Raw genomic sequence first — 71864 nt, forward strand, 5'->3', positions numbered from 1 at the left:
CATTATGATCAGACGTATATATAAACATATATATTTTCCAGCATTAACAGCCATGCTATATGTTAGTTTGTTTGTATTTAAATAATAAATTTTTGAAGGCACGCAAAAGGGTTTTATTTTTATGCTGCATTCATAAGTCCAATGAAACTTCAACACGTCCAACAATATAAAAATCAATAGGCGCTGCCTGTAGCCTTTGCAATAAATAAAAACGTGCTAAATGCAATAGCAACCAAATGACGCAAAACGGTTAGTATGGCAGATATTGTGTTCAAACGACAGCACTCCATTGATGAACCTTTAAAAGGTGCACAAATGGCTTATGAGCAGGGAAAAAAACAAAAACAACAGCTCATATTTTTCATATATTTCCTCACATGAGCAATATTTGAAAGTGCAAAATAATTGAAAGAAGTTATAATTACTTTTTCATTGATTTTTATGGAAAGGTGTTCGCCGAACAAAAGATTCAAGTAACGAACTTGCCGCGGAGAGTCTGAATTTCGCCAATGATTTGGCAATTTCATGTCTTATTTACGCATTTCATTTACAGTGATATGCTAAAAAGACAACACGATATATAAACACATTTATATTTATATATTTGTATATATGTATGTAAATAATTATAGAGTAGTAATGCAAAATAACCTTTTGGTAACTAGTTAAATATTTTTCTATTTTAGAATACTCATTTGTAAAACTTTTAGTTTCCCTTAATCGCGTACGCAGTTTCTAGGAGACCCTCCGAAAACATATGACAGGCGGTAAAGAAAATTTTTCTTCTTAATAATATCTCAAATCCAAAAGCTAAAAATATTTATTATTCCCATAGAAGAATGCAAGTAAAGATCGAAGGTTTAGACAAAATTTTGATTTTTGACAAAATGGCGGTCATCCAAAAAAAAAATATTTTTTGAAAAAATATGCACTGGAGAGTTATATAAAAAATCGAATTTATTATCAAAAATTGTCTATTCCTTCTATCTGTTATATATCTATATATATTATATATCTATATTCCTGTTAAACATATTTAAGAAGGTAAAAAGTTCAAGCCCATCGGTTCATTTGAAAAAGTTTTTCTAAATTACGTTCTAAGGAGAGTTTCGAGAAAATAGCTGTTACAGCTTTAGGAGCGGATTACATTAAGTTGCACAACTTTCACAAATACGCTCACATCTTCAGTTATCGACTAATTGCCTCATAAACAACAAGTTTTTGGAGAATATTTTCTAAAGTATATATGTATACACTCCTGAAAATATATATATATATATCAGGATATATGAGATCCTTTAAAGCCTATACTTTAATGGCAGACGATGGAGCTACAGAAAAAATAAAATTAGCTTAGAAGATCCCGAACTTGACAAATTTTTATGACTGTAAAGAGATTACCAAAATTAAAATACCCCACGGTAGCTGAAATTATTCAAGATATAACCGATATAATACTCTAAACAGGCGTTTTGTTGACATTAACTGAGATGCGGAGTGTTTGAAACTGGTTCTCATTGGTGAACAAATCGTTGCACCGATATTTCGATATTTAGAAAAAGAAGTAGACTAAGATTAGTTTAAGGAACCGTGCCACCTACTTTTTTCGTACTGTGGTAACATGCTGCAGAGAGTAACTCTCACCGAAAAGTTGTTTGCAACACTCTGAAACTAGTTACAGTAATTGGCGAATAGTTTCCCATATGAAAATTGGCTGTGCTTATCGTTAGAAGCATTTCATAGCTGACAAAAATTTATCTGATTTGAGCAAAACTCGACTGAGAAGATTATCATAAATGCTCTTTGAGCAGTCAAAATGTACGCAAGCGTACCAAAACCTCTTTTGCTGCGCATAGAACCAAATTATATAATGAATAAATCAAGTTTTAATAACGGTATGAAAATAAAGATGCCAAACTGACGACCTTCACATGTGGAAACATTGTAATTGGTCCATATATATATATATACATATATATATCATCAGCTCTGAAATTCTCCGTTTCTTTGAATTTTACTGCAACAACGATTTATCATGACTTAATGCATTGCTTGTATTTAAAAGGACTAATTGAACAGCCCCTGCATGCAATAACAATTTTTCTACTCTTATTTATTATTATCTCTAAGCATCTTTCGTTTGTATACCGCTTTCGTTGCTTTATTGTATACTAGTCTTTCGTCTATCATTATTCCACGCACACAGTAGCAATCCAGTTTTGTCTTAATAGTTCTTTTTATTCATTTGCTATAGGAGTTTCCCTACACAGCGAGACTTAATTTTACAAAAAAACAAACACACAAAATAAACAAATAAATAATAATAAAAATAGGCTAGAAAAAACTTGAACCGGTTCTTTCTGGACTTTTGCGCAGCAGTTTTAAGTTTTTTATGGTTCTAGGTAAGAGTGCGGTCATCACAAAAATGCTTACATTGGGGAAGATAACGAAAAAGCTTTGTAGTTATTCAACCGAAGGGGAACGGACAAAAAATTACATGCCCGAAATATTTTTCATTTCTTAACATAGGACACAATGCTTATATTATATATAAATATTCTCGATAACAGAAATTACATTACATAAGAAATAGGATTATTGTTATTGCTATAGTTCCAAAAATAATTTGTAAGTAAACTGCCGAGATGACAGTTGTTGGCCGAATAAAATTTCTCACCAGTTGCGGTTACGTTGAAGGTCTATTGTGAATAACTATTCATTGAAATTAATTTCAGACTTCCAGACTATTGTAGCATTATTCAAACTGAAATTGCTGCCATTAAACTATTGATTGCTCTACTGCTCTGGGTCGCAGCCTCTTTTAGGGAAGTGACTATTCACACCAACAGGAGAACGATAGAACTAGTCTTGAACTCACTGTCTGTACGAGTATAGCACGAGTTTTGGTACCAGGTCAAAGCGATTTAAGCGGCTAAGGTATACCAGACAAAAAAGGAAAAGGAAAATAGTAATTTAAATCCCCTGAGTAAATTATATTTCAAAAAAATGTACTTTGCTAAGTTAGTAGGACGGTCTTTAATTACTAGACCAAGTACGGGCGCGATCTGACCAGTTCGTTTACAGCAGCGGTTTAAGTCGGTACACCTCAGTAGTGTCTTACAATTTTTCCAATGAATAAAAATATCGAACAAAGAATTTGTCTCAAATTTTGTATTTTTAACCAAATTTCGTGTGCCGAGTCGTTGTGAATGTTGGAAAAGGCGTACAGTGATTCAGTTTTAACAAACCGAAAGACTAGGAGTGGTACAAAGCCTTCAAAGATGTTCGAGAGATCGTTGAAGACATGCCTCGTTATGAACGACCTTCGACTTCTTCAACTGATGAAAATATTTAAAAAGTGAATGATATGGTGCTTGAAAATCATCAAGCAAGTGTTAGAGAGATGACATCTCTCGCGAGTCCGTTAGAATGATTTTGGTGGATATATTGGGTATGAAAAACGTTCTTGTTCGGTAAAGCCGAATTTTTTTCAAAAAGGGTACCGTAAACAGGGATGAGACATGGGTTTATGAATCTGACATGCAAACAAATCAACAATCATCATAATGGACTGAAAAAATGATCCGAAACCAAAAAAAAAACATGCCAAAGCAGCACAAAAATCCGGGTGATGCTCATTTTTTTCGATATTCCTGGTTTGGTGCATCATGAATTTGTTCCGGTGGGACAGATGGTCAATAAGGAGTTCTATTTGGCCATATTGAAGCGTTTGCGTCAGAACATCCGTCGAAAACGGCCAGGAATTGTGAAAGAACAATTCATGTGACCGCATTTAAAGCCAAAAACGCAATGAATGCCATCGATGAACCACCGTATTCATCAGATTTGACTCCGTGTGATTTTTTCTTGTTCCCCAAACAGAGATTTCCGTTCCGTGGAACCCGTTTTCAGTCGATCGAAGAGATAAAACAAAACACCAAAGGCTTGTGAGTGTTTCGATTAATGAAAAAATCGTGGGCATAAGTATATTACATCTGAGCCGACTTTACCGATATTCTCTTCTACGCAGGATTTCGTCCCAAATATAAAGAGCGATTAATCCGCAGAGCCTTTTCAAAAGTTTTAAAGTAAGACTAATCGGTGTGTAATCACCGGCCTATGCACTCGAGTTCATATCACCAGAGTTATATTTATTTATGCGAAACTTTTATTGCTTAATTCAGCCCATTGAACTTTAACACAATAATAAAATCATTTAATATGCATTTATATGTGCATATAGACACACTTTACCGCCATATCATCTTAATGAAATAATCGCAGCATTTGTGGCAGCGGCTCGTGTTTCTGTCGGCTTCAGTTTCGGTCTCAGCATCAAAAACAAAAAGCAATTTGATGAGGAAAAAACGGCACCAACTACAAGCAGAGCTTAAGAGCAAAACATTAGCATCTAGCCGGCGATAAGAGCCCACATGCTGCCATAACAAAAGTGTCTCAAAGTGCCCACTTCGTTCGGTGGCGGTGAAAGTTTCGCATGCAAATTGCAAAAAGGAAGACAATAACAACAACAATAATAAACAAATTACAATATTTTTTCACACAACTTTTTTCTTTGCTCTTGCTTTAGTTTGCTTTTCACGTTGCGGATGAATGATGTTTTTCAACACATACACACACACACATGCATGCTTAGATGCCTGCAAGTGCCGGCACAGCGGCGCATCTTTCCTCATTTTGCCTTTTTCGCGCACAGTTTGGTGATTTATACTATTTATATTTATACTACAAGTTGCTGTTCGGAATGCCATGACATGGCACGATCTCGCAGCACCTGATGCTCTGAACTTTCATGAAATTTCGTGCAATAGAAATACAAGTAAAAACAAAAAGCGCACAAAGCGGTAAGACAAAAACATTTTTATCGAAATCGGTTGTGTTTTCATTTATTGTTGTTTTAGTATAATATAATTGCAGTTGCTCGGTTTTCATGCGACACCCGACAATGTGATGTGCAACGTGACGCTTTTTAAAACGCTCTTACTAACTGCAAACGGCTGAGTGGAGAGACCGCGAAGCGGTGTGAGCTGTTTGCTCGTTGGTCAGTGCAAGGCACGATCGACAAACACCAAAAGAAAATAATGATGAAGCACAAATGTTTGACGACTTTTAAAATGCACTTTGGAGGTACAAGAGGAAGAGTCCAAAAAAATATTGAAAAATTAATTTTGCATATTTATTGGCTGAATGCACTAACTCACTCAAATTATTTGTTAAGCGGGAGTAAAACTGTCGATGATTGGTTCGGCTTGGGGAGATAAATTTGAAATTTGTTAGCTGGGTGCATTGTCGCAGTACAGAAAACGACACGAGATTCTGTACCGATGCAATACATTTTAGAGGTTATGTGACAGAGAATGTATCATCTTTTGAAGGAAGCTTTTTATGAATCGATTCTCTTCCTCAGATTTGGATAAACTTATAACCTTTTTGATAGTACAATTACCTTCCCTTCAGCACTTTAAGTCAGTAAAAATATAACATGCATTAATTGTTTCTAGAAAATTGGAATCCAGAGAAGTTTCAATAAGTTCTTGCTCTAGTATAACTTAAAAAAATTAAATCACAATTTGTAAGTTTCAAAAAACGGCTACTATTACCTTTCCGACAGACAGAACAGTGACAGCTTTCCTTGCTAACGATTTTTCTAGTACTCGAAACACTTTTTGGGATGGCGTTGAGCGAATTTTGTTTTATCTGTTCGATCCACTGAAAAAGGGTTCCACAGAAATGGAAATCTCAGTTTGGGGAACAAGAAAAAATCACACGGAGCCAAATATATAGTGGTTGATAAATATTATTGTGTTTTTGGCTTTAAATTCAGTCACAATCGTACTCTTTTTGAAAAAAAATTCAGCTTCATCAGGACGAGTCGAGCAAGAACGAATTTCATAACCAAAATATCCAGCAAAATCATTCGAACGGATTCGCGAGAGATGTCGACCTCTCTTATCATCTCTCTCACATTTGCCTGATATTTTGCAAGCACCATATCCATTCACTGTTTAAATATTTTCATCACTTGGATAAGTCGATCGAGAGTCAACGATCTCTCGACCATGTTTGAAGGCTTTGTAATACACATAGGCTTGTGTTTTTGATAAAACTGAATCACCGTAAGCCTTTTCCAACATTCGTTGAATCTAGTTACAGTTTTTATCCCAATGTATACCTTGTGAATTCAGAAAACAATGGTCATTAGATTTCTGATGAATAGGACTGCCATCGCTTTCTTTGTAGGGGTCACAGAGTGAAAGTTTAGTTTCCGCAGTTTAAATTCTTTTTAGTCTCTGGTGTGTACCACTGAGGTTAAGGTTTGCTTATAAGGTGGTTTTCTTAGACCGCTATTTGACGCATTTTCAATCGGTGGTCGGCCAATATAACGGTACTCTCTCCATGGTGTCTGTTTTCAGAGCATCTAGGCGTGTAATGGAACAAAATTTGTAGCAACCAGAAGGAAATGTGTGATGAACTGAGTCGATTTAGCCATGCCCAACTGTCTGTTTTTTTTCTTATTTATTTGCAAAATAAATAATTTTTGAAAATAAATGTGGCATGCCTCAACAGAGGAAATTTATATTTTAATCATTATATAAGCACATAAGCACGTTAAAAATTTAACGTTAAGCGACATTTACGACTTTAAATTAATATTGAATATACTTTCAACATGCCAGACTATGGTAGAAATTATATACACCTTTCAATTAGTGCACTAACCACTTTCAACACGCTTTGCCTTATTTATTCCTGTAACCAAGCGTGCGTCTCACCAACCAACGCCTCAATTATCCGGAAGCGGAAATATGCATAACTATTTTAATTATTAATACATTACTTCCCCTTGCGTACACTTTCTCCTCTTCACCAGTTTACACGCTTAGCCACGAGCATAATCATTGCCATTGTTCATATAGTAATTAGCGTGGTAGTGCTTTATGGTAAATTTAGCCGAAGCCTGTTGCCGTTATTTGTGTACATGCTTACACATGCTAAAAGTAATTGTATTGTTGTTAATCGCTTTCAGATATTTCTGGGCACTTTCTTAAGTAAGTAAAATGTAAGCATTGTGCGTAATAACATTACAGTTAGCTAACAAAAAAAACTTTGCAAATTTGGAAATTTGAAATGAGTACTTAAAAATGGTAGAAGTATGTATGTTGGAAGTGTAGGAGGTGGAGTATTCTGTAGGGGGCTCTTCATCACTTCTAACTTCGGAGCATCAGACCACTGTACCGTCTTTCAAGCGGAGGTGGCTGTCATCAAGGGAGCAGTAGATGTACTACTCTAAGTGTTAGCAGTTACTCTTAAAACTAGTTAAGGAGTACATGACCTCATTAATAATAGAATCAAGCTTCTGGCGTTGTATACTTGTTTGAGAGAAATCACTCTCGCCGCAATCGTAGGTGTTATGACTGGATACTGTCTCATAGTTTCACACGCGGTGCGGCTAGGATTGAAATTAAGCGCAAACTTTGTGGTAAGCTTAAAACGTTTGGTTGATGTCGATGTCATCGCAACTAAGTACATCCCATCTGGGAGCTAAGTCACCAGCGAATGAACTGGATGACGAGTTTGCCCGTACTGCAGCGGCTTCCAGAACGGTAGGCCCGGAAGTCTCAATGCCATAAAGAAGATAAACGCGGGCAGGGAAAAGACTTTGCACCAACTCCAAAGTAAGCGTCGGAACATTTATTTAACATTGCTAAAGTCTTCTGTGAAAACAGCTAGTTCTGGAACATGGAGCAGAAAAATACCAAGCACTTAGTGCTAGACCGCACGACAGTCTGTACACTAAGACCCTTAGATCTATAGTATATAACCGAATAGGGGTCACATCGCCTGATTAGCACCTAGTGACAGAGGGGAGGACCCCATAGACTTTAAGTCGCGGTGCAAGCCTCAATTTGTTTCTATTTCTATGAGGATCTGATGATTCATTTTTAGACAAGAGAAAGGACCAACGTTCACAGCTATCCAAGTGAGATTCGTCGATAAGATAAAGTCTACAACTTAACTTAACTTATTTGTTGCTTCCAATATTGGATAAATGGTTTTTGTACTTGTTGATGAAGGCAAAATTACCTTTATTAGTGACTGTACTGCAGACCAATGATGAAAGACTTTTTGATTAACCACGCCTAAGTCTAAAATCAAAGCCATAAATGATACAAGCAAATGGTTTCTAAAGACACAGTCGTAGCGACTTGATGCCCGGATTAATATTAAAAGACAAAACTAAGCCGATTGGTCGTCTGTTTGCGAATCGTAAGCAGAGATCCAAGACTCACCACCAGTAATAAGACGTTTTCTGGTAGTCGGAAAGCATTGCTCCACAGACAGTAGCGTGACGCTATTTTTCGAAAAAAAATAATTGATTTTGGAACCAATCGTCCTTTCACTTGTTTTTTTTAGGCCCAAATGACCTTTCAAAATGATTTTCACTGATCCTTCCTGTATTGCAACAATGCCAGTAAGAATCTCTACTCTTCTAATCGTCGATTCTCAAGCATCAATTCTTTTATTTTACAGACGTGTTGATCATCAGTTGATGTTGATGGCCGTCCTGGCCGTGGTTCGTCGTCAACGCGTTCTCGGCCCCCCGTGAATAATTTGTACCAATCAAAAACACTTGGTCATAACAAAAAATTACCACCGAAGGCCTTTTCCAACATTTTGTACGTTTCGACACCAGAAGTTTGATTCCGCACACAAAATTTAATGGAACTTCTATATAGTAAACACTAATGGTTATTTTGATGTGACATTTGGCACATGTGGGAGACTGAGAGGTCATACCAATCTAGAAAAAAAATATTTCGACGAATGGGTTTTAAATTCAAAGGTGTTATTATTTTTTGCTCACAGTAGATTTCAAACCACAACCCTTTGATTAGTTAGTCATCAAGTACCCAACATCTCTTTGATTTTCAAAACAATATTATATTGTATAGAGTAATATTTTAAGATCACTCAAAAAGTAAGTGACATTTCAAAATTGCATACCATATGACCGTGATCACATGTAAGTAAACAAAGCAAACTATTGAAATACGTTGTATTTTTTACTATACAAACGCCTCTAGCACTGGAACAGAATAAATAATTGCAGTTTTAATTTGGAATAACCCAAATGTGTCTGCCCGGCAAGATGTGTCTTTCTATTTTTTCTATTTTCATTAGTGTATACATCAATCATTTTAATTAATACAAAGTGGATAATAAAATGAATTAAAACTGTTAAACGACTTAGGTAAACAATTTAATTGAAAATTGTGCAAACTTGTTTAGCATCTTCGATCAAGCGCTGTCGTAAGCAATCACTTACACTCGTGATAAAATCACTAATTTTTTACATATAATTGGACAAGTTTAAGTGTTTGTACGAAAGTGTATGTGTGCACATTTCTCAAGTGGCAAATACATATGTATATTATAAATAAATAATAAATTATGTGAGTGTGAAAGTAAAATTCTAAGCAAGAATTTTAAAGGACATGATAATTTTAAATTCTATTATAAATAAATAATATTAATATATATAATATTTTTTTTTTAATTTAATTTTAAAAAATGTTAAATATATTCAATATTATAAAAAAAAAAATTTAAAAAAAAATTATCATTGAAATAATAAAAAAAAAATTATTTTATTTATTGAGGTTAGGGCGAATATAATGAAGTATCTTAATATTCGAGTGACACTAAGCACAGTTTTGCGACCCTGGTGGTTGAAAAGTTTGATATTATTTTTCTTTATAAGTGCCATCGATTGTGATATAATGTATCATAGCAACTTTTCAAGTTTTCTATAAGATGGTTTTAGTACAATTGCTCCTTTTCCACTAAATAGATCTCAGCATCGGAGACTACGTCTTCATTGTCGTTAAATTTCTTTTCAGCGAGAGGAGTTCTGAGAACAGGAAAACGTACTCAGGAGGCTAGTTTGAGAGATCACGGTGGATATGAAAATAATTCAAAACCCAATTCAAGCAATTTGGCCATCGCTTTCATTAATTTGTGATACGATGAATCATTCGGTTGTGAATTGGCACGGCTTTCACTTTGCAAACTTTATCTTAATCAGACAAATAGTTTACACAATAAGTTCTTTACTATATTTAGAAGGTCAGAATCATCCAAAATAATTTAGTGGTGGTTTATGATGCCATTCGATATTTTCTTCTTTTGGACGCCCACTGGGTTTACCGCAAAAATCAAAATCTATTCATCTTTGTAAAAACACGTTTTGAGAAGAATAAAACTTGTATTTTGAGAATGCTGTGAAAATATAAACCAAGTTCGAATCGACCTTTCGGAATAAGTCCTCAGAAATTTAGCTAAGTTTTTGAAACATATTTCGTTCGCGCTGAATAAGGGTTTCAGTATGGAGTACATTAAAAAAATTTAACGAATAGATCTGAAGCAAATAAAAAAGAAATATACTATTCGACTAATTACAAAAATTATGAATTTATTATACTGTCTGGCAGGCATTTTTCTTACAATCCAAAAATTGGATGTCAAGTCGAAAAATGAAAAGGAAGGCAAGATGCTAAGAAACACGACGTGACGTGAATGCCACTTTGAGGTGTGAATTTTTCATATCAGTTAGTTGTGCTTTTGTCCATTGTTTGTTTGTGTGAATATTTGTGAGTAATTTTGTGTGCACAATGGCTTTTCACTGCTCTTTATGACAGTCAAAAAAGACAACCCCAAAACATCAATTGCAAAATAAATTAATGCAGTGTGAAATTGTAGACATTGCGTTGAAATAAGGGTTTTTAGTAATGGGTACTCAAAATTATAGCAGAGATTTTATTTGGATTTACTTTAAGGTTAAATTAAGTGTTCATGACAAACTCTTTGATATGTTATACTTATTAATGAAACGCATTTACCCCTTTTATATAGTAAGTGGGAACGAGTTTGACTATAGTAGCCGCTAGACATCCGAGGAATTTCCGCATTATATACGACAACTGGCTGCTGATCAAAAGCAACTGAGTAGCCGTTCAAGGATAGGATCGGCTATAACCGCGTAAGCGGTTTCTACACTAATTGCCCTATATTATAGAGGTTTTCAAATTTTGTCGAATATATGCTGCTATACTACTACTTGGTAGTGGAAGTCTAAACAGATTATTCGCCTCCGCTGTTTATTGAATACACACTGATCAGAATATATTAAGGTTGCCACTAGATGTGCAAAAATATTATAAAATCCGAAAAGAAACGTTGGAGTTTATATAAAGTATATATAAATAACACTACTCAACAAATCTGAAGGTAAAATTCGCGAATGTTTACTAAGAGGTCCGTGGGGTACTTGAAATATCCTGGTTACGAATTTGATATCAAAAATTGCCATTTTTACCATTTTTGTAAATGTTGGTGGTTTGACCTCCATGCCCTTTGTGTACAAAACAAAAAATATTTCGTTTTAGGAAATTTTTACTATCAATTTCGGTTTTGGCAGCACAAAATTTACAAGAAACAGCCTTTAACGTTACTAATCAGCATGATAAACCGTAAAATTAACGTTCATCCGTCTGTGTTTATGCGAACTAGTCACTCAGTTTTTGAGATATTGATGTGAAATTTGGCATACGTCCTCCCTTAGAAGCTGCTCACTTTCTGCAATCTCCGAACAAATGGTTCAGATTGCTCTGTTTAGTTTGTGGTGAAGTATTCGTTATAAAGGACATCGACGCAGTTTGCGAACTTTAAGAGAGACTTGATATCCACGTTTGATACTTCGTCTAGTTCCTTAAATCCCGAAGCTTCTAAATACTTAAGACGAGTTCTAAATAGTGCTGGACACAGGCATAGGAAGTGTTTCAACAGCTCTTTGATGTCAACTTCTTTGCACTTTACATGTATCTCAACACTTATGCCCATCCGGATCGCTTGTGATGCCAGTAGGTTATGATCTGTCAAGAGGCCAGCAGCCGTCCAGAAGCCCTTCGAAGCCGTATGAGTAAGAAGCAAGCGAGTTTTTCGAAAGGGGCTCTTGCAAATGTCAACCCTTTCGGAAACTTCGTTGTATATCATTTTTAGTGACTTTCGTATTTCCTGTATCAGCTGTTTTGTTTTCCGAAACTCCCTTGTGGCCAGAAGCCTGGCTATCGACGTCTATATTTATCCTTTTTATTTTTTTTCTTGTGTTATCTTGAATCCAAGGTTGTGAATTGCGACCTCGAAGTATAATATGTTCGGCTTTCTTATTTTTTTACCAGAGCCCCAGCCAACCTTTGCTCTCCCTTGTTTTTCCGGTTGGCTTATCGCCGGCAGACAGCGAAGCAAAGCTTCATTTTCCATTGCCTCTACGCTTCCAAAGCTTACCAGGAATGATTCTTCACAGATTGTAGCACCTCTACATTGTAGAGATTATATGTTACATACAAAATGATCGATCAGAACCGAGATAACTATCTTTTTATACCCTCTTATGCTATAAGAAATGTGCTTAGGAAGGGTATAAAGCTTCGGTGCAGCCGAAGTTCAGGTTTTTTCTTGTTGTTTTCTGTTTATCTCCCTCATTATACAAAATATTGTACAGCTTCTTTACATATTTATCGTGCATTTAAAACAATTAACCTCCAAGCAAACAAAATATGCATAAACACATGCACATATGTATGTACAAATGTACGTTGCACTGTAACGCGATGACTTGAGCCATTTTTCTTGCGTTTACGTCATCGAAGAAAGCGAAAGTTGTACGAGCATATGCTGTTGTGGCGCTAGAGTGCGGCGGCGGCTATCAAGTGGTGTTTACGTCGGCGTGGCTTGGTGTCTGTAGCCGAGTCTACGCTGCAATTGCACGCCGCTTCATGCGCCAACCTCAATGGCATTTATGGTAGTACGCTTACTTAAAAACACACAATAGCAGCGACTGTTCATTTGTTGTATTTGTTGGCATTGTCTCGTTTGGTTGGCATTATTTTTGTGCACTTCAGTGTCATAAAGCCTCTTTGAAATCACAGCCTTTGAGATTTGGCTGCAACGGTCGCGCTTGCATCAGTTTACACCTCAGACGTCGTTACGGGCATTGTGACAGACGCGTTTCTCGACTTTATTTTATTCATTTGACTCGCACGGATGCAGTTGTATGTATGTATGCATGTGTGTGTAGGCATGTGCAAGACATGTCGTAAGTGTTAACAAAGCAGACAAGAGACATGGCAACGCATTAACGGCTAATGTGAAATGTAAAATCAAAAGTAATTAACTTTGGCGAGTTCGTTGTCCTCAATGCGTCGAGTATAATTAGGTTGGCGTTTACGCCCTACGCGCTTAACCCATTAACTCGCGCATTTACTGGTTTACGCAAATGTTTCGTCACAAATTAGTGTAGTCAATTTTTCACAACATATTTTTTTTCTGGAATTTTCATATTGTAGATACACCTCTTTGAGTCGAAGGTACTTTTCTAAGATAACTTTCTGGAATTGTCATCTTTTATATATCGACTGAACATATCTGGGTTAATGTTTTGGGTAAGTAGCAGGTCAATGCTGGAATCATATCAAATATCTCTAATTTTTTTTGCAAAATCTACGTCAAGTGGAGGCCGCAAAAGAGACCTGAAAACCCTACATTCACAAATGCACGTTCGTTTATTGAATTCAGCATGTCAACTTGTATTGTTTCAGACATAATTTAAGGGCGATAATAAAGAATTGTGTTAAAATTGTATTACAGAGAGTGAGATCTAGGTATACAGGGTTTGTCCAGAAAGAAATTGGACTTCCTTAAATTCTGTGTGAAACTCGGTAAATCTGAGACAGAGACGTTTGATATGATCAAGCGGGCTTACCCAGATGTATTTTGGTGGCACCAGGCGTTTTTGGAGGGCCGGAAAGAAGGCGCTGATGAAGACCGTGCTGGGAGACCTGCGACTTCGACAACCTCCAACAATGTGACTCGTTTGCGCAAAGTTTTGAACTCAAACCGTCGACTAAGTATTCGTTTAATTGCCCAGATGTTAAATTTATAAAAATCTGTGGTTCATGACATTGTGACGGAGCACTTGAACATGGTATGCGTGAAAATGGTCCCAAAGTGCTCACTGACGACCAAAAATTGCGGCGAGTAGAAGTTGAACATATGTGAAAGTAACCCCCAATTTTTGAATAACATAATCACAGAATATACAGGAATGACGTAATTGTTTCCTTGCCTTGAAAGGCCGATGAAAGGCAAGCATTTTGAGGGGATCCAAGCAGCATGCACTCGACTCTCAAAGCTATTCCGGAGAATGCCTTGAGGGACGCCTTCAATGCTTGGAAATCGCGCTGGCAGCGCCGCATCGACAATATTTTTATTAAAACTCAGGAGCCACCCCACCACACAAAATTAAGATGAAAGATAAACTAAATCGGCTCATCTGACATTATTTTTAGAAATAAACTGTATATTTTTTAGCTCTTATGTAATAAGTATTTTATAAAAATACCTACAGTAATAAAAATATTTTTTATAGTAAAAAAATTATTTTCGGGTAATTAAATATAGAATTGGTTATACTATATGTATAGAAATACTGATTCAGAAGAATGGATTATTAATTCAAAATAGTATAGTTTACACCAAAAATTAGAGTCCAGCTACCAAGGAAGATGGTTGAGGCTCAGCGCCTCATTTGATTTTCTGTGTTCTTCTATCGTATCTCAGCGCTTTTAGTCAAAACTATCCAGAGGACAGCATATAGCATAAACCTTGGACGACAAATCATAAAATTCTGGGTTTAGAGGTAAAATTAGACAGTTGTTGCAGAAAAACTCCCTCACCATACTTTCATAACCAGAAGTATAATAACAAAAAGAAAAAATATTACGTTGCCGTTACCTAAGGGGTTATATGGGTTTCCACGATCAAACGGCTGAATCTTCAAAACTCTTGCTCGAATCAACTTGCCAATTTAGGACAATATTCTAGAGATCTGTGATGAGCTGATATATATATATATTTTGAAACCGTGAAACTCATGTACAGTCGTGGCTAACTTAATATAGCTTGTTCGGGGTATAAAATATTTATTTCGACATTTATTCCAAATTTGACAAATTCAATAGACAACTTTTTAAGTTTTCACAGATGCTCAGCAACAATTATTAATTACTAATTTATACATATACCTATATACAGTGTATAAGTATAATTTAAACAACTCTACTTCTAGTCTTTCATTTTAGATAGCGTTTACATGAGTACTCTTTTGCCGCTCAATAACGGCAATTTTCTTTAGGTATCACTCTGTGCATTCTCTTCTTGTGTATGGGCGAAGACATCGCTTAGGCGATTATAGCCGAGTTTCCAACAGCCCACCAGTCTCCAATTGGGGAAGCCAGGTCCTTCTCCGCCTGGTCTTGACAACCGGGTGGAAGTCTTCCTCATCCTCTGCTTCTCCCGGCGGGTGCTCTCAGAACTGGAGTGTTATCATCCTTTCGGATGTCATGACCTAGCTATCTCAGCCACTGTCTCTTAATTCGTTGAATGTCGTCATATATCTCGTACAACTCATCATTCCATTGACTGCGGTATTCGCCGTTGCCAATGCGCAAAGGACGATAAATCTTCCGCAGATTCTTTCTTTAGAAAATTCGTAACGCCGACTGGTGAGATGTTGTCTTCGTCCATGCCATGGGGGATAATAAGTTACTTGTAGAGTGTAGTCTTTGTTCGTCGAGAGTGGACTTTATTTCTCAATTGCCCACTCAGTCCGAAGAAGCACACGTTGGCAAGAGTTATACTACGTTGAATTTCTTATAGAAGATTGTACCTTCAAAAGAGTCCATGTGTGAACCGGCAATTGGGCAACCCAAAAAAATATAAATAATCATTGTTTATTTGCAAAAGGAAAATTGTGTATTATATGATTTCAGTTTTGTTTTTGCTTTTCTTCCCATTAATTCAATTTGGATGAATATCCGTTTCGCATAAATTATTATGTATTTATTGTTGCATGCACACAGATGAATGGCTGTTTGCATCTTTTTCCCATTTCAAATTGCCGTATTGCGATATACGTGTATGTGTGTATGTGTGTATATATGATGTATGGTCAAATTAGAAATAAAGTATAATAACATTATTACAATAAAGTCCGCCAGATGAGCTTAATTAGCATTATTCATGCGACGCCAAGGCGATTGAGAAGCGCAACTTGGAGATGTGAGCTTTAATAATGCAATAGACTCTGTACTTACGTTACAGCATTTAAATATATTGTAGTTGTTGCATTTGTTTAGTTTGCATGTTGGCCTCTGGAGAGGACAGTGACTGATGGGTTCGCAACCACCTTGTTATTTAATATGCTCGTAAATAAAAAAAAATTGTAATGAATGTGAAATGGAGTTGAGCGGAAAATTATAGTAAAAGTCATAGGTACAGAAAAAACCGTTAACTTGTTACCGATATGCTTTTCAGATCAGGTTTCCAATGCACAATGAGCTCTAAAAGAGCAACATACAATCAAAACTTCTGTTGTTTTCCACAGCAGGTGGTTTCACGTAACTGGAGTTGATTAGATATTTTATCCTGCCACGGATTGTCAACCCGAGAGCTATCTTCAAAATTACTGTACAGTATTAACAGAATGACAATGCCAAGCTACGGACAGCATATTTTCAAGTTTTCTCGCTATGTAGTTGGAGAACGTCAACATAGAAGCGGAAGCGTTGAGATGCCGGCTTTAATTAGGTAGCTGTTCACAAGAAAGGCGGAGTGAGCCGGGGTGTTCTCGTGGTTGTCGGTGTTTGTCGAAGTCGCAGGCCTCCAAAAAGTCCAGGTGCAACCTAAAAACACCACTTCTTACTAAATCAGCATCTGGGTAAGTCTGCTTGATCATATCAAACGTCTTTGTCGCAGATTTACCGTGTTCCGCACAGAATTTAATCGCGTATCTCTGCTCTAACGAACGCTGCATTTTCGGCTTGCACCACTCACAGAAACACGTCGCGCGAAAATGTTTGACCTGAGCCTGCAGGTGGACCAAGGACCAAGTGGAGAAGGACTTGTCTTCACTTTGAATATCTAATTGGCGCCACGTAGCGAAACGAAGAAACGACTGGCGCGCGGTTGTTAACTCGGCTATAATCGCGTAAGCAGTGACTACTCCAATCAAGAAGAATAAGAGCCTGCAGGTGCTCGGAGACAACAGACCAGCCCCTCTTTCGTTAGCTAGGAACGCCCTCTACCGAATCCAGTCGGTGCGCGCACTCTCCGAAGTATAGTTGCGACATAATAAAATCAGTCCTATTACTTTCCGAACAAACCCTGTAGTCTTGTCTTGTGATGGCTGTGGTTTAAACCAAAAGGCAGGTAATATTGAAAATGCAGTTCAGTGTGGAGTCGCGCTGCGGCCAAATACCGGACCCACAGTACGGCAGAGGTTTTAGGCATCGAAGTCGACAATGGTGGAAATGGTATTCTTCCTGACCAATTGGAACCAAATAGTACTTACAAAAAGCTTGTATTATTTGGGGTGGTGATCTATGTGCTTTTAAGCACCATGAAGTTAGGTCGACGTCGTCAGGTACTGACGTAAAAAACACTACGACCGATAGGTGTCCTTTCTCCAGTAGAAAAAACTCTTAATGCATGCTTACCCTCGCCTTTCATTCTCCTCCTACTTCGTTTCCGTAAAATGCGCTGCATTTCGCCTTAATATGTGGTCTTATTCAAATATCAACTGTGATAGGACTATTCTAGGAGCTGTCAACTATACAACGCTACTAGAAGACATTGAACAATCCGCACTCCCTCCAGAGCTGAAGTGGTCGACCATGAATTCCCTGAGCGGTCGGCAGTTGAGGTCGAGATCAAAATTCTAATTAAGAACAATTAAGCAGGCTCATTACTGTAACTTTTTTTTTCATTTCATATTAAAAATAGAAATCCAAATGTGTTAAATTTAATTTTGCATGCAGTTGCAACCCTGTCTAAAATAACCAAACAGCTGTGATAATCACCGGCGACGCTGAAAACGAATTATCCATGTTATTGTTGTTATGTGAAACGTGAATGAGTGATTATTGTAATTGAATAGCTTCTGCAATTCCAAAAATACAAAACGGTGTGACTAATAACTATAAACGTTTGCATTGAAGAATAGCAAATTCGAAACCAAAGTTTTGAAACATAAACTTTGCAAAATTATTAACTAAAAATTTTCAACTCTACTATGAATCTATTATGATTATCACGCGCTTTGCATATTTTAAGATAATCGCAACGAATGAAATTTATGAATTGATTTGAACAGCCTTTCACGCGGTATGTATACAATGCAGCTACGAAATCCATTGTGTTGACCACTGTCGCTGTAGCTGGACGTGTTTGTTTGTATTCTATTCCATTTTACTGTACTGTACACTTTTCTTCCGGTGTGCATAGTAATCAGAACACTTTGAACATAACACGTCTAAAGTTCAATTAAAGAAAAGTAATAATTGTTGACACAAAATGGTTGCACAATCAAAGCTAAGTCAAGTCTTCAGTTATGAATCTTGGATACATGCCGTTTCTGGAGCAGCCGTAAGTGTGTTGAAAATTTTATATGCGCCAATATAATTATAATTTGTATAATTTCCAGGGTGGCTGCATTGCTATGAGCACTTTCTATCCACTTGACACTGTTCGGTCGCGTTTACAACGTAAGTTGAATGTGCAAATTATATGAACTTTGCACCATTAACCTCGTATCTATACGTTTGATATATATTTGGTGTGAGGTGTTTGCAATGTGATAGGTTATAGCGAACAAAAAGTCAACTATAAGCAGATGTATTAATTTGGTAAATATTTCAGTTGAAGATCCAGATAAAAATGGAGAGGCGCGTAGTACCGTAAAAGTTCTTAAAGAGATTATAACTGGCGAAGGCTTCCAGGCATTGTATCGCGGTTTGGGACCGGTTATACAAAGCCTGTGTATTTCAAATTTTGTATATTTTTATACATTCCACAGGTGGGTATTACTTACTACTATATACCGTTCACCTCTCATTTAATTATACGTCTTCTCTAACAGCTTAAAAGCTTTAACTGTGTACAGCAAGCAACAGTCTGCTTTAAAGGATCTATTCCTAGGCACAATTGCCGGTATTATTAATGTATTTACTACCACCCCTTTTTGGGTCGTAAACACGCGCGTTCGAATGCGTAATGTAGCAGGAACTTCAGACGATGTCAATAAACACTACAACAACTTGATCAGCGGTCTGTTGTATGTTGCTAAAACTGAAGGCATTCGTGGTCTATGGTCTGGTACTATACCGTCACTAATGCTTGTCTCTAATCCAGCTTTGCAGTTCATGATGTATGAACTATTAAAACGTAATCTAACGAAATTCACAGGCACTGAGATATCAAGTTTGGGTTTCTTCCTAATTGGTGCGCTTGCCAAAGCTTTTGCTACTGTACTCACATATCCTTTACAACTAGTCCAAACGAAACAACGTCATCGCACAAATACCACTCAAGAGAACAACAAATCAGCTCCAGCATCAAATGACGCGAGTATGATGGCAATTATGTTGAACATACTACAACATCAAGGATTTAAGGGTCTTTTCCGTGGTTTAGAAGCAAAAATATTACAAACCGTGTTAACGGCAGCGCTTATGTTCATGATTTATGAGAACATTTCATCCACGGTGAAAGTGTTATTAAATAGGACATCTGCAGCGCTCAAATAGATTTAAAAATATTCACTTTGTGGATATTCATACAAGTACATATAATTTATTTATATTGTTTTTTCTTTAATGGTATGATTATTTTTTATATATTTACATAAATTGAATTGAATCGTATAAAAGTTCTCAAACTTTGTTAAAAAGGCTTTTGTTGTGTTTGGGAATTTTTTGTTATAAAAAATAATTTGCTAACAATCATGATTTCGTTGTATTTTTGATTATAAATTAAGTCAAGATTGCCAAAAATAAGCGTTTTGTTGCTGTTGTATTTTGTTGTTAGTATAAAAAATGTAATATTTGAGTGCTTCTTTGCATGTGCCATAAATAAATAAATAAGTTTAGAAAGACAATATCGTCAGATTATTTTGGTTATGAGGTGTACCGATTTCAATTATTTGCTTTAATCTGATTTACATGGTACCCGTATATAATATTGATTATTACTTACCGACTTGTACCATAAAAACATATTTCGATAAAATTGAGTTTAATTATCTTTAATGATACATCGCTACTAATCAGTAAGAAATTTTCTGTTATTCCTCAGTTTTCGACACATCCTATTCAATTTTATCGTCGTTAACGCTTTGTTCATTTTTGTTGTCAACTTGTTTATCATCACTTTTGGAAGCTTCTGTCAATTGCGAGTCTTTGTCTTTAGAAAGTTCTACGGAATCTGCTTCATTTTGGTTTTCATCGTTCTCTTCATTTGGGGGTTTATCTTTGCTATTTGCCAACTCCACCAAATTATATTTCTTGTATTTCAAATAACTATCCAGCACGGATAAACAGCATAACCCCTTAATCACCTCTACAACTATAGTTTTTGCAGCATTTTTGAGATCCACACTATTTTTTATATTCTTTGATTGAACCAGCGCAGCTAGATCATGAATAACATCGTCACGTTTGACATCATTGTTATAGCGCTTGTTGAAAATAATCGCAAAGGTAGTGCCTTCTCTCAGGAAATATTTATCGAAAAGTACACCACCGGCGCTATTGATATCTGTTAAATTGGCGCGACATACCACTTCAACGGGTACTAGACGCAGTAAGAAGCGTGATTTCTGCTCACGTGTTTCCGCAATATCGCTGATAATCCGTGTTCCCAGTTCCACTGGATCTGGTAATGTAGTACGAATGAATACGCAATTGGTTGCGCCTGTGTCCACTACTTGGAAACGTTGTTTGACGGTATTTTTATTCTCCTTCGTCGATTTTGTAGCATCGATTTCTTTCTGTAAGTCATCTGCTATATCACCAACATCTTCCGGCTCTGGCTCTTTGTCCATAGTAGACATGATAACATCTTTATCCTTCGGGCCATATAATTCATCGGCATAGTGGTTCAGTACATTATATGCTTCTCGAACACAGTCTTTTTCACGGAAGTTACAGGTGGCAAGGAAACCGCGTTGACCCACTTCCAAAAACTGACGCTTATTACTTTTGAAGTAATTTTTTTGCTTGAAATGTGAAAACTTTTGCTTCTTTGCTGCCGGCCCACTCATTTTTAATATATATTTATTTTAACAGAGAAAATAATATTGTTTTGGTTTTGGGAAAGAGCGGCATGTGTTTTAGCCGATTGAGCGATTAAACAAAACGCAGAGTTGCAGTCATTATAATTCTTGTACTAGAGACCAACAAAATTATTAGACACAAAATTTATAAAAAAAATAAATTTCTTATACTTCATTTAATCGGAATAAATAGTTAAGAAATATTGAAGTAATCAAATGTTAATTTTTTATATAACAAATAATTTTTACTAATACAAAGAACGCAATTGTTTGTGGGCATTTATTATATTGTTTATTGAAATTGGTAGCTCTACGAATCACAACCAATTTCACAATCATCCCTTTTCATGTTCTACTTTCCTTGTCCGTTCGTCTACTTCGTTCATTTCAATTTCGTTCGCCGATGGGAGAGGTTCATTTCTGTGGAAATACTTCGCTTTTGATGGGAAATGTTTCCGGTGAAGTTTTAACAAAATGGCGGATATACGCCAACTAAATCTTCTCACATCCAATAGTAAATAATTAAATTTTTTGGATATAAGAACGAAAGGTATTTAATTGATGTATAATCTAATTGAAGAAATAGTTATTTGTTGAAAAGCTGACGATTTGTGCACGATGTATCTCCAGAGACACAGAAATGTCTGTGCTATGGTCGCATTTTGAACGTGCTAAAGAAACAAATTTTGCTACTCATTAGCATCGTTAGGTTACACCGAAATCCATTACTGTAACCATGGAATTCCAGAGTAGGACAACTAAAATTCAAAATACCGTACATCAGTTAGAAAATCGATTAAGGTAGGAAAGCTTTAACGTTGATTTTTTTTTCTTTGGTTTTAGTGAAATTGTTACAAGATGTATTTATACAATTTGACATTACAAAAAAGTACCGGTGTTACCCACGCCGTTCATGGGAACTTCTCTGGTGGTAAACATCAAGAGGTTATCCTTTCTCGTGGCAAATCTCTTGAATTGGTACGTCCAGATTCTAATACCGGCAAAGTACATACTGTCTTGTCAGTAGAGGTCTTCGGATGTATACGTGCGTTGATGTCATTCAGATTGACGGGTGGAACCAAAGGTGAGTGCACAGATATCAAATTTGAATATATTTATTTTTTTTTGGCACGAATCCCTATTGAATTTTCATAAGCAATTGAAAACTTCTATAAGACTTATATAACCGTCTGAGTGCAAAAGAAAATAGCTTGGCGTCGCATTTGATATGGTTTTGTGCCATATTGAACTGAAACTCTGAGTAACATTTTAAACTTAAAATTTTCAGTATAAGTACAGTATTATTGATAATATATATTATTTTCAGATTATATTGTTGTTGGTTCAGACTCGGGACGGATTGTCATACTTGAGTATAATCCAACTAAGAACTCTTTAGATAAAGTACATCAAGAGACTTTTGGAAAATCTGGATGCCGGCGCATTGTGCCTGGTCAATATTTCGCCATTGATCCTAAAGGTCGTGCTGTGATGATTGGCGCTGTAGAAAAACAAAAGTTAGCCTACATTCTTAATCGTGATACTCAAGCACGTCTTACAATTTCATCACCTTTAGAAGCACATAAGTCGAATACACTCACTTATCATATGGTAGGAGTGGATGTTGGTTTTGATAACCCTTTGTTCGCATGTTTGGAAATCGATTACGAAGAGGCCGACAACGATCCAACAGGTTTGTGAAGAAAAAAACATATTTATACATTTTTATTGGCACTTTATAGACATGCCGGTTGAGTAGATTAAACACACAATTGGCTTGGCAAAGTGCTAGATAAATTGGCTACTGAACCATTGGTACTTGTATTAAACTATATTGCAAATACTTCACTGATATGTCGCCTACAAGTAAATATAATATATAACTTTGTTCATCATTAAAGAAATTGACCTTTGTAAGCACTTTTTAGACATGCCAATTAAGTGGCTCAACGACTTAATTGGCTTGGCAAAGTGCTATAAAATTTTTTAAAATTATTGCAAATACTTCACTTATTTGATGTTAACTTATTTTTATATGTAACAGTTATTTCGACATATGACGGCAATTCTAAAATTATTCCCGTAACATTACAGGTGAAGCTGCGCAACGTACACAACAAACATTAACTTTTTACGAATTGGATCTTGGTCTCAACCACGTGGTGCGCAAGTACTCTGAACCATTGGAGGAACATGCAAACTTTCTTATATCTGTTCCGGGCGGTAATGACGGTCCTTCTGGTGTACTGATTTGCTCAGAAAATTATCTCACATATAAGAATTTGGGAGACCAGCATGACATACGTTGTCCCATACCACGTCGACGTAATGATTTGGATGATCCTGATCGTGGCATGATATTCATTTGTTCTGCAACACATCGCACAAAGAGCATGTATTTCTTTTTGGTGCAAACCGAACAGGGCGATATATTTAAAGTCACACTCGAAACGGATGACGATGTGGTATCTGAGATAAAGCTCAAATATTTCGATACTGTACCGCCGGCAATTGCTATGTGCGTATTGAAAACGGGTTTCCTCTTTGTAGCTTGCGAATTTGGCAACCAGTAAGTTGAAAATAAGTAGAAACAAAAGCAAATGTTTTATAACTTGTATTTTTTTTTATAGTTATCTTTATCAAATTGCGCATCTCGGCGACGATGATGATGAGCCCGAATTCAGCTCAGCTATGCCACTTGAAGAGGGTGAAACATTCTTCTTTGCGCCACGTCCACTGAAAAATCTAGTTCTGGTGGATGAAATACCTTCATTTGCGCCTATAATTACGTCACAAGTAGCTGATTTGGCCAATGAAGATACACCACAATTGTATGTATTGTGCGGTCGGGGACCACGTTCTACTATGCGTGTGCTTCGCCACGGCTTGGAAGTCAGCGAAATGGCTGTGTCAGAACTGCCAGGCAACCCTAACGCTGTATGGACAGTTAAGAAACGCATTGACGGTTAGTATTCATGTAGCATTTATATGTCATACTATAGTTGTAAGAAGTGAGAGTTGAAAATGCAAGTTAAATACGTGTACAACTTACGCATTGCTTACATTTTACCTATATTTGTACAATATTTTTAATGTAAACTGGTGTATTTGATGCTTATGTATACATAATACCATCTCCTCACCCTATGCTACCAAACATCCATGTTCCTCACATGCTACTTTGTACATAAGATCTTAAATCCTACATGCAAAAGCACCTAATTAGAAGAACATAAAAATCAAACACCAGTTCTCTTCTATTTCAGGCGGTTAACTCTTGCATTGTGTTGTGCCGGTCGGCGTGACTGTCGAGTTACTTGTGCATAAAATTATTATGAAATGATTTAATGATATACGCATGCCGGTTATTAAACTGTGCGTGCATACAATTACTTAAATTGTCTTAAATAGCATCACAAATATAGGTAAGGCAACATTTCTTGAAATCACTGATTTTTTGATCGGTGTAGTGTTTTAAGCTGATTTTATCAAAACATGATACAGATACTAAACAAAGCGATAAACAAAAGTTGTGCGTGCGTGTGTTAGCAATGAATATAAAATGATGTTACTTATCCGTGTTTCAACTGATTTTCTTTGATTAAAACTAAGGTTATCTGATTATTCATTGTCAACAGATATATGTATATATATATATATCTAATTATTAAAAAAAAATATTAATTATAGAATACAAAGTGTGCTAACCCCGCATTTCGCAAATATTTGGTCTTCTCTTCTAGATGAATTCGATGCTTATATAATAGTGTCGTTCGTGAATGCTACGCTGGTTTTAAGTATCGGTGAGACCGTTGAAGAAGTAACGGATAGTGGTTTCTTAGGCACAACGCCTACATTGAGCTGTTCCTCATTGGGTGATGATGCTCTGGTTCAAGTATATCCCGACGGTATACGTCATATACGCTCCGATAAGCGTGTAAACGAATGGAAAGCGCCAGGCAAGAAATCGATTACAAAATGTGCAGTAAATCAACGCCAAGTTGTAATTACACTGTCGGGAAGGGAGCTCGTCTACTTCGAAATGGATGCGGTAAGTAACTATTTTTTCATTAAAGTATAAATTCGCAAAAAGTTTCATTTTGATGACAAAAACACCTTAAAGAACAATCGTGTTGAGACACTTTGTGTCCTGCAGTGCTGACTAAATACAAAATATAATTTATATAATGTATGTGTAAAATATGTACTAATGCAGACCTTTGTAACTTTCAGACTGGTGAGCTTAACGAATACACCGAGCGTTCGGAAATGCCCAATGAAATAATGTGCATGGCGCTGGGTCAAGTGCCCGAGGGTGAACAGCGTTCTTGGTTTTTAGCTGTCGGCTTAGCTGATAATACCGTACGCATTATCTCATTGGATCCAAATAATTGTCTCTCTCCTTGCTCCATGCAAGCGCTGCCATCCCCTGCTGAGTCGCTTTGCATTGTTGAAATGGGCCATACGGAAAATACCACGACTGGCGCAAATGATGAACCCACTGAACGTAGCGCCAACACGTCTACAAAGGGCACAATTTACTTGAATATCGGTCTAAGCAATGGTGTACTGCTGCGTACAGTACTCGATCCAGTGTCTGGCGATTTAGCTGACACGCGTACACGTTATTTAGGCTCACGTCCGGTGAAGCTCTTCCGTATACGCATGCAAGGTTCTGAAGCTGTGCTCGCTATGTCCAGTCGTACTTGGCTTTCGTATTATCACCAAAATCGTTTCCATTTAACGCCATTGTCGTATGAAACATTGGAGTATGCTTCGGGTTTCTCCAGTGAACAGTGTAGCGAAGGTATTGTGGCTATTTCAACGAATACTTTGCGTATTTTGGCTTTGGAAAAGTTGGGCGCAGTTTTTAATCAAGTTTCATTTCCTCTCGAATACACGCCACGCGCCTTTGCAATTCATCCCGACACTGGACGGATGATTATTGCCGAGACCGATCACAATGCGTACACAGATGAGACGAAGAATGCGCGCAAACAGCAAATGGCGGAAGAAATGCGCATGGCAGCGGGCGATGAGGAACGCGAGTTGGCCAACGAAATGGCGAATGCATTTATCAATGAAATTTTGCCCGAAGAAACATTCTCTTCACCGAAAGCTGGTCTAGGTTTGTGGGCCTCGCAGATACGCGGCTTAGACCCCATACATGGTCATACGTTATTTAAAATACCGTTTGTGCAAAATGAGGCGATTATGTCCATGTGCGTACTTAAATTCAATATCGCTGCCGACGGTCGGTACTATTTGGCAGTAGGCGTGGCCAAAGAATTGCAGTTAAATCCACGCATAACAAATGGTGGCTCGATTGACATCTATAAAATTGATCCGACCTGTTCGAATATTGAGTTTATGCATCGCACTGAAATCGAAKAAGTGCCAGGCGCTTTGGCTGGTTTCCAGGGACGTCTATTGGCTGGCTGCGGTCGCATATTGCGTATTTATGATTTGGGCAAGAAAAAGCTGCTCAGAAAATGCGAGAACAAACACATTCCCTATCAGATTGTCAACATACAGGCGATGGGACATCGTGTCTATGTCTCAGATGTGCAGGAGTCTGTCTTCTTTATACGCTATAAGCGCGCCGAAAATCAGTTAATTATTTTCGCTGACGACACGCATCCACGTTGGGTGACGGCCACAACATTGCTGGATTATGACACCATTGCCATTGCCGATAAATTCGGAAATATGAGCGTGCAGAGGCTGCCGCATTCGGTCACCGACGATGTGGACGAAGATCCAACTGGCACAAAATCGTTGTGGGATCGTGGCCTGCTATCTGGCGCTTCCCAAAAGTCTGAGAATATTTCTTCTTTCCATGTGGGCGAAATTATCATGTCATTGCAGAAAGCTACCTTAATACCCGGTGGTTCCGAGGCACTGATATACGCCACGCTCAGCGGCACTGTCGGCGCGTTTGTACCATTTACCAGTCGTGAAGATTTCGACTTCTTTCAACATTTGGAAATGCATATGCGTAATGAGAATCCGCCGCTATGCGGCCGCGATCATTTAAGTTACCGCAGTTCGTACTACACCGTGAAGAATGTGTTGGATGGTGACTTGTGTGAGCAATACTTGTCTATTGATCCGGCCAAGCAAAAGAGCATTGCTGGCGATATGTTCCGCACACCGAATCAAATTTGCAAAAAGCTGGAAGACATACGTACACGCTACGCTTTCTAAGGTGAGTTGTTGTGCAGAAASTGCCTTTACATATTTTTTGTGTGATGATCATTGTTCTAAAGACACATATGTTAGAACCTGAAATCTTTTGATTGCAACAATCCGAACTTACAGCTGATTTTTTTTTAAAGAACATACTTAATTGATTTTATTTTTCACGTTTGCTTATAATTTTTTATTTTTTCTCTTTTACAGCTATTTACTTCCTTTTGTTCTGGTACTATGGTAACAAAGAATTTTTAAATTATATAGAGGTAAGAATTCCAACGTCAAAATTTTGTAGTATCAAATATATTGATTTAGTAAGATATTTGTGTGCATTTTATGATGACGAGAATTACCTTGGGACACCTTTGAAATCTGTGATTATTGGAAAATTTTATTCCTGACATTTTCAAAACTCTTACATAATAGAATAATCCTCTTCAAAGTTATTAATTGGTGTCTTCGGTTTCTTTTTTTCTACAGATAAGTGGTGTACTATTAAGATTCATCATTCATGCGACATTTAATTGGCGTTTATTAGGTTAGTATAATTAACGTTTTTAGGTTATATAAAAAATTATGGACTTTAATGATGACCAATCTTACCTTGGGACACCTATGAGAACATTTGATTAATAGGAACGAGAAATATTATCACTGATTTTTGTTTTATTTTTAACAATATATATATTTTTTTTTTTGAATTTAAAAACGTGTTTTTTTCTTTTGCAGTTTAATTGGCTCTAATGTATACTACATATAAGGACACTGCTGAGATTGTTCAAAGGTTAATATTTTCTTTTTATTACTTTATGAATTTTCAACTTTTTATTGATGATCCAAATATGTTAGACTTATGAATTTATTTGATTAAAATTTTTTTACTGATTTTTTATAGCAATATAATTCAAGTGTTGTTTACTTATGTGCAAAATTATTAACGTACTTTTTATTTACTCTCTTTTCATTACAGATCTCAACAGTATTTTGTAAATTTTTATTAAAAAACAACCACTCATGACTGCCCATTTCAAGATGAAAAATATTAATATAATAAATATTTAGAGGTTAAGTTCGCTTGCTTATTACTAGTGAAGCATTTATATTTATGTTTAGTATGTATAATCTACGTGTGTATGTTAGAAGCGACTGAACAACCTACTAACTTATTATCAAAATATATATATAAAAAATTTTAAAACTTAAAAACCGAGTTTTATTGAAAATCAAAACTTTGAAACAGCCGATTTTCTTGAAGGCACTTGATATTTTATAGTTTTACTCAAAGGTATTGAGAAGTTCTATTACCGATATTTCGAGTGTCTCAGATTATTATGATTTAAAATTTCCGACCATGGGTATTGGTAAAGGAAACTAGCCACTAATACCACCCCAGAAACTTGGGAGCATTCATAAAACCTATTTGGAAAAAACTTCCATTCCCAAAAAATTTCAGAGCTTTAGTGAAATGATGGCGGATTTATATAAACCAAGACACAAAGAACGAGGAGGGTAAAACGGCCCGGGTCCGGTGCTCTACAATATTTTTTTTGCAAATCGTTTTCTCCAACAACTCACTAGAATCACCGAATCATTGCCGGACTTGATTTTTTCCTACGTACCGACTAAGACAACAAAATTTCGAAATGGGGTTGGAAGTAAATTTGAAAGTAGTCGCTTCGGTTTAATTCGAAATTCTCAAATAATAAAAGTGTTATTTAAAAAAATAGAAAATATAAGTTTATTTTTTGTTAGCTAAATACGTAGTATATTTTTCAAAAAATTTTCCCCAAACCTCTACTTCGCTAGATATTTATCTAAAAATACTCCTAAAATTTGGAGTAGATTATCTAGCCATTTTATCAGCACTTGTTGAAAATGCAAAGCAACCCTGTCCTTAACCAGGTGATTTTAGAAACTTTGTGCACTGCGTAAATAAACATTCTTATCATAACAATTTGTGCGCATTACCCAGAATTTTCAACAAATACTTCTATAAACACAAAATAATGGATTATGCTCCATTAAATTTGGTGAGAATATTAAATAAAGTCACTAAGACGCATAAATTTGACATAAAATGCATTTTCAGGCACATTTTCATGAACGTCGTGCTAATCGCTTTCTCAATCGCCATCGCTACGACGATGCCTATAAGGCAATAGAAACCTCATTGATATATCTACAAGATGCATTTAAATCGGCATTGATGCCAAAATCCGTCGAATTGCTGAATACACAAAAATGGGAATATCAGAGAAAGTTAAGTCAAATACAAATGCATAAGCAAGAGCATGAAAGTTTAAAGCACAAAGAGATTGTGCCACTATCGGCCACAACAACAAACACACCACCCGTATTATTATTCAGAACAGACAGTAATCTGACTGCACAATCCGTAGCTAAATCCATTGATCGGACAGTACGAGAATTTGACACTAAACTCAACATATCACCAATGAAGCGTACCAACAGCAGAGAAAACAAAGACTATCGCAGTGCAAATACTATCGCTGAGGAGCATGGTGGCACACCCAAAGGATTTGTGAAGGCAATTGCACAGTGCCCATATGAACGGGATGCAGGCAGACCAGCTTTTTACATCACCGATAGCGATGAGATACCCTCGCTAACACCGCTCGAATTACCCTCTTTTGAATATCATTCCTACACCTCAACTCCACCCTTGACTGATTTAAGCGAGAATTTCAATAAATAATAGTTAGTATTAGTTTCAAGTATATGACGATCTCTTGCGAATGGCAATATCCCGACATCATATGTATTATGTGTATCAAATAAATATACAATATTGTAAGTTTAATTCATTAAAGTATTATAAAAAGATTTATATTGCTAAAAAAAAAATTTATTTCGCTAACAATCCCTGAAGTAAGGCTTCCATATCGGTTTCTGTTTCGACATTCTTTAACAACAATAATACCTGCGCTTCCATTTCATTCAATAAAGTCGGCTTACTGTATGTTATAATCAATGTGTTGTACTGATGGTGTGTACTAATATTTGCTTGCGACGGAAGCAGATTACAACGGTCCAATTCAGGTACTGAGATTACTTTGTAATATTTCTTATTTGTAGTACGAACAACAATCGCGCGTTTATCAGGTTCTGCTGTAACTTGGTATACTTGAATTGGATATGGTAAATTACGTATACGCCATTCTATGTTCTTCTTGGTGATACGTTTGGTAATCACTGGAGATGAGTTACTTTCCAGAAGTGTGAAATCATTGTTTATACTCGAGTTGTCTGCATCGCCACCGCCAAGGCCCTGATTAATTTGGCGTGGCGTTTCTCCTAATTCGACTTCCCACTCGGGTTCCCCCATAAGTTGCTTGCACTTACGCCACGCTCTTCGTTGCACAATGCCTGTCTCCATGCTATATTCTTCAGCCATTTGCTGGCCATCAGGAAATTTATAGTGTATTTTGCGGCAATGGCCACTAATCATTGAATGCTTTTCAGCACTACGTAAGTAGTTAAGCCAATTTTCGTAGGACATTTTGCCTTTAAACTAATTTCAATATATATATTTTTTGAATTATGAGTGGCGGAAATTATTTAACTTGACAATATCTATGATATTTGTTATTTTTGAAGTGTTTGATCGAAGTAAATACGTTGCTATCAGCGCACGTTTTGTTTTGAAGCAGTTCCGCGTGCTGCCACGTTAATAATAAATTTCAAAACAAAACATCAATAATATATAGAAATAAATAAATACATGTTTTTTATAAATTACTCATGTATTCTGCATAATTACTTAACTAATTTTATGAATACTTATTATAAAAAAAAATTGTTTAGTTAGTAAGAGAATGGTGCGATTGTATGCAACCCTGCCGCAAATATAGTAGTAACACGAATATTTGCCGGTAATTTTTAATTGTCCTGCTTCCACTCATTTAATTTGAGTATTAATTCGATGTTAAAGGGAGTACGCTAATATACCCATGGAAATACACATCATCGACTGAATTTGACTGAATTTCAATCAAAGCAGCGACAAACGCAGTAGCAGCGCAGTTCTATATTTTCACAAATTTCAATCTATAAAAAGTAAGAAATTTAAATTACTAGGGTAATAAGCTAAAAATAGTACAAAAGACAAGGCAGGAGACATAAAGCATAAAACATAAAAAGTTTTAAATTATATTGTTTTGTTTTTATTTTCGCTGAAATTATTACAGCTCATCAGAATTGCAGAAGGAAAGTTGTTCCAGAAACCTATTATTTTGTAAAGCGCAGCAAATATGAGTCTGGTCTGGACTTTGATTGCTACATTTCTGTACGCAGAAATTGTCGTAGTTCTTCTCTTGGTTTTGCCCATAGCCAGTCCATACAAATGGAACCGACTCTTCAAATCGAAGTTTCTAGCGATGCTGGCACAGCAGGCGCATCTGTACTTCTTCCTCATTATGGGTGTATTAATTTTATTCCTTTTGGATGCCATACGTGAAATGAGGAAATATTCGTCCCATGAAGCTGGCGGTCACGAACATCTGAATGTCGAAATGCAGCACAGCATGCGGCTCTTCCGTGCACAACGCAATTTTTACATTTCTGGTTTTGCAATTTTCCTTGTGTTAGTCATACGTCGTCTCGTTACGCTGATCTCTGCGCAAGCAAACTTATTGGCTCAAAGTGAAGCTTCGATGAAGCAGGCACAAAGTGCCACCGCTGCTGCCCGCACATTGATGGCTGAAAAGAGTACCGAGAAGGCGAAGGAAGCCACTGAGGATAGTACACTCACTGAGGTAAGTGACGTGTTACCAAATTGTTTGTTGTTTTATTGGTTCAATTTGTTATTGGCTTGGGCTGTACAGAAAAGAGTTCTTGTACCGAGAAGTGTGCATCAAACAATCTTTTGGATTTTTATCTGAGTAATATATTTTTGAATATATTTTTCACATACTCAGTTTAGTTATAGATTTTTGTAATTTGGAAAAAGCTTTATTTACTAATCTCCGGCCCTAATGAGGAGCAACTGCTCTATATAATATACATTTTGTCAAGCGACTCTATGGATGTATAGTAAAAAAAAAAGTTTTTTTTTAACGCTTTCATTGCTTGTATAAAAAACGCATTCGTTTATATTTTTCTATTCACTCCAAGAATATAATTTTCTATTCCTTTCGTCGTTTACTCTCACCGGGCAAAATGCACAGATATTAAAGTTGCGGAGACGTGTACAAGGACTCAGTGCCAGCCTCAGCTAAATATTAAAAAACAAGTTTGCTCGCATAAATCACATAAAATAATATATTTAAAGGAACATTGTATTGTAAATTCCAAGACAAACACACATAGTGTGGACCTTAGCTTTTCTAAAAAAGAACAAATATGTTAAAAATTATATCACTTTCAGCTCAGTGAATTGCGTAAGAAAGTACAAGAACTCACATCTGACTTGAATCGTGAGAAGAAGGACAAAGAAGCTTTAAAATCACAAGCAGAAAGCTTAAACAAGGAGTACGACAGACTAACCGACGAGTACAGCAAATTGCAAAAGAAGATTACCATTAGCGACAGTAGCAGCGGCAAAGGTGGTGAGAAGGATGATTAAACGAACTAAGAATTCAGTACTCGGTAGAGAAATATTTATAACTTAACCATTATAAATATATTTTTGCTACCGTAGCACATGTGCTGCTGTTGAAACGTTTTAAGCACTGTCGTTAACATCTCAAAGAGACTTGAAGTTTGAAATTGTTAAAATGAAAAGTGATGAGTTTATCTAAATCGAAAAGAATTATCTTAAATAATGTGGATTTATAATAATAGTATATCTCAATATTCATATATACATTAAAAATAACAAAGGACTAATATTTTTAAAGATCAGAATGTTTCTTCAAATTGCTTTGTAGTTCTCTTAAGAATTTATTTTTAGCGTGTTGGTTAATATTTTCTCACATATATAAACGTATTATTTCCTTTTGTATGCATAAATTATGAATTATTAATAAATGCATGTATGCTTGAATTGACATACAAAATTCGCGCTTATTTAGTCATTTAATTATTTTATTTATTTCTCCATGTGCTTAATGACACTTACCCTATTGCAAAATATTTTTTTAAATGTCATGGAAACCTCAGCTAGTGTGTATCATTTACTATGCGGAATGATCATAAGCACATACACGCACATAAGAAAGCTGTGGAGATGATGATTCATTTTTGTTTGATTCGTTTATTAGTACACATCAGCTAACGATGGCATTTAGAGTATGCGTGTACATTTCATATTTCAGAAGCGGCTTTAGACATCTTAACTAGTTTTTAATACCTAGATTTTAGTATTCCTTTATTAAATGAATGTTATCTTAATAATTTCATTATTAAACAATTTTTGCTTTGTGTATCATTTCTGCATGTCAATTTAAAGGTTTAAACTACGAAATCATCTGATAAGCAAGTACACGAAACACACAATAATAAAATTGCTATCAAATGTAATTGCGCTGTTAGTGTACTTTGATAACGGCGACAATAATTATCGCTCCTTTCTTAGGACAATGAGTATTCGTTAATTGATTTTAGTCATAAATATTTATTATGTATATAACGGCACTTAAAGTGATTTACGTACAAACGTTATTTCATTTAGTTCTCAAATAAATCATTTAATTCATGACCACCAAAAACTGACCGAAAAGCTCTCGCTTTCGGCACGCACATAATGCCACCACTTCGGCGGTATATAAAGACAATCACCATCTTGCAAAGTAACATTATAAAAGATTGCTTTCGCCGACAACGGGAATTTTTCGAAGTCTAACTGCGCTGCATCCAATTGCGAGGTATTACAAAGCATTTCCGATTCGTGTGCATAAAGATTGGGTGTATCTGCTGGTGATGCCAAGATTATATGTTTTCTACCAAATACTTGACACAGTAAATTGTGTTCGGGATCATAATGTAACGGTGATATGGTATTCTTAGGACCCAACCATGCTTTTATGGACACGTGCGCAGGACTTTCGGAATCACTCGTACGCAAGATACAGTAGTCCGGTATGCGTATATCGGCCTTAAGCGCTGGTATCTGATCGAACAACTCGTGCTGCGCTAAGTATTCGATTTCATTGTCGGTGTTTGTGAATTGACGATGGAGGAAGTCACGTATTTTCACTAACTGCTGTGACCATTCATCGGTGGTGTAATTAGAACCAATTTCAATTGGCACTGTGCGATTACCCGCCAGTTGGTGTATGTAATTAAGATCACGCCACTTTTGCAAAGCTGGCCAATGCGTTATCGTGTTGAGTAGCAATGCGGGACGGTCAGTTTTGAAACATTTTGTGCGAAAATCTTGTATTGAGGGGCAGTCTAAAACTGCTATGTCGCATTTAAGTTGTTGTCGCTTGAGTGTCTTGATGATTGGTAGTGGTGTCTGTGTGCTGTTTTCTTTAAAACAATAAATATTGCTTTTGTTTTTATTAATATTAAAAAGTTTAAGCTTACCTAAAGCTTTACTAATATAACCTGTTAGTTTGGTTTGGAACTCGTCACTTCCTTCATATAATCCTTGTGTGCAGCCAATCAGTATAGCCTCATCGAGCACTTCAGCACATCGCATTAATTGTTGTTGGGAAACACTTTCGCAAAGCAAATAGAATATCTTTTAAACATAATTTCAACAAAGGAGCTCTTATACCCATTTCACTTACTTTGAAATAATTGGATAAAGCATACAATTTACGCACTTCCAATGGCACTGCACTGAAGTGCCCAGTGTGTATGCGTTCCCAGCATTTGTCAGCTAAACTACGGACTAAGTAGTACACTTCCTCGTTGTATTTATATGTTGCTGAGTTTGCCTTTTCAACGTCTGTTGTGGCCAAGCCAAGTACGTAATTTGCTTCAGGCTCATTTTCCAATATAGTTTTAATATCGTTGTATTTTGGCAAATATTTATAAATCTCAGTGTATTCTTCCATTTGTTTACTATTTTTACACAGCTCTCCACATCTTTGTCTCTACATTTTTTTTATTTGATAGTGGAGAGACAGCTGTTTGCTCTGTGTTGCCGGAGTATTTATTTTATAAGAAATTTAACATAATTGTACCAGACTGAACGAAAACAATTGAATTTTGATTTATTTTACAGAAATTAAATAAAACAAATTTAGATAATAAAGAAAGTCTAAATCAGTGTCTCTGTTGTTCATACTTCTTGAACGTGGGAGCTATTTTCGCAGACTATTGATTCCGCAACTTCGGCGAATAATACCTTGTTCTTGTTAATATATTCACTAATCTACACTGTCCTCACTCCTGTTGGAGGTTTATAAAATTAAATCAGAATTGCACAAGGAAATTATCTAAACTTGTGATTAAGTGTCGATTCGATTTCAGGAATCATAATAACAAATCAAAATAACAGCCTTAAAATGAATAACATCCGGGTCAATTTCGGTAACGTATAAATGGCTGTTGTGGGAATAATATCGCATCTCTAGCATGGAAGGGGTGGATCGGGATACAGTTATAATCTTAACTTTCTTCTGAAGATGCTTATGACAGATAACTGTTAAAGAGACATTGAGAAAACGGTTCTCATCTGAAGTCTGGAAAACAGGAAGAGTTGTTTCTGATCACCCTATCCATCACCACCACTGTCCTGAGTCTGAAAACTCGGAACGCCATCCGACTCTTTCTCTGCGAGTGGTATCTTGGCCGTTCAATTCTCACCTAGTGAGATCAGGCAAACTGTCTACGAATAAAAATTTATGTTGTTGCCACGTCGCAAAATTTCACGGTACTAACGAGAAAGCCATTGCCACGTACGGATCCAAAAAGAAAGCGATTTATTAACAACTTTTCTGGATCATTAGATAGCATTACATAAACAATGATTAATCATAATAACAACCCCTGACGAGTATGTAGGTGAGAGCGATTTTTTGCATTTAGTGAGAGAGAGATACCTGTGGTTTGTCGAGAGTCCATAAGGAGCAGGTGCGACTAATACCCGTTTAAGTAGTACTCCCACTTGTACTACTTCTTTTGGTATTTCGTTCAGTGCTGAGCAACAGTTAGTTATATTGAGGTTCACGGTAGTTGTCGTGCTTCTAATGATTCCCGATCCTGCCACACGCCTCAACTAATCAGCACGCAATTGAAGCGTGCAGTGTCGAGTGGCAAAGCACACGTGCAACGTTAACAACAACAACAATACTCATGATTTCATTGCAACCATTTGCAGCAACATGCTATGCGGCCTACCCATCGTCGGCTGCTGCTGCCACATGCGAGCTGCAACATTGTCTCTGGCATGCCAAACATTCAATCCAATCAAACGAGGAACTTAAAATAGAGCAACAACACACATTTCTATAGATACGCTGTCGTAAACGCGCACTTCGTGTTCAGTTGCGTTGAGTCGGTTGGTCTGCTCCTGCCGGTGGCGGTGCAGGCGCGCCACAGATCACGATCGCGTCGGGAAGATAAGCGCAATCAACGCGTTCTGCCACTTGGCACTTTTCGTACGCTTGTGTCGTTGCTGTTTTTGCTCTTTTTCTTATTTCTTCCGACGATTTTTATGGGTTTGCTTTGCTGCTGTCAGAGCTACTTGCAACATGGATTGGCTTATTGGCAACACGCCTGACGCGGCACATGACGCAAATGGCGCATTAACTGCGGCAAATATGCCGACGACAGTAACGACGGCGATGAACGCCACAATAATTGTAGCAACATGACCATGTTGCCAGCAGCTGTTGCTATTACTGCTTGTTTGTTGTTGCCTAGTTTGCTGTGCGTGTGGAGCTCGCCGTCTTCTGCGATTGTCAAGAGATCTTGGTGATCGATAAGCGGGAGTGTGTTGCTGTTGGTATTGCTGCAGATTTGTTAGTGGATCCACTACGTCTTGCGTATTGTGAGAAGGGGCGGTTATTTTGGATTTATCAAATTCGACGTTTTTTTTGAAGTTTTTTTTTTCATTCAGATTTGGAATTTTAGCGCAAGATCCAAGATCAACACAATACGAAAGTTTTAATTAAAGCCATTCAGTATACTGGGTTGAAAAGCGAGATAAGGTCCTGGTTAGGTGAGGTTAGGTTAGATGGCGAATCTATCAGAATGGCGGGGGGATCATACTTATACTGTTTTGCTCAGTTCTTGGTTAAGCCAGAAGATAAACTCCTGTAGTTGGATATTAGCCATCGGCAGTTGTTTAGTTGTTTTATTCCTATTTTCACGAACACACCTGGATGTGTAAACATATGAGATTCGTGGTGTTTTTGCCTTGATCTGGCAAAGGTGACACATTTGAGAAGGAAGTGCTGAGATGACTCTATGTCATCTTCTCCAAACAGCTGCTGTGGACGCCATCCGGTAATTTCGGATGTTCAATCTTATCGCATTAACCCCGTTCAGAGAGTTGGAACTACAACCATTGGAATGTGGACTTTACTGAGAGCGAAGAGCTCCCGAGAAATTAGGACTGTTGATAACTGGTAGTTGACCAACGCTTGCTGAGCTGGTCTGAAGCTCAATAGTCCAGCGCACAGTCAGTGAACTTAAGGCTTATATCGCTGTTCTGCTTTCGGAGAGCCAGGCTCCACTTCAATTCTAAATTTACTGCAACCACCTATGAAGAAATTAGGATCGTCATCTTCGTCTGTCTTGAAGAACCTGAAATAAATGTATTCTAAGTTTTGGATCTGGTCTTTTAGGCAAGCTCCCTTCCTTTTTTTTTGACCAGGATGAAGGATCTCCAGTTCTCATTGACTTTGTTTAAAGGTAAAGAAAGTAGAAGAACAGCCAGGATCTGCAACCTGATGACGACCGGAGAGTGATGCTAACGTAGCACTCCTTTTTTAGATCTTCGCTTTGGAGGCACAGAAAAGAAAGTAAATGTGTGGCACATCTATAGGAATATTGAAGCAGTGGCTTTTATACAAAAGAACACAGTGTGATCCCATATCTTTCATGCAGACTGCAAGTAACCGATTTGAATACCTTAATGCGCAGATACAGGGCTATCTACAACCCGCTGAGCCATTATTAGCGCGTTGGTGAATGAAACCAACCAGCCAACCGAAGGAGCCACATAAAAAACGCTTCACGTGCGCACGCATATCTTGCGCGGCGGCGGATTGGCGCTCGTAACTGCGTTGCGGCTAATTTGTGGCAAGGGAACGACAAGCGCAAATGCCGCGCAGACGCACGAATCAAAGTACATATACACATACTATTCGAGCTGCAGATGGTGCATGAGGGAGGCGTGCATGATCGTCGCAAGATCGCACAGCTGATATGGTCACGATCGCGAGAATGACGTGCATGACTGTAACTTTCGACTGCGCGCTGATCACTGCGTCCACATCTTCGTGCTGCGCTGTGCGATCGGTGAAGCTGATTGCGGGGCTGAGATGCTTATCGCGAGCGTTTGGCTTGCATGATAATGCGTATTCGTATTTTGCAGCGCGATCGGTTATTCGATATTGCTGTTGTTGTTGTGGCTGGTATCGACACTTGCGTGCAAGAATTTATACATGCAATAGCGTATCCAAAGTGTCCAGCACCCATAGGATCCGCGTGAGCTATTTATCGATTGCAATCAATTGCGTTTGCGGCTGCCTGCTGCCTGCTGGTGAATGTGATGTGATTTGCGCGCGTGTTATCATGCGCACCGATCGTTAAGCGTTGCAAAATCGGAAAAAAGACAACGATCCACAGCGACAACAATAAAAGTCTGTCGCAGTTCAAATGAGTCGCATGTTTTACAGTCTGCGTTTTGTCGCGAAATTGGAGCAGCATGCGAAACTTGTGCGCACAACACGCGGCTTTCTCCTGAGTTGTGATAGTGGCTCTGGCACGCAGACCAACAACAAGCGTTCCGCGCTGACTGTCATTAGACTTGTTGGTCTTTAATGGTTAGCAATTTATTTAGCAACAGCTTTTTTCCCGCTCTTGTTCGTTGAGACGCATCACGCGCTTCGTGTTTCCAATGTTCACACGCCGCGTTGCGCTCGATTTTTCTGCAAGTTTCTTGGTAAGCCGGTAACACCTTTAGAGAATTCTCGGCTCAGTTGTCATGTTATGACATTTGCGTGCGGTTCTCCACTAACCACAATCACCTTGCATTCGCTGTCCGCGCGATAACTTGATTTTTGACTTCTAAAGACGTTAATTTGTGTCTCGCTAAAGATTAAAATCTATGTATGAGGTTAAGATACTCAAGCTTCTATAGAATTTTCTTTCAAGTGGATTTCATGCTGTATTTTTGAAGAAGTTATATATATTTCGTACTAAATTAGTAACCTTTGTTAATAAATAGGATTATATACACACATAAATATGGTCAAAATTGACCCGGACTGACAGAAAACAACTTTTTCATATATTTTAATCTTCTTCTACTTTACTGCCTCACGCAGTTATAGCCGAGTTAATAACAACGTCGTTTCTTCGTTTCGCAACGTGGCATCAATTGAAAATTCTAAGTGAAGCTAGGTCCTTCTTGATATTTTTGTCTCTTAATTCGCTGAACTAGGACAATGTCGTCGCATATCTCTTACAGCTCATCGGTCCATTGAATGCGATTTTCGCCGTGGTTAATGCGCAAAGGACGATAAATCTTTCGCAGAACCTTTCTCTCGAAAACACGAAACGTCGACTCATCATATGCCACCGTCCATGCCTTTTCACCATGTAGCAGGACGTGAATAATGAGACGTATAGAGTTTGGTCGAGAGAGAACTTTACTTCTCTATTCCCTATTCAGTCCGAAGTAGCACCTGTTGGCACGAGTTATACTACGTTGGATTTCAAGGCTGACGTTATTGTTATTGTTGGTGTTAACGCTGGTTCCAACATAGAGGAAATTATCTACGACTTCGAAGTTATGACTGTTTACAGTGACGTAGCAGCCGACATCATATTCATAAACCCACGTCTCGTTACCACTAAGGTTGCATTTGATGAATGTAGGCTCCTCAAACATAAACCAAAATGTGTTGAGTTAAGCCATAAAAGATGTTGAGAGACGACTTGCAAATTTTCGATGACTTCATCACTTTGGAAACACAAAATTTGAAGTAAAATCGTTATTTAATTTTTTCTTCATGGTTTAAATCGCCAAACACACCCTCATTGATATAGTGAGTTCAAACCTCACACGAACATAATAAGGTTGTACCAATCTGAATGAACCAGTTTGGGTCATATTTGATCAAATGGTAAAATTAGATATCCATTCATTGATTTTATAATATAAAAAGCTTTCAGATTGTAAAGCAAATCATATTAACACTGATTTTAATATTAACAAACAAGTCACATAACCGATGAATTTCGGTTTCGTTTCCATTTCGTTCAATTTTGACGACATCGCGAAGATGTGCCTCTGTCGGCACTTAATCACTTAAACAACAACCGCTTTCAAATTGCTTGACTTCCAATATCCATTTGTGGCTTCCGTTTTCAGCCGGATGCATCCAATCAGCGATACCATCAACCACAAAAACAATAGCAACAACTCCAGTATATGAAGTCTATTATTATTATGCCTCCACATTTTGTAATTATTATTCGCTTCTTTACAATGCACTTTCTTACTGACTGATCAATTGACAATTGTTGTAGATCTTGTCTTGCAACAAATATTTTAGCGCGACTCAGCTGGCAAATTACCCACAGTTAAGCATCTGTATAAATTTATAGGTGCAACCGCACACAATAGAGGGGTGTAAGTGACGCCCTCCAGATCATGTGATATGCACTTGGAGTTACGTGTTGTGTGTGGCAAGCTGGGTAAGGCAATTCAATCTGCAGCCACATGAGTATGACAATTTTCTGCAGCGCCTTCACGCTTTCTGCAAATCCAGTTATCGGCAAAAACAAAAACAATGCAGCCACTGCTCTCTAGTCAGTAAAGATGCCCGCGATACGCCTGATTTGATTGCTTTAGCGCGATCTGGTTTTTGATGCGTTGCGGAAGTTGTCATTGCCAGCTCAGATGTACAGCGGCTTCAACTCATTTATTCGCTCCTTTACTAGTTTATTTCTTTCTACTTAAATGGTAGCTTTAATTAAACATATTTGCCTACAAGTTATGGCAGATGCGGTTTAGAGAATGGCAATTTGCCTGAGTCATGATCATATACTGGAATATCAGTGAAAGAAGTTTTTTTGTGATTGACTCTTCGCGTGTTCTGATGCGGTTTTGTTGCTGATTAACTTCCGTGAGAATGGTGGCAAGCAAGAGAAGCCTAAACATTAAGTAAAACTGTAACTGTTGCTCTTTATTACCATTACTTCATTCATAGACATTTGTCGTTGGTGAGAGGTCTTAATACGGCGTCCTGTAAGCTTTCTCATTGATAGTTCGTACCCAGTTGAACGTGGAACTTTTACTGTCAACAGTTATGTACTGGAGTTCTGTTCGGACTTTCACTGAGCGGCAGTGTAACTTGTAAATCTTGAATTTAAGGCTGGCTCTAAATCAATCAGAATACAACTTTATATGTCTTTTTAGGTAAAGAGAAGTTAAAAAATACTCACACCATATATTTTGTGATAAAATCTGTAAACCGTTCTGTTTTCGATCCTGAAAACTTGTTTATAAACTTTGACACGAAAGCACAAAATAGCTCCAAGGAAGAGTTGAGCAAAGATGATTAGCAATTTTGGTCATTGATCTTGCATTTAATGTAAATAAATACAGTAGAGAGCGAGCCAAATCAGCGGGAAATCGCGTATGCGGGATCCATATGATCAAATTTTGACCTGGACTGATAAAATTTTCCATGTATTTTAACACAAACGCTTATTGTCGCTTTAATAAAAAGCCTCCACAGAGTCAATACAAATATACTAACGCTAAATTGAATTTTCCATGTACTTGCTATAGGCCTCAGCTGGCTTTGCCGAATTGGATTTTTCAGTTTCGAAAACAGAAAAAATTCAAAGGGAGTCAAATCTGTCGAATACGGTGGCTGAGCTATGACTTACGTTCGAGTTTGTTTAAAAAGTTACTCACAGTCAAGCTAGAATATGAACATGAATTTTCTACCCACATATCCGGTCGTTCTAATGCGTCTACGTGGAGCGATTCGTCGTAGTAGTAGTCTTCTTCATTGACCGTTTGACACTGTGGAACCAATTCATGGCGGACTACTCTGCGGTAGTCGAACAAAAACGATGAGCATCACCTTGATATTTGACCGACTTTCTCGTTTTTGGAGTGCCATTCGACGTCATATTGCTAGACCTACGTTTGGCTTTCGGTAGGATCCTCAGATACGTTCTCAAGCATACCTTTACGACCACTAATCCGTAGGAAATGTTAAGATCCGCTGTTATCTCTCTGATGCCAACACGATGATTTTTACATGCTGGGTCTTTAACATTTTGGATGTTATCGTCGTTTAGAGAGGTAAATAGACGATTCTCATAAGATAAGTTTTCGATGACTTCATGACCTTCTACTCAATGCTTTGTGCCTCTCAAAACTCGTTAATAAACAGCAAAGTTTGTTCAGGTATTAAACAAGTTTTTTCGTCAGTTTTCGAAATATCAGAATATTTTATTTATTATTATAGAATTTATTACATACGTAAGTGTTTTTTGATATTGTATTGATAATTTGACGGATTCGGTCAGATTCTACAATGATATTATTCAGTTTGATTTTGAATCCATAGTCTTTTGGGCAAAGTCTCTTCAAACTTTAATAATAATTAGATTGTGTCATGAAAAACTTGTACTTTACAAGTGCTGACATCAGCAGCAACAACAACATTTAATATCACAAATAACGGCCACTGCAATGCGCTTTGATGAATGCTCTATAGCCATCAGCTGTGCAACACCTGAAGATCATTTGCGCCATTCAGAGGAAAATACGATTCATATCGCATACATATGTACATTTAAACAAATGCCTGAATGCCAAATGATATTAACGAATGTGTTTACATACATACATACAAATGTTTATAATTACATGTGTTCAATGGAGAAGAATTTTATTGGCTTCCGACGTTAGCATTTATAAATACTTATGTATGAATGATACACTGTGCGTCATTAGCTTGGTTAACATAGTTTCATATTTTGACAGTGATTAGGATTCAATGCCATAGATTTTGTGAGTCAAACATTTTCAGTAATGTTAATTTTGACTAGGGTCAATTGTTGTTTTCTTTAGTCCAATTAACTTTTTTTACATCGTTGTAGTATGTATCAGTCTTTGTCTACCCGAGACCTTTAGTGCCATTTGAAGTAAGGTAGCTAGCTCACTAAGGGAACGGACTTGAAACGTCGACAGCCTCAGCTCAGTTTGAAATAACCAGAATTAGAGGAGTATTCGCTTATACTTCAGTTGGTCTTTATATCAAATATTTTGGAGTGGCTCTGCAAAAGTTGTTCACCTTTAAAAAGTAACTCAAACCTTCTCGGAGATTGGTTATCGCGTCTCACTTAAGCGATGCTATCAATGATTGATCATAGTCTTGCGATAGTAACTGCTTCGCTGCCGAATATTTACTGCATCTCCGTGTTCTTTACTGTTGTGTAAAGCTCTATCGTTTCTTCCAAGTTAAGTTGGGTTTTCTACAATTTCAGACGCTTTAAATGTGGTGAGTCGTGATTGTGCTCGTACTTAAGGGAAATATTTGTTCTTATAGTTATTCTCGTCAGATAAACACACTTTTAAGCTTTTAATAAATATAATAAAATAATAAATCCGTAAAAATTTATTATTTCTTTCCTTTTGTTGAGTGGCATCTAACCAAATGACGCAAAGTGTAAGAATGTATGTATGTATGTTCAGCTATCCGGCAAAGAATTGTTTGCAACTTTTATAGGAAATTTGTTTCAATTTAATGCTCGAGGTGTCTTCATTGCACTGCATCAGCAAGCTTCGCGCGGTGGCAGCGTGGCAGCGGCGATACGCAAATGTGCACATCAGCTGTTGTTGCCTTAGCTTTTTCCTGTGGCATGCAGCACGCTGCCATACACTTAACACGTGTGTGCAATCTAAAAATATTTTTACTACAGGCGAATGCATAAATGCATATACTAGTATCAAGTATATACATATACATATTTATACGATTGATATGCGGATATATGCGAGTTCTAATAAGAAATTGTTTCTTAATTGAAAACAGCTGAGCGGCAGATGCAAGCGATCGTACGGAAATCTAAATACATTTGTACATAAGTATGTACGCAGATGCTAAAGTAAGTGTTTACAATTGTCGACGTACAGTGAGCTCACGGCTTAATTAAACCGACAATCGATTAAAATTACGAGTAACCACGAATTTCTGGAAACAGTAGTAGGAAGTTGGCATATGTGGAAGACAAGTTACATGACCTGTAATGGCCAATAGAATCTCAAAATATAAAGTCACGATGGATGGACGAATTAGCTATTTTTGATAAAGAAAGGAAATATTTTTTTCAGCTTAATAGGTGAAGGGGTCATTCATAAGCTAAACTAAGTTTACAACTATTGTCCTTGTTTCATTTTCTTCAGGCAACAATTGAACAATAATCCATGCCAACTTTCATTAAAATATCTCGTCAAATGAACAAGCACTTGATTCCAATCGTTCAGTTCGTATGACAGCTAAAGGGTGATTCATTTCCAGGCTCCATACTTTTTAAAGAAAAAACACAGAAACTTCTAATTTCATGAGTAATGTGGAATGTCGGAATTTCGAAAGAACAATGTCTGGCATTTATGTATTGAAAATTATCTTTTTCACATCTTGGCCGCGGCCACGTCTCAGATGGTCCATTCGCTGAGTCCAATTTTTGATGACTCGTTCGAGCATTTCGACTGGTAACTGACGAATGACGCGGTTGATGATTTGTTCCAAAGCCTGAATTCAAGTGGGATTGTTCGCATAGATTTTAGACTTTACATATCCCCACAGAAAAATGTCTAAAGGGATGATATAACAAAATCTTGATGCCCAATCTTCTCTAAATAAGTCCATTAATTGATGCGATGTGTGGGAAAAGTCGTCGTGTTGTCCTCTATTTCGAATATTATCCAATAATGAATGCTGAGTCTCAAGATGGGTGACGGTGTTGCGAATAGTATGCTCATTAGGCCGATTATATTGACCGTTGTCAAGCGCCCTAAAACACTTCTGCAAACATTTTCAATGATTCCGTAGCCTTGCTGGCATTAGAAATAAAAATGTCTGCCAGCTCGTTGCTCAATTTGTTTTCCATAGCAAAATTTGTCGGACAAAGCTTTCGTAAAGAAACAGCAGTCAAACACAACAATTAACGAGTGGAGATCAAACACCAACCAACTTAGGAAAAAATATATCGATTCGGTTTGCGCGCTCAGTTTATATGGACCAGTCCGGGTCAATTCTGATCAGATGGTATAATTATCAAATAATTTTTTATTAAAGTGGTGTAGAGCTTTTATACGTAGAAACGTCGATTTTTTAAGAATGAGGCCAGTTTCGGTAAGCTACACTCACAGAGAAAGTGTAGGATTGTCTTTCAAGACAGTGGCTGCAATTTCTCAGCTCTTAATTTCCTGTCGACTTACTTGTATTGCATCTTCATTGAATGCGTACGGAGATGTTCACGCTGCTAATTAGTTAGGCCTCTACTTACTTCAGTGTGGGATTACTTTATAAGGGGTTCATATATTATAAAAAGTTTAAATTGCTACACAGTAAATACAAATTATATAAAGAGCACCGAGACGCACCGCAACAGTAGCAATGACTGAAACAATATAAATGTGTGAAGCGTGAAATTTCTTTCCGGTGACCACCACTGCGCATAGCGGCGCAGCTGCGTGGTCGCCTAGGCGCTTCGCTAATTTGCTTGCCGATGTGATCGCATGGAGGCCAACAGTAAATGCATTTGACTAGGCAAATAACTATGTGTGTGTGTGTGTATAGTAAGTGAGGAGCAACGCAAAATATGAGTGTTTCGAAATTGGCGGCGTTTCGGTTGTGATTTTGCACTGCGTCCGTTCGCACACGCGCTCGTCATTCCGGCCTTCGGTGATCGGTGGGTGGTTGCTTACTTTTGCGCTACATTTTCTGCTACTTTTGCGCTTGGCTGCACTTGCCACACATGCAACGGACATGATTCCTAAAAAAGTAAATACTTGAATGCCTTCAATTTCGAAAATGAAAAATGAGTCCAAAGCAGCGTGGCAAAATGTTGCAAACATGCAAAATGTGCTTGGTAAAGGCGGGGAAATGTGCGCATGCGAACAACGCGGCTTTGATATATGAACTCGACTGCATGCAACATGCTTACGCTTCGAAGTATGAATGAATGAATACCCTCGTTTCGCTTGCTGTTGAATGTGGCATGAATGAAATTCATTGTTGTTGCGTTATCAATTGTAATAGCAACAAGAATGTTGAAGACAATGGAGCAGTTGTGAATGGTTGAAGAGTTTTATGACTCGGAGTAGAACACAGACGAAGCGTAGACACGAATGCAATTAAGGTCTGTGCAATTGAAGACCGGTGGCGCATGCGCGGCAAATCTCATCTTGCTTAGAATGCATGCGTCTAAGAGTTGACTGCATTTTCCGAGAGTAGACTTTTGGAGCAGCTTCTTAGTTTAGTGCGAACTGGTTTAGCAGTTGTCTAAAGGAAATAGCAAAGTTTTGGAAAATGCACTTTTAAGTAATGCCGGGCGCTACTCTGATAGACATATTTTTGGAACATATTGGGTTCCCAGGAGCTTTCAATGCGAAAAGGCTTATTCTGGATTCTGAAGCTTTAGCAGCAATCCGACTTAAGTGTTCAAGAAACCATTTAAGTTGAACTTTCAAACCTTTATCCCTTGTCCAGCAGTCGATTTAGATCACCTTTTGTGAAATGAAGGTGAGAGTGATCATCTCCTTCTCGGCCGATGCGTCAGTCTTCGCCTTCTTTATAGCAGGTTCGCCGGAGGAAGTCCTTTCTTTTGCATGTTCTTTGGTCGCAGTCACATACCAGTTCAGACTGCAATATCGATCCTTCGCCGAAGGTTCGGATTGCTAATCTCATGATTTCGTTTATTATCCGGTGAGTGGTAGCCGATTTCGGCACTTGGTTGTAGCTCATCAAAATCCGAAAGTTGCTCAAATTTTGACAGTGGGTATCGAAGAAGAAGAGCGATACAGTTCGCTTATCCTAGCGTCGTTTGATTGTCCTGCTCGATTCTCCTTCTAAAACCCAAAATATAATCACAGAGCGACATTGCTCTTTTTACCTTATCCCTAAATACGCAGACACGCCCTCTTTCACATGTGGTCAGAAAGAAATTTTGTAGGCGTCTTCGAGAATGTACCAAATAATAGCAATTTTGACATCGGGCGTTGTGGCTAAGTAATTATCGAACCGCCCTCGTATGTACTACAATTGAACTTTTGGACGGATGTTGGTTAAGTAGCGCATTTTTATTGCAATGACTGTTGAGATTTTGTGCGCACACATACACACACGAATTTGTCTGGAGTAGCTCCTATAAACTAGAACCCACATCATGCCCAGCCCTTTTCCTTGGCGAGCCCCCTACCCCCACCAACGGCGAGTCTTCTTACATCAGCACGATTACTCAATTTGTTATTGTGAACTGTTGTTGTTGTCTGTTTTTTTTCATTTCATATACTTTTCTTCGTCAAACGGAGGCATATCTTTCGTTGGGGTCTTTGGTTGCCCCAAACCGGACGCACGTGTTCATTTTCATTAAAAGTACCATGGAACGGACAATAAATAAAAACAAAAAAAAAAAAAAAAACGATAAATGCAAACAACACTGCACATGAACCTACAATAAACACACATATGTATGTATGGAAGTGTGAGTGTGTTTGTAATAAAACAGTTCATATGAGTTTATATGAAAAAGTAGCAACAATTGCACGAGTGGAGCACTGAGTGATGGCAGCGTTTCCAAACCGAAAAAAAAACACTAAACATGTGTGCCTTGTTGTTGTTGCTGGCGGCTGCGGAAATTGCAGCTGAGCAGATGAGCGGCATGCAGTCGAATATGATTTGTATGTGGTCACACAGGGCGTCCGTCCGTTGGTTGGGCAGTGGTCGGCGCTATTTTGTAATTTCATTGTTGCTCTCGATTTAAATCGTGGTTGTTGCTTTTGTTGTTGTTTTGAGGTCATCAAAAGTATCGCCAAACGCGGGCTTAAGCGTTTTATGCGCTACTGTGCGCTTGTCGCGGCCACAGCCATGGCATTCGCATTGGCGGTCGAACGTCGCGGTCAGCCGGCAACGAAACAATCAGCACTTTTTGCTATCACACAGTCGCTATTGCTGTTATTGTTGTATTTTATTATTTTAAATTAAAACTTATCACTGCAACAAGTGTTATATTTATATCAGCGCTTGCTTTTGCGGTTTCATTTCATTTGTTTTTTAAACTCACTGTTTGCGGCTTGTCTTAAAAAAAAGGAAATAATTTTCAATTAACTATTAAAAAACCAACTTTTTCTCAGAAATGTTCCTAATTTTCTCCTTTCTAAATCAGAGCAACCTTTTCCGAAGAAATGCTTAGACTTAAGGGTTAAAGTTAATTAGCTGAAGAGCAAGATTCCAATACGAAAAACATTTTTTTTGTCTAGTCCTAATTTAGGTGCTCATGTTTTCAAAAAGAAAAGTTAATAATGAATCTTCTTCTTCTTTAATGATGTAGACAACGGTTACATGGTTATAGCCGAGTTAAAAACAACGCCCTAATCAGTTCTCTTCCGAGGCTGTTTTTTTATTCTTCATGCGGGCGTTTTTTACTTGGCGGGTCCCAAACCCAGCGCACAAACCTTAGCAGGGATCAATATGGAATCGTGAACGAAACGTGAAATTATTTGCACAATGAAGTGTTCCTCATTAAATCCATTGATTGATGCGATATGTCCTAAATATTTTTGTTTTCACATTAATTTATCTCAACTGTCGTTCTATTGCGAGACAGACTTTCGATTTTACTTGTTGACTTATTCGTAAAGAAGCTCTTCCTCAATGTGACTACAAGACACTTGATTGCGCACCACGAATTCCCGCTCTGCATTGTCACACTTGTGCCTCGGTCAATTGCCTGACGTAAAGAGCGTAAACTAACGAATAGAGAGATATGATTCGCGCGATCTTAATCAGTGTATTTAGTGAGCGGTGAGAAGTGCAAAATTCGCATGCGAACGACATCCGACGTAATGCTATTAGCATGCAACGACAGACATAACGATATAAATATACTATAGGCTAATACATACATATTTATATGGACTGCCGCCGACGGTTCTCTGATGTTCTGCAGCATGGTCAGTTGTTCGCATTTTCGTACCCTTTAGTGAATGGCACTGTGTTCAAGCGACACTTTGACCTTGTTTCGCTTTATTTTCCATTCTAAAAGTTTAATAGCCTTTTAATGCAGTTTGTTATGTTTTTCTGCATTTTATACAAAATTCATATTGTTATGCTTGCATAAATCCGCACCATCGTAAACTTTTACGAATGTACCCTGTGGTGAAATGAACTAGTTAGAGAACATAAATGTTGAACTTGAACAAAAATTCGGTTCTTTTCGGTCTTATTTTCAGATCCATAATTGCAGAATCCCCAACTAACTATTTTTTACCCGTACTTTACTACAAAAAAGTCTCTCAAAGTATTCCTTGTGTTAATAATTTACCAAAAGCATCAACAAATTGATAATTCTATTCGGTGATTAAAGTAGATAATTTTCGTTGATATACATACAACAATGAACGAAACATGTATCTATCATTTCACTTTGCCTTCCAGCCGGTAGTACACTCGATGAACCGAATTGAGTACAAAAGTACCTTCGCCATCTTGGAAAGAGAAAAAGTATTCCTAAATCGTATGAAGGCCTCATTAAAAGAAAAAGAAAGTGCTGTCTAAAGAACCGTGTCTCAATTCAATGATATATTCTGCGGATCTGAACATCACGAAGAGCTTTACGGTTTCCTTAAACATCAAAGAAATATTAATTTCAATACAAGAAGGCTCCTAAAAGTTAATTGGTGTATTGTTTGTATTAAGCAGTGTTTCGATTCGACTTAAATAAGGCTGGATAAACAAAGATGCTCGAATAATTCCATACGAGCTAATGTAAAATCATCTTATTTACTCAATATGAATCGCTGCTGAAATGCAACGAAATCGATCAATTACTGAACTGAATGGTTACAGGTGATGAAGAGTAGCTCACTTACGACAATACAATGCAATGAAAACGGTCGGGGTAGAATCACGATGAACCGAAGCAAATTGTGGCCTAGTCAGGTTCACCGGTCAGGAAGGGGTTTCTGTATGTTTGGTGGGATTGGTAGCAAATCATCTACTATGAAATCGTGTTCCTCACAACAAGGTCAGGTCAAGCATATCGATAGTGACTCACCAGAGCTTTCGCGAACATGGCTCGGAAGTTCTTATGCTTACGCCTTATAATGGGCGTTCCAAGTAGAGGAGGTTTTTTTCAATAGCCTTTTATTGACAGTTTACGCTTGAGTCCTTTCAAGCTGTCATGTTATTTTTGTTCAATATTGTTTGGCGTTTCATTATTGCGCCGGGCCAACGTTTAAAAATCGGTCAAATTTATTACAAGTTCTGTAAAGAATGTGTGCCTATTTAGAGCACACATATTGAAACCCAGCATTCATTATTGGATAATATTCGACTGAACAGACCACGTTCAGCACGGTGTGGAGAAAATATAGCAGCCGTAGCTGAGAATATACACAAAGCCCGTGAAGAGTCTATTCGGGGCCTTTCGCAGCAAATCGGACTTACGTTTGAAATGGCTTGGTGCATTTAGCGTCGAGAACTTCAATTCAAAGCGTACTAATTATAGGTGACATCGCTTTGCTGTATGAGCTCTTGTAATGTTCCAAGAAGATACGACGTTTTGAGCCAAATTTTGTATAATGATGAGACCGATTTCTGGCTCAATTAAAAAAAGGAGGGAACTTCGAAATGAATCACACATTAATTTGGATCTATCTACGGCGACTTATTTCGGTAATGAAAAATTCGCAAAAAGAGAAGCTCGTGAAAATCGATGGCTCCAATTTTCTTGCCAATAGAGGCGAGGGTTTCTATGAATGTGACATTATGAAAGTACATTCAAAGTGCCCACTATGTACATAGTTAACGAACAAAACTGTTTCACAATAGGATAATGCTAACTATAGTAAATAGTAAACTGTAGCTGTTTAAGAGAAAGTCTTTCATTTTTTTTTGTTTGCTATAGTAGTATCTTTTCCAAATAATTGTAAAGAATGCTGTAGAGCTGACAACCTTTGGTCGGATATACTATATGCGAGTTCGTTCCGATTACATAGACCTGATTGCTGATGGAATGCAAAGTCTCTTAATTAAAAGTAGCTAGAGATGATACGAGATTCCGAATGATTTGAGACGGTTTTTATGGGTCTTGAATAATATGAGGAAAACATTTCCACACTCTGAATTTGAGTATAAAAAATTTTACTCGAACCCCTTTATAAAGAGAGCATCGATTATTCTTTTTGATAAGAGTTCATAGGAACCATGTATAGATTATATGCGCTAATTCGCTGAGTATGAAATTTATATCGTGGGATAAAACCACATTTGATTAATAACGCACATAAAGAGCTATAGATACAATACATATATACAAACCACACATCATACAACCTAGAAAACCTAATGAGGGAGACCGGCGCGAACAAAGTACGTCAACTCAAACAATGCTAACTCACTATTCTTCTCAAGCAGGCTGTGGCATAACGAATGAAATAGCGTGTAAATTAAGTGAGTGATGAACTCTTGAAAAGTGTGAACGAAGACAGAGCATGGCGATAGAGACTAGACCAGTTAACGGCTAGTGAATAGCAGTTAGCTTTTGAAAAGCACGCCACGCATTGAACGAAAATGTTCCCACACACAGCTGTGCGGCAGATGCACAGACCGTTGAGCTGGAAACGCTGATGGGCCGCATTACGCATGCGCGTCGACGCGTTGCTTTTAAATAGCCAGTAGACACTTACTCATAAGTTTGCATGGCATTGTTGTTGTAGGCACATCTGTTTGGCTCTTTTTTTAATTTTTATTGAATTTCATTTGCTTTGTGGCAATGAGCAACGCGGCTTTTGTGAGCGGCCAGCAGCCACTAACCTGTTGATCCGTATGCTTTGCGGCTGCGAACGTCATTTTCTTCCACGCACACATCCACAGCCATTCTGCGCTGGCGATTGCTTTAAAGGTTTATTTATTTAGGTTTTTGTTTTTTATTTTTAGAATTCAAAAGCTTCCCAGCCGCTTTTGTAAGCTATGCTTTCGCGGTCATATATTTGTATGTATGTATACATATGTACGTATAGTCAACAAAATGTTTTTTTTAGATATCGCTTTTGTGTAAACGCCAACGCACAGCTGAGCCCAGCCGAACAATTGAAGCGCTTACGCTTTTGTCTGTTAAATTGGAATGGGATGCTGACACGCATGTGCGCGGCACTTTTACACGCACCTCAGAATATACCATAGATACATACATACATACTAGCACAACAAAAAAATCAATCAAATCAAAAGTGAAGAGAAGAGAAATAATAAAACAATTAAAAAAGGTAAAGAGTTAAAAAAATAAAAAGATAAAGAACTAAAATAACTATAAAAAATTTAGAATAATAAAAAAAAAAAATAAATAATTTTAAGTGATTAAAAAATAAATTATAAAAAATTAATTGGTTTCAAATATTTTATATGTATTTGTGTATAAGTATGTATAAAAACAAATATAAAAAGTGAGAAAATATTAAAAATTTAAATTACTTTTAATTTTATTTAAACAAATGAACAAAGAATTTAAGAAAAAAATTGTTAAAAAATAAAAGAAATAAAAAAACATTAAAAATATTAAATGAAAAATTAAAAAAATAGATTATATAAAGAAAAAGTGAGTACGACATGTCGATCCCTGTGATCCCCGAATAAGAATTAGATATTCAGTAAAACAACACAAGCGGACCAAATTGATAGACACTTGAAGTCCTGTAACCTCTCCATCGGTGTGAGTAAACTTTAGACTACTCTAAAAGCTTTGTCTAATCCGAAGGGAAATGATGACCGAGTTCATAGCAAGCTATTTTGGCCGGCAATTTACACTACACCGTTCGGTAGACAAAGTCAAACGACGTGTTACCCGACGGCTGCGTAAAATGCCAAAAAGCTCCGCACCATTGTGGAGGTTCAGAGTGTCATCAACAAAGCAAAATCGTCCAAGTCCATTGGCCCTGATGAAATTAACAAGCTGTTGCTAAAGCACCTTCCTACATGCCAACTAGCCATCTCACCAAGGTCCTCAACCTGTCGCTGACCACTCTTCAAATACCCGATGCGTGGAAAATAGGAAGAGTGGTCCCACTGCTGAAACCCGCCAACAAAAGGGAGTTCTATCGTCCGATAACTCTCCTGTCCCCAGTAGTGAAGACACGTGAGACCTTGCTACTCCCGACTTTCGTACACCACCTGAGCCTAGCAAATCGCCAGCATGGCTTCCGGAAAGCTCTTGGCCTTAACCAGAAATCACCCTGCGAGGAAACGATCATCGTAGCGTTGGACTTGTCAAAAGCCTTTGACACAGTCAATCACAAATTGCTACTTGAGGACATCCAAAAATCTACGCTCGATGTAAAAACTTAAAACTGAGGTAAATTAAACACGGGGTTCTGCAGGATGGTGTCCTCTCCGCTATTGTTTAACATCTACATCTCGAAACTCCCGCAACCACCAGAGGGAATTTCTAACACCTCGTAAGTGCTCAATTGTAAACGGCTTTCGGAACTTTCTCGTTTCGTTGTCCTTTATCCTTGTCCGCCATTCACAGTGGGGCCATAAACAGACAGGATAGTCCCTGACCCTGACATATCAAATATGTGTTCATCGTGCAATAAGTCTTCGCACTGACACTCTTCTTCCTTTGGTCCGACCCCGTCGAAACAGCATTTTCTCGGGTCTACTGTTGGATGATGCCGACAATAACTGTTCTAATCCTTACCATCCCAACAACAACAATAAAAAATTAAAATAAGAAAGATAAAAATAAAAAATGTAAAAAAGTTTAGGAAATATATAACAAAAAGTTTTATATACAAAAATAAATATGGCAGTTACGATTCTGGCAACACTGAATCGTCAGTGAAGTCAAAGGTACAAAATGAAAAAAAAATCTTTAAAATTAAATTTAAAAAAATGATTGCACTAAAAAATATAAATATAGACCAAAATTCTTAAACAATTATAAAAATAACAAAAAAATTAAAAAAATGCTGCACTCTGGCAACACTGTTACCAAATCACAACAACAAATGACAATGAATTTTTGCCACAAAACGCCGCTGATTACCGACTTCATTGTAAATTTCCATAGTTGTAACATTTTTTGTTGTTGTTGTTGCCACTGCCGCTGTAGCAACTAAGTCCGCATACAGGCAATGACCATTTTGGGCAACTGGCGCGCCACCAGCGCCACATACATACACACACGTAGTCGGTGGCGGCGGCGAATATTTAACAAAGCGCCTCCCCAATATGGCAGACAAAGCAAACAACTGCAACAACAATACACAACGAACAACAACAACACTGCACACCATTAGTACGCATTCTTCAGTTAATTAGTTGCTGCGCGTTTTGTGACAGTGAACACCTGCAAAAGTGAAGCAGCGCCGCCGCGTCACACAGTCCAATGGCCGTTCACAGCAATGAAAATAAGGACAACAACTACAACAATAATAATATGAGCCAAGCCTGTACGTAATGGCTGGTGCTTTAGTTGGAGGCACTATTTGATTGACGCGCGTGAAAAGCCCATAACTGAATTGTAGGGCCCGTTAAAGTGTAAAGAGTTGTCCCCCCCCTCTACCTCACACACAATGCGTCAGACATGCACGCTTTAAAGCCGCGTATGAATTCCATATCGAACGCTGAACATAAATTGTGAGCGCATGAAGCCGTGCGGCGCGTCGCAGCTGCCTGGCATATTAAGCAGTTTCGAGGTTTTGCATTTCTTCTCTGCTCTGCTTCATCTTCTTCTTCTTCGACTATTTCTGCGCTTGGTATTTAAGATCGTTGGTTCTTCAGTGTAATTTTTCCTCAACTTTTGTGGCTTTTAATTGACGCTCCAACAATTGCGGCGGGTGACGCTGACGCCTTTACTGTCGCTGTGGCTTTGATTTTGTGCTGACCAGCGCCTGAGGGTGCGCGTGAGAGGCGGGAGGCAGCTTTTGAACATTCGAACAAGTGTTTCGAGCGACGAGCTGGGCTTTGATTTTAATTGGAATTAGCATATGAATGTTATTCCGATGCGCAGAACATACAAAATATATATTTACATGTATGTGTATGTAAGTGTGTGTGCACTTATGCGCACTTATGCTTTGGCGAGTACACGTGGTCTGTATTCTAATCACATAAAGACAAATGTAGCTACAAATACTTGATTGGCCCAGCTGTTTTTTTGTACTTGTATATGTGAATGAATGTTTGTAAGCGCGGTTAAAATCAAAGTGAAAATTTCACATTTTGAATGGGGGTCACGCTCTAAATAATGGGAGCTCCATTTCGCATTCGCATAGTTATGCCGATGCTATGCATGTGTTGTATTTATAGTAAGCATTTAGCAACAAAGAAGTTTCGATATGATTAAATAAAACGATCGGTTAATGTTACAAAAAAACTTGAAAATACCTTCCGATTAAATTTTATCCAGACTGACAACAAAAAACTACATTTTTACTTATTTTAAGACAAATCCTTATTACCGCCTCCAAAAGATTGTCCTTTCTTTCCAACACAAGCAAACCAACCGTGAAGGTAATTTTTCATACACTTGTTATAAGCCTCGGATGGAATAGCTTTCCGTGAATTTTGGTTTTTCCGGTATCGGCTCATTTTTGGAGCGCTATTTTAAATAAAAAAAAAAATATTCACTAAATTGTTTTACAGTTTTGGCGTCATATTCATAATCCCGCGCCTTCAAGCGACGCTGTTTTTACAAAAAATTTGGGACTTTTGGTTTAATTTAGGATTGTCACGTTTCAAATCCAAGACATTAACCAAAATCGTAGAGCTGATTCATAAGACATTTTTAATCCTCTGCTATCTCTTTGAGGCCTACACAACAATTTTCAATCGCTAAGTATTTCCTTAACTTTTCCGATGCTATTGTGATTAACAGAGTTGGATGTATCACTCGCATGAGGCAAGTTATCGATGATCTCTCGATCTTAACTGAATGCTTTGCGCTACTCAAACACTTGTGTTCTTGACACAGTAGACTAATCAGAATTTTCAAAATGTCCAACATTTCCAACCATTCCGTATGAGAAACTCCTTACGAAATTCAAAATTTCAAGCAAATGCTTTTTACATGGTAAAAATCATCTATTAAACTATTTATGTCAATCTAGGAAAAAAATTCATTGATACGGTTTGTGTTCGCTTCCGAATCAAATGATACTAAGAACTGTTTAAACAATTTTCACCCATTTTTGACGTTCTATTAGCTCCAATAGGTGCAAAGTTATCCAGAAGAACTAAAATATTAACTAGACGAAGGAATTCTTGAGAGATTCCAAAAGTTTTTATCTATAAACCGCAATCACTCAAGAAAATATACCTGCTGCTTGATTTCAGAGCACCTTCTTGGTATAAAATCAGCCACACTTTTGAAATATTCGGATAATAGCGTTTAAAAAATTTATAGTCCGTTTAACATTTTTTCAGATTTGAGTTGCTGGATTGAGTTGTAAAAAATTCTGTATCGATAATTTCATAGTTCATAGTTCACGCAGTTACACATTCTTTTTTTTTTTTTTGTTTTTTTTTTTCTCTGTCCTTGTCCCGTCCATCGCATTTCTTGGACGGCGGTGATGTCAGCCTTTATTTTTACGAGGACATCAACCAGCTGGGCAGCGGCACCTTCCCAATTAAGGGACCGGACATTCCAGGTGCATGCCCTCAATTAGTAGTCCTTATTTCGTTTGCCATAGTCGTCATCAAAAGTGGGGTCTCTCATCCGAGGCTGTTGTTGCGTTTTCATTGGGGTGGTTTTTTTTACGTGGCGGGTCCCAAACCCAGCGCACAAACCTATGCAGGGAATGTTTCGCCTTCTCACTTTAGCTCACCTTCAAACGGATGTTCTTAGGCTACCCAGAGGATACTTGGTCAAGGACCGGAAGTCGTGAGCTGCTTTAGTCATATGTAAAAGAATCGTTTCTGGCCACTCCCACGTGAATGGCGATCAGAAAACTTTCCTCACTTGCGTGAACTTCTACACATGACTCCATCCTCCATACTACTCAACAAATCAACATTTACGACTGATGTGCTAAGAGGTCTGAGGTGTACTGTTTACGAATTTGAGTTCAAAAATTCACCATCTCCTATAGCTATTTTTGTAATTTTAGTAAATGATGGTGTTTTGACCCGCGCATTCCATGCTTATAATATAAAAAAAAGCTATCGTCGCTCCTTCAGATAGGAATTTTTTACTATCAGTTTCGGTTTTCGCATTTCAAAATTAGTAAGAGACAGCCCTTAACGAATGAGTCGTAAAATGACTGTCAGCTAGTTCTTTTAGCAAGTAAATTATGCTTATAATTTTTTAGAACGGCGTTACGAGTTTTCGAGAGAAACGTTCTGCGATATACGACGCCATTGACATAATGCAATTTTGGCGGGTTCGGTCTAAAGGGAGAAAGGGTTAAGTGAGTTGGATTTGTCGGGCATGCAAAGATGTGATTAGTATCGTGCGCGCAGGACAAATGTTGAGTATATCGGTGACTATTCTGGATAAGTAAGAGTTTAACCTGGTACGCTCCCCAGAACGCAGCTGCGCTTTTCTCTCTTTTTTCACGCGGCCACTCGAGCTCTTGTTCTGCGATTGGTGATATTTGGACGCCAAGTACGTCATTCACTGTTAGGGAGTCAGAGAAGGTGTTAAAAGCTGCACTATGAATGGCGTTCAATGGAAAATTAGTCGCGTCCGAAATCTGGTCGGTGTATGGTTATATGTCGTCGACGAATTGAAGGACTATGTTCTAAGGAGTTGGTTCCTCTTCAAGCAGGAGGCTGAATTTCTGATTGACCATATTTAGGCATCTTAGCATACAATTGGCTGGCCAACTGCCTTGTTGGTTGCTAGCAACGTCTCTTTGTCTTTGCCCCAAGTGCTGTCGGCTAGCGATTTCAGGATCAGGTCAACTTTATCATCAAGCATAGAAATTCATTACCCATGAAGTTTCAGTTTTGGTAATTTCTTCAGAGCCATATAATAACCAAAAGTACATATATCAGTTTTTGCACCTGAGAGTTATTTAGTTGGACTAAGAAACTAATTGAATGATGACTTTAACTGGAAAAGTGTGGAAAAAATGTTAATACATTTTGTTTTTGAAAGGCAAGTTGCAATATTTCAATACACTCTTTGGAATTTTAGGAAATATCGTAATTATAAATGCTATTGAGACCGATTTTAATAAGATTAAATCATTATTTATTCACCACATGTAGGCCTGAAATGAAATCACATGAACGATGAACCGCAAACCCATAAATCCATAGAATAAAAGAATTCAGCACTCAATATATTGTACATAAATATATTTTGCTGATGAGTTGAAGAAATGCTTTGTGAAAGTCATAAGTGTAGTGCGATGGTAAAAGATTACAGAAATTCCCAACCACAACAACAACAACAAACAATAGCAATGCGGATAACCACAGCAGTTAAGCAGTCGAGCAGTCAACGCCACCAACGCAAACCAGAAAAATTTATTGCCAACAGCATTTTCGAGAGTCGGCAATGAAAAGAACAACAACTACAGCAAAAAAACTGAAACAAAATTAACGAACGCATCAGCATTTTTCTTACGTTTCAGCCACAAATTAAAGCCACGGCTCGAGGCACCTTCAACGCGAGACAACGAACCTTTAAAACCTCACAGGTGTGCGCAATCAATCAATGCGATCGTATAAAAACACACAAATCAAAAACGTACAACAATAACAACAGCACATTAAACTTTTGCGCGAGACTCGCATAAAAATACAACAAACAGACAAAAAAAAAAAAAGAGAAGACCAATACTATAAAAATTACAACAAACAGTTTGAGGAAGCTAAGCGCTCAGTTGGAGCTTTGGAAGGCTCATAAGAGAAGCCTCGAGGAATTAAAAGTTTGTAGTTGTAAACAAATGGTTTATTGATTAATGCGTTGTAAAAATGAACTTTTTGTTTTCATAAATTTGTTAAAAATAAGAAAATAGTAAAAACTTTTTTATAGAAATATAAATTTAGTATTTTTCTTAGTCTTCTCTTTTAAACTTAAAAGAGTTGTCAATGCAAGAACTTGCTTTCAATCGAATAATTTGTAAAAGTAGATGAGCAGCTTCTTTTGTGAGAAAGGACCATGTGAAAATTTTCCAATCGATATCTTAAAAACTTAGAGAGAAGCCTGACCATTTAAATATATATTTTATAGGGTATCAACGTTTCCTTCTTTGTGTTAAAACTTCTTGGGTTTCAGAACATAACAGTTAACGAGGCCACGATGAAATATGTATATCCTCTCATCAAACAAACAGTTGTCGCACTCACGACTTACTTTACGTTACTGTTGTCATTCATAACTTCGAGGTCGTAGATAATTTCGTGTATCTTTTAACCTGCAAAACAACCAACAACAAGGTCAGCCTCGAAATCCAACGTAGAATAACTCTTGCCAACAGATCCAACTTCGGACTGAGTAGGTAATTGAGAAGTAAAGTCCTCGCTCGACGAACAAAGACCAAATTCTACAAGTCACTAATCATCCTCGTCCTGTTATATGGCGCATGGACGATGACAACCTCGGATGAGTCGGGGTTACGAGTTTTTGAGGGAAAGGTTCTGCGGAAGATTTATCGTCCTTTGCGCGTTGACCACAGTAAAGACCGCAGTCAATGTAATGATGAGTTGTACGAGATATACGATGACTTTGACATAGTTCAGCGCAGGCCGAATAGATTCCGTTCGAATAGATAAAGCTCTCGGAAGGCATGGTTCTCCAATTGGCGTCAAATAGGGAAAAGAAAGAACAACTGGCACGCTGTTGTAAACTCGGATCAAAGAGTGGCGGGCTTCTTTTGTATTATTCCGTACGCAGAAGATAGTTTCTTCCTTCTAGTAGTCAGCGAAGGGCCAATTAAAGCTAAGCTATACATAGCATCAATACTTAGTCATATAAATTAAGAAAGGTAGTAACTAGATTCTCATTATGTAACTCGATTAATATCGTCAGCTGGGAACACGATTCTCCTAAGCTACCTCAGATCAATCAGCTCCTTCAAAGCTTATTTAAGGCAATGTATTCTATACGTACACTTCAGGCCTTGAAACACTAGCAACAAAGGGTTTACATTACTTTTAGGCTAGAGCTAACTTAATACTACTGTTGGGCTCATCACTGGACACCTAACCTTAAAACTGCACCATTCGAAAATTGGAAAGTGGATTCGGCAAAATGCAGAGCATGCGCGGAGGATGATGAGGCGCTGGAACATAATTTTTGTGAATGCCTTCCCAACCCGATGAGATGGGATACATTCCACGGCTCCTCATGCTTCAACCTAAGGTATATTGGGCAGCTGAGATGGAAAAATATTAGGTGTTCTAAAAAATCCTCTGAATTGCTGTACAAGACTTTATTTGGTTATATTCCGGAAGCAGAATGGGTTTAATGATAATAAGTGCGGCTGCCCGCGGTGTGGTATTTTCATATCGAGCTAAGTTTTCATTTATAAGTTGAAGAAAGAAAGCCCCTTAAAACGAGCGAAGAAATAACATTTTCCGATCAATTTCGGTTGAATATATAATATTTTCACGATTTTAAGACTATTTTTTATATACAACGCAAATAATGCATTGAGTAGCGGACCGTACTTGTGAAGAAAAACATATTTGCTATGGGAAAATGGGAGTCATACCTCAAAAGAGGCATTTAAAATGAAGTATATTCCATTCGACTACATGCTTCGCAAATCTCATTAATGCCTTCTACTAGATCATTTTCAACTTGCTTAGCATAAAAATAACAATACTAGCAATTAAACCATATTTCCGTTTAACAAGCAATAAAACAAAAAATTAATTATGCAGAATATTTTTCCATACTTTGTTGACTAAAATATTCTTTACGAACTGAACGATGTGGCTATTCTACTTTACAGTTCTATGAGCCTCTTGGGAGGTAAGTAATTTCATGTATTCACTTGTGTCTTTTTTTCTGTAACTACCACATAGTTGAGGCGTTTCGAAGGCTTGTGGAGCCCAAAAAGGATTTCTGTACGCGCCCATCGTGTTAAAATGAAAATTTCATTATCCACGGCGCTTAAGTTTGACTTGCCACGACAGCGTAGTAACCGACCAGCCCGACAGCCATAAACGGCTAAGAAATGTTGCAGTTGCCGTTGCCATTTAAGCGGGTAAACATACACGTAAATACCGGCGGCAACGAGAACAGATAAGTCACTCCAGCTACAATGGTGCGCATGCGTCTAGTTGCCTTTCTGCAAGTTAATTGTGGCCGCCTGCGCCAGCCCGTCAGTCAGTCAGGCTCGTTGCCTGTCTCGCATTTCTGCTTGATGTGGCGCGACGCGCATTCAAATATGGCATTGTCGACATTGGCTCCATCGATTGCTCTTTAAGGGCCTTCGCCTTCGCCATCAACAACGGACATCCCGAGCGTGCAACATTAAAACGTACAATACTCGTAAACTTGCGAAAATCAATAATAGCCATGAGATTCGAGAACTTTAGTGGTTTGCTGTTTGCTCTGCTTGAAATACACCATTGTGTTTGTATGTAAATATGCATGACCTGGGCCACTCAGGCTGCGGGCAGTGCAGTGAACAACGGCTGGCTCTAGTGCAAATGGATAGGGTGTGGAGTTCCAGTACACTTACGTGCTTACAATTAGTATGTTTATGGATATGTACTAAACGATGTTTCTTGATATCGAGCTTTGCTGTACATCTTTGAAGCTTAGGTTGTTGGAAAAAATGTAAAAAATCACTTATGTGGGTTCTATATACTTATTAACTGATAAAACAGGCAATTTGAGGGGAAAAAATAAACAAGAAAAACCTTAATTACTGCTGTCCCGATACTATGGTAACCATGACAGGTGTATTTCTTATAGGTAGTGCAAAACGTCAGTTTGCATGGCAGCTACATGATATAGAGGTCCGTTTCGAACAACTTGTACGGAGGCTTTCGCGATACCTTGGACAATACTCCAGGCCAAATTTTGTGAAGATAATTTGTCCAATAAAAAATTTTCATACAAGGGCTTGGATTTTGACCGAGCAGTTTGTATGACCGCTATATCCAATATTAGCCCTTTATTGGCATTTCTGTCGATTTAGCAGCTTAGGTTATAAGATCGATCCCAACAGGAATCTCATCTAGACAGCTTCTAACGGCGGTTCGTTATTACATCTAAAACGTCTATATAATAGATCATAACACTCTTACATATCGACGAAGCGCTTTGGGCCTTTCAAAAATTTGTTGAGGCGGCTAATGTCAGTAATTTGACCTATTTTACGATCATGGATGGCTCTAAAAGTTTCGCAGAGAGTCATTAACCTGTTAACTGCAACCTCAAACTAGTGTCAGAGAGACACGACTGTTTTGCAAACAGCATAATATCTGGTTCAACTTTTGCCCTAAAGATCATCCTAGCCCTTGCTTCTAATAAAAATTAGCCCGAAAACTCAACTGCCCTACACTAAAATTCCATCAGTACTGAATTTTTCATATGTATTGAGTAAGCGTTCCTTTAGAAATGCTAGGATTGTTGCAATGAAGTTACTCTCAACGAAAATTTCAAGATTTTTTCTGCATGTGGTTACATTTGAAGTACCATTTTTCTGTCAATATATGAGAAGACAATTTTGGCCGATAATTTCGTCTGAGAGACTGTCACCATGCCTTCGATGTGATGGACGTCGGTAGAAATGTAAGATGAGATTAGTAAGCAAGCCTTTTTCATAATCGTGGCGACAGTCCTTTGTTTCCTTTGTTTAAAAAATATCTATTTATTTAATTCATCACTTCACAAGGGTTGCATAACATTTTACAATCTCGAGAGTTCTTATATTTCCAGTTCAGCAAGCCTAATCATCAATTTATAAGAAAATTTTTATTTTCAGTTATTTTTTTTCTATTCTAATCATGTATTTTTATCAATAAATGCTGTATATTGATTCAATATTGTTTTTTATTATATTTAAAGATAATATAGGTCCCTAAATAATTATGACCGGTTTTTTGCATCAAATACCCCTTAGTGCGTCGGTAGAAATGTAAGATGAGATTAGTAAGCAAGCCTTTTTCATAATCGTGGCGGCAGTCTGTTTCCTTTGTTTAAAAAATATCTATTTATTTAATTCATCACTTCACAAGGGTTGCATAACATTCTACAATCTCGAGAGTTCTTATATTTCCAGTTCAGTAAGCCTAATCATCAATTTATAAGAAAATAACTGCTTTTTGCGGGAAGTCTGACTCTTTTATAGGTAAGTACTTAACTTAACTAGAAGTAATATGTCTGTCATGCTCTCTATAGATAATGTTAATGATGTTAAAAGTAACGGGTGATCCGAGCAGAAATACTTTTTTCAAAGTCTTTATTTGAGAGATCACAGGTGAATCGTTTCAAGCTTTCATGTTTTTTGTTTCACATCGACCGAATAAACGTCCAGCACACAGTGAAAAAATATAGCAGCCATAGCTGAAAGTACCTACGAAGACCGTGGATAATCGAAATTTTGTTCAGCGATGAGACCCATTTCTGGTTCAATGGGTATGTAAACAAGCAAAATCGCATTTGGGACGAAGGGCAATTTGATGGAATTAAAGAGCTGTCATTTCATCCACAAAAGACAACGGTTTGGTGTGGTTTGTTTCCCGTTGGAATCATCACGTTTTGGGCCGGTCGATTGACCAAAAAGATTGTGTAATATTAGACCGTTAGACTTTTTCTCGTGAGGATATGTAAATCCTAAATTTGTGCGGAGTATGCTTAGATTCAGCCCTTGGAGCAAAACAACACCCGTGCATTCACCAGTTACCAGTCGAAATGCTCGAACGAGTCATCGAAAATTGGACTCAATGGATGAACCACCTGAGACGTAGTCGCGGCCAAAAAGAGATTATCTTCAAAAAATAAATGCAAATGTGTGTTCTTTCGAAGGATAATAAATATTATCCAACAAATTTGAAGTTTCGGTTTTTTATTTAAAAAAGTTTCCCGTTTTCATATTTGTATTTGAGATCAGGACGGAGAATATTGCAACAAAATCGGTTGTCTTAATCGTTTCGAGTTTTAAAAATTTCTTCTGTTTTTGTGACGTCCTTGGGAAAAATTTTTGAACATAGTAAATGCATAAAAATTTTTTTTTGAAAAATGAATTAAAAATTTATTTGCGCATCGAAATTGCCAATGAAAAAATGTGAAATACAGTTTTCGAAAAATAAGCTTTTTTTCCTTTGCCAAAAAGTGATTCCAATCAGACCGCAAATCGATTCATTCAAAAAGGCAGAATAATTACACATTTTATTTGCAATAAAAGCTGCTTTCAAAGAAATTAGAATTTTTAATTTGCTGGCAACTGCGGCAAAGACGGCAAACTTGAAACGCAAAGTCTCAGAATTAAAAGGAAACATTTGAAATAAGCCAACTGTTTTATGGACTACGACGGATGCAGCACTACATAACGCACAAAGAGCAAGAGTGAGTTAGGTGAATAACGGAGTGGGTGAGTGAGTGAGTGAGTGCAGCCGGTGCAGAAGTATAAAGAGACTTGTGTGCGATCGTGAAATTCACATGATCAATGCGGCTAAAGCAGCTACAAATGTTTAGTGATTATTATTAAATTCGATAGTGTTGGTTGTTGTTATTGTTGTTGCTCATATGGTTTTTACTGCCAGCGCCAGCAGCCCATTTCCGACTTCGATTGCAATCTGGCTGGCATATGGATCGTGTTAGTAAATACACGAGAAACTACAAATGTCGAAGGCAAAGCAAATAAAGCGGCGTGTGAGTGCGAGTGTGTGTGTGTGTGCGGAAAATGAGGTGCCGTGGGCGCAATTATGACGCATCAGTATGTAAATTTCTCACTCGAAAAGCAACTATAAATATGAAATTCGTAAAGCAATGACACGTCCAGATGCGCGCAATGCGTGCACGCAGTCAAAAGTCAACCCGTTTGCCCTCCCTCCGCCCCCTTTGGTTTTGTGCAATAAGTCAGACAGACATACATATGTTCATATATTGTAGGTATAAGCGGCCGGCCGCATTTTTTAGTGGCACAGCGCCATATTTCGAACACGTTGACAGAACTAGGGAAATCTACGAGGGGGTGTGGATAAATCACGGATTTTTGAACACGTTAAAATTTTTTAGATCAAAAGGGGAGTCTCTCATCCGAGGCTATTTTCTTCTTTTCATTGGTGGGGTTTTTTACGTGGCTTATTCTAAACTTCTCACTTTAGCTTGCCTTTAAACGGATGATTTTTGGCTACTCAGAGGATACTTGGTTTAAGACCGGAATCATTTCTTGCCACTCTCAATTGAATAGAGTACAGAGAACTTTCCTAACTTGCGTGAACTTCTAGACATGGCTCCATTTTCCTTTGGTGTTGGCCACGGCATTTATCGCATTCGATTGAACGATGAGCTGTATGAGCTATACGGCGACAGTAACATAGTTCGGTGAATTAAAAGACAGCGGCTACGCTGGCAAGATCATGCCAGATCCAAATGGACGAAAACACTATAGTTCTGAAAGTATTCGACGTGTTACCCGCCGGGGGAAGCAAAAGAAGAGAAAGACCTCCACTCCATTGGAAAGGCCAGGTGGCGAAGGACTTGGCTTCGCTTGGGATATTCAATTGCCGCCGCATTGCGAAAAGAAGAAACGGCTGGCTCGCTGTTGTTAACTCGGTAACACTAAAGAAGAAGAAGATGAATAATCCTGGTGTCGATTCAATGTTTGATGTTATAAGTGTTTGTTTCGTATTTTTTGATCTAAACTTGGCCTTTCATAGCTTTCTTGGGTAAAATATAAGTAGATCGGGTGACGAACCTAGGTCTTAGTGAAATCATCAGAACAAAAATTTTGGATGAGTCTTGCATCTATGCTTACGATCAATCGTCCGAATATTGTGGCAAGGGTTAGCCGAAGTCGAAAAAGCCCCGTCAAAGCGGGTCGAAAATCAAGGTCATGTTGACAGTTCTTATCGGTTATCGAGGTGTGGTGCATTCCGTATTCCTTTCGAGCGGCTAAACTGTCAACAAGGAGTAATATTATATTTAACTGTTGCGCGTCATTTACGCAAAGATAACTCTTCTGTACCAAGATAATACACCATTGCTTACTGTATTGTTTCTTCGTGAGTTTTTTGCTAAATTGTCAAGCAGTATCATGCCGCAACCGCGGTATTTGCCTGATTTAGCTTCGTCTGAATTCGAGCTATTCAGGGAACTCAAACGACAGCTTCGGGGAAACCATTTTGAATCAATTGAAGATAATAAATGTGAATCGGAAAATGACCTTTACAACTGTTTTGAGGATTAGAAAAAACGTTGGCACAAATGTATTTTATCCAAGGGATATTACTTTAAGGACAACGACATAGTTTTTAAAGAACAAATTAAGAATTTTAAATTTAAGAACAAATTTTACTACTTTTTGCTCTTCTTTACCCTGGCCTGTAAGATTTGCTACCAGAATTCATTCATTTAGCCAATATTTCGCGAACTGGTCTGTTACTAATAACCGTCAAACTTTGCCGACATTTTCCCAACAGCTGTTAGTTGACAGAAGCAGTGTTGCATTTAAGCAGCTTCCGTATACTGACTTTTCAAACCAGTCTCGTATGAGTTCATCACAGCATCGGATTTTAAAAATTATTGCAAACATATTTCGTTATAAGTAGATTTACGGCATACACATCACTTATGTATATATACAGCTTGTATATTTGTGAATGTACATATATGTATAATTATATTTACGATTGCCAAAGCATTCCACGTGTGCTCCAACTGTGCAACATTCTTGCCTTCAAAGCAAAACGCAAATAAAGAGCTAAATCGGAAGTAGTGTGTTTGCCTTCCAGACTAACGGTACATATGCGAACTAAAATGCAGCAGGAAGTTGTGGACAGGCAGATAGTGGAGAGGCAGACAAAGGGTTGCCACCGCCTCCATAGTCAGACGTCTGCTTTGTCCACCGCACTGGGGTGGCATGCGTGTGCTTGTTCCCGAACAACCATTCTTCTCCATATGAGCTCATTTAACACGTCTGCGATTATCACACTATTTCTGTCACATTTACCGTCAGCTGTTGCGACAAAGCAAGCAGTTCAATAGTGTATGCCCATAAATACTTACAACAAATGCAACAACATGCCGATATGACGAAAAGGCCAAGAAACATTTGTTGTGTCTCACATGTCTCCGCTTGAATGGGTTGCAGTTGCTGTAAGCCCATTGCCGGTGGATCTATCTTGCCTCACCTCAGCTTCTGGCTATGCCATGCGTATCGCTATTGATCGTCATTTTATGTTCGTTCTGCCATTGCCACTTCGGTTGGGTTAAAAATTTGTATTAACACCGGCATTACATGCGACTAAATTTAGAGTGTGTGTTGAGTTATTTATGAGCGGATTGGCCTTTTTGTGCCTTTTTAGTAAGTCTATGCCATTATTAAACTTTTTTCTACAGAGTTGCATTGTAGATTTTTTATATTTTTCCATTTGCTGTCTTTTGGGGATTTTAGCGCTTAATTTAGTATTATTTTTTATTTAGTATTACTGAATGGGTAATTTTATGCTAATGCTCAAATGCCATGCCATTCACATTTGACTCGACTGTTTGGGTGAGTGCTTATAAGAAATGATTTTTATTAATAAAAAAAATTTAAAAAAATTGTGTGCAGTAGAAAATAATAGAAAAGATAAAAAATGTGAAGAAATAAAAATCCAACTCTTTGCTCTAATTCTCACATAATTATTCTTCTTTCGTATCAAGAATATTGACTCGGGTACACAGTTTTCAATTTCATTATTTACTTTATCTTTTCACTGACATTTATTCATCATTTATTAGCCACTCTACAATTTCTATTCAAAATGGTTCATTGAAGGTATTAAATGGTCTCTTTTGATCAGCTATTATGTTTCTCAGCGCAACTGTTAACTAATTTTCGAGCAGCTTTTCTCATACATTTTTTTTCTCCGAGAAATTTTATGACAAACAGTTATTATGTTTGGGAAAATTTACACCATCTACTACCATATTTATGAATTACTAATAGCCGGAAGAGAATGTCTTTGAAGGTCATAAATTTATATTATGAAGGTTTAGAGTAAATAAACTGTTACTTCATTAATGAATAAGCTGATTTTTTGGTTGGCTTAGAGTTTTTTGGAGCTTTTTAGGAGAGTGTGTTCTTCATATATGTAAGTACATATATGCTAAATGGATTATGCATAGATATTTGAAATAATATTGAATGGAGTTTACACACCTATTCACACACTTTTATATAGGCTACTCCTTTGGAGTTACAAGCAGTTCTATCTGAATAAATTTGAAGCGCAAAAAAAGTAACCATTTAAGAAAGAATTGCCACCAACTGACTTTCGACTTTATTGTTCCGAAAATCTTTAAGGACGATGTTCAAAAATGGTCGTCTCAAATATATAAATTAGTGAAGAAAAGTTTGCTTCAAACGGTACATTACAAACTTCAAAACTATAATGTTAGGCTAGGTTAGGCCGTAGAGCTGATCCTGGCACCAATGATGAGGTAGAATCACTCTTGGACAGCTCTGAACGCTGGTCCTTTTTGATATCTGAAACTTCCAGCATAGATCACCAGATTATAATAGGTCAACGAAAACTTTGAGCTTACCACAAACTTGTACATGACAGCTAATATCATTCACAGTAAAATCGCCGGGTGTCTAACAAAATGTTTCAACCTTAGTCTAGCCTGTTGGACAGTGCCCTTGCTAAGAGCAAGTAGTTCAAAGGGTCTCTAGGGGTCTACATTGTTTGACGAGCACTTGCCAAGTTCACGGGCTGTCCATATATTCAACGCTAGAACGCAAGATGATAGCGAAGTGGCGACTCGTTGCCAATCTGATGAAATAGCAGTACCCTTCCTGCAGGTTCATCGGCCTGGCTCTTTTCAGCGATTTCGCTGTGATCCGGCACCCAAAAAAGTCAGTTAACAAAGTAGCTTTCTGCAATTGATAAAGCTTTTACAAGTCTTGAGCGTACTCTGAACGAGCTCAAGGTCATTTTTGTAGCTTTGCTATCGTAGTGCATGTTCATTAGCCTGAAGGAAGCTGTATTCGTAGCAGATCATGTAGTGCTACATTGATGGCATCTAGAACCTTCTCTGCGTGAAAGACACTGCAGTGACCTGGTCACTCGAAGCCAGAGGTGATGAAGAGGAAGGCGGATCTTCTTCAGGACTGGAGGTCTAGAATAGAAAATCTTTTATTATATTTTTGTTTCAGAATATGGCTCACAGAAAAATTATTACAAACATTCCTCTGAAATTTTGGTCAACATTTCCTGAGGGAAAATTGGTGTTTAACCTTCCACTATTATCTTAGACCCCGATCTATAGTCGCTTTTGCTGTTTTGTGGTAAAGAGTTGTAATTAGAGAACTCCAATATATTTTTGGCAAGTGAATTCCAGTTTGCCATCTCGTCACCGTGCTACGTCAGATCTCTACAGTTATACTGTATTAAAATTATAAACAACTCAGTCTGACATTTCCATTAGCGCTTTTGGTGTTTGTGGTAAAGATTTGTCACTAAGCAAATCTGGTCGATTTTTTGTCTGCGAAGAAATTGCACTTCTAACGAAAATGGACCGTAATGATATTGGGAGAGCTTAAAAAGAAGTCAGAAAATAATTTGATTTATGAACAATGTAAGTCCAAGCTCCGCCATCAAGTATCATTCAAAGTATTTCACGGTTTTCTTTTCAATAGTCTTGCTACTGCGACTAACGATTTACTTCAAGCAATGGAAGAAGTACCCCGAATACCTGATTACCGCATATATTTGGCTAATATTCATTAGAAAATCAATTCTGTACATAAAAAACATAAATTTTCTTCCACAATTTGTACGTTCTAGAGGTATTTTGGGACGTAAACAATACGAAAGCTGTTATTTATAATCTGCCATAATATCGACTGAGAAAAAGTGCAACTTGCTTCATGGCTTTGGCAAACCTGTTGAATATGCTACAGACTTTCACAAATGCTCTCTTCAAGAAGAAGATGTTTTAACTTTTGTTGAACCAACTCGGATCTGGAACTGGCGGATAAGTTATGTATACTACCATGCTTTCCTCTTCGTTTTCAAAATGTCTTGTCGTCTCTCTTACTGGCTCTTACTTTAGTTGGGAGCATCTGTTGTTCAAGAAACAATACACAATATTTCATAGCACAATACTTCGAACACCTAAATATTGCATAAATTTGTGTGCATTCGTTTGAAAACTCAACCCTGTATGTATTTAAAAACCAGACATATTTCCACAAATACTCATTACACAACAAATTCTTCTAAATATTTGCTAACTACATGCAAGTTTCCATTGCAAATATCTAATAATCAATGCTTAATCGCTTCGCCTGGCTATGCGTCATTTCCACGCATCAGCTACGCGATCCACCCACTCAATCAGACCGTCATCGACGGCACCTCAATCATCATCAACATCATCAACACAATCATAATAAACGGCAGCGGTAGCAGCACCGGTGGCGGCGAATATTTACAAATCGATTTCCTCATACTTAATTATAAACAGCGATTTTTATTGCACTCGCTTGGCTAGACGACTTCTGTGTGCGGAATTTCAATTGCGATTTATTAAAATTAATTAGCGAAAGAATTAACGCTTTCCGAGCAGGTGCGCATCATTACAACGCATTGGCATTGCTTAACTTATTTCGAATGCAGCAACAACAACAGCAATAGCTACAACAACATATTGGTATTTTTTGCGCAAATTGGAAAATCGTTGCTAGCACTTACAGACAACCAGACGTTGGAACGCGAAGATGGCAAAAAAGTGAATAAATCGATTGATTGCAAAGCGGGTGTGGAGCGTTTGTGGCGCATCTTTGCAATTTACGAAATTAAATGCAAATATATGCTTTGTTGTTAATGTGTGTAAATAGTTCCATAAATAAATTCATATAGATATGTACAATTGAATACATAAGTAAATTAAAAGCCACTCCTTCTGAGGCATATTTGAACGTTTACTAAGACCTAACTTACTTGGCTTGGTCGGT

General features: G+C 37.6%; 7 protein-coding genes across 7 annotated transcripts; 4 read left to right on the forward strand and 3 right to left on the reverse strand.

Annotated features, from left to right (window-relative positions):
• Positions 1-18021: 18021 nt before the first annotated feature.
• On the forward strand, positions 18022-19922 carry LOC108976904 (peroxisomal membrane protein PMP34). Its single transcript, XM_018946328.1, has 5 exons — positions 18022-18300; positions 18421-18561; positions 18620-18680; positions 18835-18991; positions 19055-19922. Exons 2-5 carry the CDS (start codon positions 18490-18492, stop codon positions 19719-19721), a joined length of 957 nt encoding a protein of 318 aa, XP_018801873.1. The 5' UTR covers positions 18022-18300; positions 18421-18489; the 3' UTR covers positions 19722-19922.
• Positions 19923-20202: 280 nt separating this feature from the next.
• On the reverse strand, positions 20203-21340 carry LOC108976905 (THUMP domain-containing protein 1 homolog). The gene has a single exon (XM_018946330.1). The coding sequence runs from the start codon at positions 21233-21235 to the stop codon at positions 20282-20284; it is 954 nt and encodes a 317-aa protein (XP_018801875.1). The 5' UTR covers positions 21236-21340; the 3' UTR covers positions 20203-20281.
• Positions 21341-21638: 298 nt separating this feature from the next.
• On the forward strand, positions 21639-28648 carry LOC108976926 (splicing factor 3B subunit 3). Its single transcript, XM_018946372.1, has 11 exons — positions 21639-21797; positions 22091-22331; positions 22575-22940; positions 23342-23816; positions 23878-24212; positions 24991-25298; positions 25481-27455; positions 27650-27708; positions 27923-27980; positions 28172-28226; positions 28413-28648. Exons 2-7 carry the CDS (start codon positions 22106-22108, stop codon positions 27452-27454), a joined length of 3684 nt encoding a protein of 1227 aa, XP_018801917.1. The 5' UTR covers positions 21639-21797; positions 22091-22105; the 3' UTR covers position 27455; positions 27650-27708; positions 27923-27980; positions 28172-28226; positions 28413-28648.
• Positions 28649-29334: 686 nt separating this feature from the next.
• LOC108976909 lies at positions 29335-30263 on the forward strand. The gene is made up of 2 exons (XM_018946334.1): positions 29335-29472; positions 29532-30263. The coding sequence occupies exons 1-2, from the start codon at positions 29449-29451 to the stop codon at positions 30156-30158; spliced, it is 651 nt and encodes a 216-aa protein (XP_018801879.1). The 5' UTR covers positions 29335-29448; the 3' UTR covers positions 30159-30263.
• LOC108976908 (protein DPCD) lies at positions 30168-31137 on the reverse strand. Its single transcript, XM_018946333.1, has one exon. It carries the CDS (start codon positions 30960-30962, stop codon positions 30309-30311), a length of 654 nt encoding a protein of 217 aa, XP_018801878.1. The 5' UTR covers positions 30963-31137; the 3' UTR covers positions 30168-30308.
• Positions 31138-31409: 272 nt separating this feature from the next.
• LOC108976938 (B-cell receptor-associated protein 31) lies at positions 31410-33203 on the forward strand. Its single transcript, XM_018946384.1, has 3 exons — positions 31410-31519; positions 31651-32217; positions 32829-33203. Exons 2-3 carry the CDS (start codon positions 31714-31716, stop codon positions 33024-33026), a joined length of 702 nt encoding a protein of 233 aa, XP_018801929.1. The 5' UTR covers positions 31410-31519; positions 31651-31713; the 3' UTR covers positions 33027-33203.
• Positions 33204-33996: 793 nt separating this feature from the next.
• On the reverse strand, positions 33997-35507 carry LOC108976937 (lysine-specific demethylase 8). Its single transcript, XM_018946383.1, has 3 exons — positions 35137-35507; positions 34931-35087; positions 33997-34873 (listed from the first exon to the last, which is right to left on the reverse strand). Exons 1-3 carry the CDS (start codon positions 35404-35406, stop codon positions 34095-34097), a joined length of 1206 nt encoding a protein of 401 aa, XP_018801928.1. The 5' UTR covers positions 35407-35507; the 3' UTR covers positions 33997-34094.
• Positions 35508-71864: the final 36357 nt, after the last annotated feature.

This window comes from Bactrocera latifrons, unplaced genomic scaffold, assembly GCF_001853355.1.
Source record: "Bactrocera latifrons isolate USDA-ARS-PBARC rearing strain unplaced genomic scaffold, ASM185335v1 scaffold_81, whole genome shotgun sequence".
Classification (NCBI taxonomy): domain Eukaryota; kingdom Metazoa; phylum Arthropoda; class Insecta; order Diptera; family Tephritidae; genus Bactrocera; species Bactrocera latifrons.

Coding starts and splice junctions, on each gene's coding strand:
- LOC108976904 (XM_018946328.1), top strand. CDS start 18,490: ATGGTTGCACAATCAAAGCTAAGTCAAGTCTTCAGTTATGAATCTTGG. Junction 18,562..18,619: donor ATGCCGTTTCTGGAGCAGCC/GTAAGTGTGTTG, acceptor TATAATTTCCAG/GGTGGCTGCATTGCTATGAG. Junction 18,681..18,834: donor TGTTCGGTCGCGTTTACAAC/GTAAGTTGAATG, acceptor TAAATATTTCAG/TTGAAGATCCAGATAAAAAT.
- LOC108976905 (XM_018946330.1), bottom strand. CDS start 21,235: ATGAGTGGGCCGGCAGCAAAGAAGCAAAAGTTTTCACATTTCAAGCAA.
- LOC108976909 (XM_018946334.1), top strand. CDS start 29,449: ATGGATTATGCTCCATTAAATTTG. Junction 29,473..29,531: donor ATTATGCTCCATTAAATTTG/GTGAGAATATTA, acceptor ATGCATTTTCAG/GCACATTTTCATGAACGTCG.
- LOC108976908 (XM_018946333.1), bottom strand. CDS start 30,962: ATGTCCTACGAAAATTGGCTTAACTACTTACGTAGTGCTGAAAAGCAT.
- LOC108976938 (XM_018946384.1), top strand. CDS start 31,714: ATGAGTCTGGTCTGGACTTTGATTGCTACATTTCTGTACGCAGAAATT. Junction 32,218..32,828: donor AGGATAGTACACTCACTGAG/GTAAGTGACGTG, acceptor TATCACTTTCAG/CTCAGTGAATTGCGTAAGAA.
- LOC108976937 (XM_018946383.1), bottom strand. CDS start 35,406: ATGGAAGAATACACTGAGATTTATAAATATTTGCCAAAATACAACGAT. Junction 35,088..35,136: donor CTTTATCCAATTATTTCAAA/GTAAGTGAAATG, acceptor TATGTTTAAAAG/ATATTCTATTTGCTTTGCGA. Junction 34,874..34,930: donor TTATATTAGTAAAGCTTTAG/GTAAGCTTAAAC, acceptor ATTGTTTTAAAG/AAAACAGCACACAGACACCA.